Genomic DNA, 72089 nt, shown 5'->3' on the forward strand with positions numbered 1-72089 from the left:
CCTGAGGTTCGTGGGCTGTTGGCCGTAACTTTAAATACACACAGCAATAACCTAACCCTAAACCTGAGGTTTGTGGGCTGTTGGCCGTGGATCACCAATTAATTCTCACAAAGTAATCAAATTCAAATTCAATCTGGCTTTATTAGCATGGCATGAGTGATCCAATGTTGCCAAAGCATAGCAACATAAATGTTACATAAAATAAAATATAATGTTAATGAGACACAATATCCCCCCCCCCCCCCTTCTTAACAGGATGTAAACAATATAACACCCCAACTCAGTCTAATGTAACAATAAACAATGCAGTTCTATTAAGTGTCTACACACTGTCCCTCAGGCTTGGACAGGCACACAGGTACTGGGCTGCCAGCTGTCAGAGCCTCTTCTCCCAGCAGGAATGGTCTCTATACTAGCTATATGTATACTATGTTATGGACAGACATGTAAACACACATACATTATATATATATATATATATATATATATATATATATATATATATATATATATATATATATATATATATATATATATATATATATTACACCCAATTAACTCATGAGTTTGGTACATATGATATTAAGCAGCTTTCCTATCTGGTTCAGTTCGGTGGATGCTGAGTTCCCTGCTCGGGTTCCCTGCGCTGGTTCCCTGCTCTGGTTCACTGCGCTGCAGGCTGCTGCTACATAGTTGTCCGGCTGTGTGGGTAGCTGTTGCTGGCTGATCACTCTGCCTGTCATTGCTGCACAGTGCATGGTCTCTGGGGCTGGGGGTTCTGTGGGCTTGGTGGCGGCTGGTCTCGGTGTAGGTGCTAATGGTAAGTGTTTTCCCCTCCACACCCTGTTTATGGTCACGTGGTAGGGGTGCTGAATAGGAATGAAGCACGATGTAAATTATGAGTTGCGCAGGCATCACTATCCTGTGTGAGGTCCTTGCGGGAGCTACGCTGTGCGAGCCTTCATTCTGCAGCCATATATTGAAAAATTGAAAATACAGCAAGGAAAAAAGAAAAAGCCAGGATTTATTTTAAATTTTATTCACAGTTGGCACTGAGGGCATCCAGTTTCCATTCCAGTGGGCATCTACCGTCTACTGGAGCCTACTAGAACTGGAAGCTGATTGGCTGACGATACTGAATCGTTTTCTAAATCCCTGTTTGCAGTAGGTTTGGAATTCTTCTGATTAGGCTCCACGTGGCCACCTTACAGGTTGCTATGACAACGTGTCATCTTCATGTCACAGCACACTGTTTTTAAATTTAGTCGTTATCTCTTTTAGACGAGCCATGAATTGCTGTCCTTGCGATATTATCAATTCAATGTTTAAAACAGAGAGGGCCACTCAAGACGGGGTGCTATCGCACCCTCCAGAAACAGAGCCGCCTTTGCGCAGTAATGATCCCCCGAGATCAAGGACAACTGACGGGGTGACGGTTGAGGTGAAGGAAAAGAAAAAGGCCAGGAGAAACATTTTTATACCCGAGGTTAACAAAGTGACGGTCACATATTTTGGCAGCGAGGCAGCAGTTGATAGGGAACGGGACAGGACTGACAGTAAAAATCAATTCATTATTCACCCTTACTGTTGTTTCAGGTAAGAACTCGCTGACGACAGCGTGTTTAAATCACCACTAGTTATCACTTTAAACAGCAATGTGAATGAATATATTACCAAATATTCAGTTGGTGTAACGTAAGTCATTCCAACTTTTAAATTAAATTAAATTAACATTTACATTTCAATTTGACATTTAAATGGGAAAACCACAGAAATAATTTAGAAACAACATGTTTACTTAATATTGCACCTTTTTATTTTGCGTCTTTGTTTTTCTCGGCAATCATACTCTTCTTTATTCAGCATGTCATTAGTAATGTTTTTTGTTGTTGTTTAAAGTGACGGTTTATTTCCCATGTTCTGAATATTACCACTACCCTATCATGTTGATTTTTGTATACTACAATTCCATACTGTTGTTTCTGCTTAGAGCATTATTGATCACTCTCACTACCCCTGACTGCTCTGCAACAGCGAGCGCTTCCAGCTTACCCTGTGCGCGATTTTCCTAATGGCCCCCCGATACAGTAAACGTTTTGATGGTGCGATTTTCCTTTGAAACTCTCAATGTAATACGTTTTTTTTCCCAACAATATGGAAGGCCAAAAAATAAAATGAATTGCCCTGAATGCGATTCTTCTATTCATAATGCCAAGGTAGGTGTGTGTGTGTTGGAATTAAGAACTTGTTTAAATCTTAGTACAGTATTCCAGTTTTCCCAGCTGACCCCTCCTTGAAAAGCCTGGTCTGTCTTTCTGCACCCATGCCAGCTTAACCAGTTCTAATTTAAGTCCCCTCTAAACTTTGTAAAAAATATATATTTCATTTAGTAACTAACAGCTGCCACATAGGCCTACCACCTCACTTAATACATTCGGTTTTTAGGAGTATTTCAGAAGCAGACCCAGTCAAAGGACCATTAGCTTGCTTTGTGGCATTGTTCTGTAAACTTCACCACTAAAATGTATGCCTTTGAATTCTTGTTTTTACAGACGTTATTGGATTGTGGTTATGCTAGTGGTCACATTAATCAATGTCTTGATTATCCCGCTGGGTGTGAGTTTCTTTAGTGAAGTAATTCATAAGGATCCCCTATGGCTAGCCTACAATGTTATTTCTGACAGCGTATTTATTGTGGATCTTGTCTTAAATTTCTACACTGGCTTCATCAGTGATGATAAGGCGGTAAGTTTCATTTTACTGTAACACAATTTTCAATGCTAGTGCTTACAATCTCATAAAACAAAGGTTAGCTTACTGAAACTAGTTTAAACAATGTACATTTCCAGCTCCTGAATGTGTGTGCATTTGTTAGGGACCATCTAAACTAGTACATGTTGCCCAGAGTCACAGGGTACAGAGATTGAATAATGACACTTAGGTAAAGTTGAAGTAACAAATAGTTCTATATTTTAGAGCACTTGAAGCAAGAAGGACTGAGTTGTCATTTAGCTTGCAGATAAACAATTCAAGGTCAATAACACTAAGTTCAAATGGGTTACCAATAACAGAAGCTTTTGCAATTACGTAGGTAGATATCTACCAAGGACCTAAATATCTCAATGAGTCTAAATCAATAAGAACAAATCTTAGAAGAATATTATCAATAGATAGTGGAATTTACCATGCACTTGGAGACCAATTCTGTCAGTAGACAGTAGCATTAATAATGACTTTAGGGACCAAACATTCATAGTGGAAAGAAAATAAAGAAATAAACCAAATGAAGTGTACACAGAAATAGTGGCAATTGCCTCCTTTCTAAAATAAAACAAAAACACAAATATCAGATAACATCAGCATGTGACATTCTTCATAGTTATACATGCATTGAACATGCACCAAAGTCTGAAGCCATGCATTTAAATTTCACAGTGAACACCTCTACATGTGCAATAACACAAGCATATGTAATATTCTTTAAAATACACAAGATGCAACTAGTTTTGTACAGTTCGTAAACCATTTTAAAAGCATTATATAACTGTTCTATTTTGTGCATTAAAACATTCTACTTAAAAACATTCTTGGGTGCAATTACCCCCAGAATGTTTTTACATTAAGTGATTTTATCATCATCATCATCAATATACTTGCACAATATGCAGCTAATGTTATTCAGTGTTTGAACACGTTCTACTTTTACAGTTGGTTCACAGTACAAAGACACTCTTATACATTTCAGTCTGTGTACATGATCACACCAATACAGTATCACCTCAGAGTTACGAACACCAAGCTTATGAACTGACCAGTCAACCAAATACCCCAGTTTCAGCTGGAAGTATGCAATCACTCAATCAAGCCTACAATGTAACCTGATTCCAGTATAAAAAAACACAACGTTAACCTACTGAAATGGTAAGAAGCAAATGTAATACACTTTCAGTTGAAAGAAAACATTAAGAATATTTTTTAAAACTTGACCGTGGTATTATCCTCAGCAATGGGAATATACAGTATCGGGAAATTGTCAGAGATATTTTTAAAAATCCTTCAGACGATGGACAGCAAAGATCGTACACAACACTGCTGATGATGATAAAGCTCTCGTAAGCCGCGTGCTGGTTATGGTCAGAATTACTGTACCAGCAAATGTATCCAGACAGAGATGAGGCAGATTTCAAAGGAAGTGAGGGCAATTTTAGTTTTAAACATAGTTTAGTTTGTTTTCAAGCCAAAGGGCTCTGAGTGACTGAGCAAGCTGCATGAATTATTAGTATTACATTAATCTAGGTTTTCCTGGATGTTTAAATCTGTGTTTTTGCTAATTATAATTTGAATAGTAAGTTAAATTTAACATTTTACACATGTATAGTATGTTTTTAAAACCTATCAAACCATAACAATATGAGTATTGAATTACTGTGCTGTATTATTCGCCAGATTGAGGGTGTAGATGACAGGAGTGCACGTTTATTGAAACCTTTGAGAATTCATTTTTCAGAGTTACAGACATTTCAGACTTATAAACAATCTTCATTCCCAAGGTCTTTTAACTGATGCTATACTGTACTTAAATTTTCACCCTTTTACTCTTACACAGAACCAACATTAATGTTAATTTAACTCTACAACTGCATTGCTATTTTTTCTTATTTCCAGGACATTGTCTTAGACTTGAACAAGATAAGAAATCATTATTTTAAATCATGGTTTCTTCCAGACCTACTTTCAGTCCTGCCAGTTGACTACTGCCTTCTAATTGCAAGAGTAAGTTGTAAAACATCTACATAATTCTGTAGTATTGTTACTTCTCTGTGACCCTGTTTTCAGTTTTTAAGGGACCCTACACTAACTCATATTTTGGGGGCCCTATCCATATTATGGTAAATGGTGTTATTGGCATATTGGTTATCACATGCGAGTGATAATAGATGCCGGTTATTAGCAACCCTGATAAAGACAACTTTCAGTTATTAACAACATTTTCCCAGGAACCAGTCCTGCCCCATAGACTTTAATGTTAATCGAATTATGATATTAGCAACTGCACATCGCTTATTGACAATTTTATTACTGGTTGCCAGTGCTACAGAGCGCACTTGTATGATTTATGCAGATATTTCATGTAGCTTTTATAACACACTGACTTCGCAACTGCATATTTCTGGCGGACTGAGGCAGAATCGTGGCTTTGAAACTGTCTACGAAACTGCACGCAAAATTGAGATGGATTTACAGTAGGAGGTGGTACATTGTAAAAAGCAGACAAGCTTTTCTGCATAGTTTTCCATAAATGCATCCAAAAACAATGCTAGTACTGTGCTTTCCAACATCTTGAAAGCTCTGTACGACAGAGCACGCTACCTATTGAACGAAGTCCAGGTATGCTGTAATAGAAAAAGAAATGCCTAGCCATCATAAAAGAAAAAAATGAACCGAAAAGCAAGCTTCTGTACGCCTCTCTTCCTGTGTGACCTGTGCCCGCCCACATGCAGTTCTCCTGGGGTCCGGCCCTGGTTCCATGACATAATATAAATCTGTAGTGCCCAGCAACCATGTTCACTTCTAAAATGAACAGTTCACCTTTCTGTGCACTTATTTTGTCTGACCTTAACAGCCAAGTTTTTTTCCCCAAAGGTGGTAATAAAAGGTTATGTTTTCCAGAGGTGAGGTTTGGGGCTCAAGCTTTTCCCTTAAACCGTGCTTAACACAGTTTGAGCCAAATAGGCATGCTCTTGCTTGAATCAGTAGGACTATAAATAACAAGGTCTGTTATAGCTCTGGAAGCTGTATTTGTTTTATGTTATATTAACATTTTACAAGAAATCTCAATAGAGCTTTTTTTGCATTGCTTTCTAAGGAAATATAATCCTCAAGTGTTGTAAGTGTATGGGGCACTACACATTATATGTTGGAAAAATGTGATTGTAAAATTAAAAACAGGAAATTATTATTCGTTCCTTCAGAAAATATTACTAAGGAAATTCCTACAGGACGGTTGTAAAAAAAAAAAAAAAAAAAAAAAACTTGTATTTCTTATATCCCCCAAATCATTTAGGTAAACGAAAGGCTTTTGTGAGTCATGTGGTTCGTTTCAGGCTCTTACAGTCTTTAGGTATTTCAGTGATATGACTTTCTTTTAAGTCTGCAGGTTTGGTTTCTACTTATTCATCTGGATATACAGCGGTATGTATTACACGCATGATCAAGATAACCAGACTGCTCAGCTTACTACGATTACTTCGGTTTTTCAAATTGGTTCGGTATATCCGCACCTGGGAAGAGGCAAGTATACTTTTTTTAAAAGATATTTTCACAGGGGGGCTGCCAAGTGGCGCATCCAGCAAAGGCACTCCACATGGATGTGCCCTATAGCCTGGGGATCACAGGTTCAAGTCCAGGCTATGTCACAGCCAACCATGACCTAGGGAGTTCCTAGGGGGCAGCAAACAATTGGCCAAGCAATGCCTGGTTTGGGAGGGCTTAGGTCAGTAGGGGAATCCACAGCTTACTGCACAGCAGCGACCCCTGTGGCCGATAGGACACCTGTGGTTCTGCAGTGGAGCTTCCAGATCTATGTTGTCTTCCAGCACTATAGGTCTGGTGGCCTCAATGTGGATGCACAGCACAAAAAATGACAGAGAGCACATTTCAGATACTGTTAGACATAAATACATTTCTGAAATATGTGGCACAAAATATTATATAGTATTAATTGTCACTCAGACTTCTGTTTGGGAATGTTTCCATATTACAACAATTTTTCAAAGCAGTGGGATGAGTACATAACAGATATGTAAATTAAAACCTGGAATACACAATTTGACAAAGCAAAGTGGGGTGAAAAATGCAAATAATAGTTACTGCCGACAAGCGCTTACAAAATAAAATTGATTCTGCCATGTTTTCAGTAGAGGTGCGCACAGACAGTGGTCTTGATTTTTGGAGTGGGCGATTTGTCTGCAATTTGCTCACACTGTGAAATCCTGTATAGGCTAATAGAAACCACCTTACATTTCTCCTCTGTTGTAGGTCCATGTGCATGGAATAGTTTCAGCCATGAAATTCTTCTACTTGATTGCCATTATTGTTCTCTTATGTCACTGGAATGCCTGTCTTCAATTCTTGGTTGTTTTAATGCTTGACTTTCCAGACAAATCCTGGGTACAAGTGGATGGCCTAGTGGTAAGGATTCTGCTTTTTACACTTTCATGCTGATTGTAGTATATCAGGGTGTCTATTGGTAAACTGGCCACTAACTTTGTATCCATTTTGAAACAATTATGTTAACAGCAAAACTACCAAAATGGCCATCTGACCATGTTGGATAGGAGGTAAAACCCAGTCCCCCAGAACACGAACAAAAGTAGCAGTGCAAGATGAAAACCTCTACCAGCTTTGCGGAGTAAAGTATTTCCAGAGGGCTGTCCAAAGAGTAGTCATAAAACCCAGCCCCCAGGACTAAGATGTGGACTAGAAAATCCTGTAAATCTATACTAACTTAATCCTGATTGCAGTGTACCAAACAGATGGTCCTGGTAATTGGTTTCACTGATCTGAACAAGTGGAATCATTTAAACAGATAATGAGGACTGACCTACAGCTATGGCCAAAGGTGTTGCATCACCCTATATAATTAACAAATTTTACTTCGTAGTCAACTGAAACCTGCTGAATAATGTTACATTAATATATAAAATTACATAGAGATTTGTAGTTTTCCAGATGATCAAAAAACTGAAAAAAAACAACATTTTGAAATCTTAACATGAAATACTGTGCTACTATTATGGCTTCCGGTAGACTTTTGCGATTGCGATAATTGAGTAGTTTCTTTGATTCATGATGTAAAATAAAATATTTAAATACAGTTTTTTTTTTTTTAATGATTTCTCAATCAGAAAATTCTAGGTGATGCAAAACCTTTGGCCCTACACGGACTATTCAGCAATTGTACATGTCCAGATAAATTATAGTAAGAAAGAGTAAGACCCCAATAAATAAACATGTTAGCAATACTAATTTTAATAATATTAATATGTTTTCTCTACGTGTGTGTCGTTTTTCTATTATAATTATGTTAGGGACTATTTTCCTCAGCGGAATGTTAAATGGTGAAATATCAGAAGTTCAAGGTTAATATAGGTTTTAAAGTTTTTTTTAAAGAGAAAATAAATTATTTTCTAATAGCGATAGAGCCCTCTTGATGCAGGCTCTACCATGTGGTAGATGTCCTTGACTTTCATTAGCACCCTCCCCTATGGCTCGGGACACAGTCGTGGTCATCTACCTCGAGGCTCTATCGATAGCGAATATATATATATATATATTATATATATATATAATATATATATATATATATATATATCATATATATTAGTAGCGAATCATCGCTCCCGCAAAGGGCGTCTGTGTAGGGTGTCCCGAGGTTAGGTGTCTGTCAACTCCGCCCTCAGTTTGGGCCCTGGAGCAAACCCTCGACTTGTATATGATTAAGTCACCTACCAGCCCTGCTGCTGCCTTCCTCCATGCACGCTAAACTCTCTCGCCCCGGACTTGCTCACCAGGCTACAGTCTGATGAGTGCGTGCCGGGGTACCTGCATCCACTTCTGACACCAGTGTAGCGTTCCCAGTTCCCGCAGGCAGGTGCATCACACAGGGCGAGGCAGTCCACACATAGGCGGAGGGCAGGCACAAACCCGGGACCTCTCGCACTAAAGCATAGCGCCGATACCGCTGTACAAAAGAGCCGGCTCCTTTGCAAGGAGCTTATATCGGGCTTATGTCTTTCGATGTGATTAAGTCATCTACCAGTCCTGCTGCTGCCTCCTTCCCCCATGCACGCTACTATATATAGTACCAGTCAAAAGTTTGAGTACACTTGCTGGAAACTAGGTTTTTTTCATAATTGACAATGTTTTACGTCGTATACATTTCTGTAAATACTTGAAAATGAAAACACATGTTACAATATACAAAACAAAACATAAGGAGTATCAAAGCAATGTTCAGGAAAATTGAAAATTGTCTAAACTTGGATTCCTCAAAATAGCCACACTTTTCCTTAATAACAGCCTCACAAACACGAGGCATTCGGTTAACAAGTTTGAGCAGGAAATCACCCGACATGTCTTCCCAGCTCTTCTGCAGCAATTCCCAGAGATGTAGGGCACTTGTGGGTAGCTTTGCTTTCACTCTTCTGTCCAGTTCGCCTCATGCAAGTTCTATGGGATTGAGGTCTGGAGACTGGGCAGGCCAGGTCATTAGATTGAGTTGCACTTTCCTTCTTCGCCAGATTGTTCTTGCACAACTTTGAGGTGTGTTTCGGGTCATTATCTTCCTGAAGAATGAAGGACTGCCCAACTAGCCGTAATCCTGATGGAATGGCATGTCTCTTTAAGTATGCTATGATATCCTGGTTGAGCTTGCCATGGACTTGGTAAAGATCACCAACTCTGTCACCATCAAAGCAACCCCAGACCATGACACTGCCTCCTCCATGCTTGACAGTGGGAACCACACATGCACAACTCATGCGCTCACCCTCTCTGCATCTTACAAATACTCTGCGGTTGGACCCAGATATTTCACATTTTGACTCGTCGGTCCATAAGACCGACTTCCACTCCTCAAACATCCAGTTTCTGTGTTTTTTGGCCCAGGTAAGTCTCTTCCTCTTATTCTGCACTCTTAACAATGGTTTCTTGGTTTTTACCTCTCAACCAATATGGCCTTTTGATGCCATCTTGGAATTATTATTATTATTATTGTTATTATGAAAAGCTGTCTTTAGTCCCCTTTGAAGCCTGGGATGAGTCAGCTGGGTGAAGCCACTTGCTCTGTGGCATAGAAGCAGATGGGTTAAATATTTTCTGTAAGTATTGTAAATGTGACTTTTTGCCTTGTTTTGGGGACTGTGCATACTATTATAGAACTGTTTTTGTTGTCCTGTTTTATATAAAAACTCAGAAGATAACCCTAAGTGCTTCTTTGGTCTGATTGTATAGATGTATGAAACTATGTTTATTTCATTTTTTAACAGGATAAGTCTATTGGCCAACAATATTCAAAAGCCATGTTTCGTGCATTATGCCACATGATGACACTGAGTTATGGAACTACTGGAATTCCAAGAGGTAATGACAATTGAATATATTGATAATATGGTTTTCAATCTAAAAGCAGCCCAAGGAGAACTTGTGAATTTTTACCAGGAACCAAACTGGATTCCCCCCTCCAGCCATTCCAGGCATGGAATGCATACTTCCAAAATGTAGAAAAGTACAGTACAATGATGACTTCAACATTCTAGAAAACGGCATTCCATTTGGGTGCCAAAAGTTAAGATTGTGTATTCCTTTTAACAAGATACACAGATAAGTTTGATGTCCTGGATCACTATAGGCTGTTTGGACTTATTCATTCTCTACATATGATTTAAACAGTTGAAGGTGCAAAGCATTTGCTTTATGTATGAGTATTCTTCATCTGTTTACGCTATTGAGCACAAATCCCACTTCTTACTTTCTTCAGCATTGTGCCACAGTGGGCTTGTTGCCATTTTATTTGAGGAAGTGATCTTAGTATTTTAAAGTATTATGAATTGAGAAATCAGGTAACCTACTGTTTTTGAAACAAGTCCTCATGTGTCTTCCTTTTCCCTACTTTTAGGGTTGTCTGACATCTGGGTTGTGGTTATTAGCATGCTGATTGGAGCAGTTATGTATGCACTGCTTCTTGCCAGTCTTACCTCAGTGTTCACAAATTCTGAGGCTAGCAAACAAGCTTATGACGTCAAGGTAATTTACATTTTGTATTGTAATTCTACAGTAATAACATTTTTGCATTTACAAAATTAAAATATAAACCCATGTTTCTTCTAAAATAGTTATTTTTATGAATAATAAGAATAATATTCATCTTGTAAATTACTCACCTTCACCTGTATCTAAAAGAACAGAAAATTGCTGGAAAACTTGTTTGTATTTTTCAACTAATCAACACATCATATCCAAGTGCCATAAAAACTCTGTGTGGCTTGCATTCATGTTGCATCTTTTTGTTTGGCCTCTCAGTCACGCATGGCGAGGCCAAACAGGGAGACGGCCGTTTTTACAGCCTAGAGCAATGGCTACACTCAGCCATTGCTTCCCTAAGGTTTCCTCCTACCAACGTGTAGGTTTTTTTTTTTTCCTTATCTGAGAGCGGTTCATATTTAGTTTCTGCAGGGTGCGTGGCAGACCGGAGAGGCCATGTTGTCCCTCAGTACTTTTCATGCGCGGGGGGCGTGCGCCTGTGTTTCAGCTGCTTACTTTTCATTCATCCTTTTCCTGTTTTGGGGGTAGGTGGCATTGCGCCACTGAAGTGTTGCGTTACCATTTATCCTTTTCATTTTTCCAGTCATGGTTTGGTGGCTTTGTGTTTTGGGGGAGGTGGCCCTATGAGCCACTTCTTATCCGTGGAACTAGACTACATGATGTCATTGTGTTTTCGTAGTCGGCCAGCATTGGGGATAGCTGTCAGCACCCATGGACAAGGTCTTTCTGCCAAATACATTATCATCATTAATTTGTCTGTTCAATTGCAATTTAAATTATCCACATTGCGGATTCTCCATACTGAATTAGAAAATTGTACACTTATCCTTGATTGTGTACATAATTGTAGATCAGTGCTGTTCTAAACAGAAATGTCAGGATCATCTTATATGTAAATTATTATCACAGGATAGACTTTAAAAGTGGGTCATTTTCTACATGCTTGACTTTCACCACAGAGTAAAAATGTATTGCAAATGAACCTTTATCTACTGAAATGCTTTTTTGCTGTGTACAGTGTAACTCATGTAAGGAGTACATGCGCTGCCACCGTCTACCATCTGATATTAGGCATCGGGTTATGGATTATTTAGAAAGCAGTTACCAAGGGAAGTGGTTTGAGGAGGATGCTATCCTCATGGAGCTATCAGAATCACTGAAACAGGTATGGTGAGAGATACAGGCTTTAATATTAAACAGGGCTTTATTCAGGGGATTAGAAAACAGGAGGCTAAACATAAAAAAAAAAAAAAGAATAATGCCTTTCTTTTGAGACTAGGCTCGCAGTGTTAATAAGCTGAGTCGGTACCCAAAAAAGTTTGCAGCAGTGGCTAGCTCCACAGTTTTTAAATCTCAGGTTAAAATCCCCCCCAAAAAATAAGAAATATCTGATAGCTAATTAATGTTTTAATCTTAAAACTATAGAAGCGTATATTTTTAAACAGTGTTTGCTAGCTACAATGTTCTTGCTTTCAGACAGTTTATTATTTGTACTGTCCTAGCAGTCAATGATGGCCTACCCCCAATTTACACTATTTCTAGTATTTACATTTTTTTGTCCAGCCACTTTATTTCCCAGAAATTATTCACAATTACAAGCTACTGTAATTCAAAAGGCAAAAGCTGTCAGCTACACAGGTGAAATTCATAAATTGGAAATCTAACTGAAAACTAGCAACGTAACGGCCCTTCTGAGCCAGTGTTTCAGTAACTTACTCATTTTGGTTTTAATGCGCCCTAATCCTTGCACCTCATAAGTATCTCAGTTATATTGTCTCTCTCAGAGCATCAATGTTGAAAGGTTTGTATTGTTTATGATTTTCTGCAGTGTCTGTAGAACACTGGTGATCTTGTTGCCACTGAAGAAAGATACAGATCACTTCCAGAATAAAACAGCCAATAAAGAAATGGAGGTGGCCAAAAAAGTAGATACGGTATATGCAAAACTGTAGTGTGTGCATATGCCTGCCACCACTTTATCTCACCATAGTTCTGTCAACAGGGATATGTATCCCCAGCAATGGATAATCAGGGTGCTTATTAAAGTGCAAGGACTGAAATCGGATTGAAAAAAAAGTGATTAGTGGAAAAATGTGGACTAGAATTGTAGCCTTGAAGTCCCGCATGAAGGTTTTTCGTCTGACTTCATGGCTGGAGTTCTTGATCGTAGAACCTTCAACTTTTTTTCCAACAGGATGTAATCATTTATAACTGCCAACGTCTTGTGTCTAACATGCCACTTTTTAAAGACACGGACCCAAACTTTATCACAGCGATGCTCGACAAACTGCAGTTTGAAATGTACCAAACAAATGATGTTATAATAAGGAACGGTGCACTTGGCAATCGCATGTTTTTCATTGATAAAGGTACAGTGCTGGTGGAGTCGGCAAACTTAATGTGCCAACTCAGAGATGGAGATTTTTTTGGTGGTAAGCAAAACCTTTTATTCTTTTTATATATTTTTTAATGTATTTGTATTTAAGCTTTTCAATTAAGCATGTTTCTGAAATGTTTTAAAAAGTGATTTTTTTTCTGCATTGTTTCCATTGTAGAATAGAGATAATGGAAGCCTATGTTAAAATGTTAGTTAAAATAATAACAAACTAGTATAAATAAAATCTTAATAGTCAGTACATTACATATAAACCATATTGCTAAATGTGAATTACCATAGGTGAAGTATAAAATGTTAACTGGTTGTGGTACTGGGGTGGGCATTCTGTTGCCCATTTTACCCCACTAAGACTGCTTGCTGACAAGTACCTTGTTATATACGTTGTATTGTGGACCAGCTAACACTGAGGTCTAAATTCAGTAGTCCTGCTACAGTTGCTACTACAGTAGTGTGGCTGGAGACCTGTTAACAATAATCTAGTATTTTTTTGCATTTTATTCATTTTAAGTTATTTTTCATTTTTATATCAGTATTCTCACCCTAGAATATTTTAACTTACATTATTTCTTTACAGCATTATACTTACTGTTTCTATTAATTAATCTTACTGTACTGTTTGTTATATCATAAATGTCTGAAATGTTTCCATGATGTTATGGGGTACACAATTGCTGTATTGGCATTTTAATCTTTTGATACCAATGTTATGCCAGCAGATGTCAGCCTGAGAGAGGGAAAAACATACCTTAGTACATGGTTGACTAGTACAGTCAAATCATCTTCTAATAACCACAAGAGATTATTGTGACAGATCTTTGCAACGCAGAATGAAATTGTGGTTTAGACAGTAGCTGTAATCATCGTCACCTGTCAGTGTTTGCATTTATACTGTGTTGTTAGCAAGAATAACTGTTACAATAGATAGTGGTTCCAGTTTGTTTTTACAGATTTGCATGATGTCAAGGCTGGGGCGATGCCTAATTTTTCACTATCGACATATCGTTCTCTGACAAAGCAGATGCATCGATTTAACATTATGAAAGAGTTAATGTGGAGCTGTATTACATCTTTGTATGCATATAGTAGTTAAAAAGATATATTTATTTATTTACCTTATTCGTTTGTATCAGTTGGGGTCAAAGCAAAATCCAAAAACAAAAAATAGCCCACTTGTTTAAATCCATAACAAATCAGGGTATCAACCAATCAAGAGAAAAAAAAAAAAACTAATTTAAAAAAAAATTATCACTGTCCATAGCAGTTTAGTAATAAGAGTGTTGTCCATGGCTTATATTTTAATTGTGTTAAAAACATGATAGTGTCCACATTTTGTTTTAATTTAAGCGATGACTGGTACCTGCTCACAGTCTGCCCAGCATTACTGAATACCTGCTCACTAACGATCTTGGTTGTTTTTCTTCATTTTTACTCTGGGGTAGTTCAGATGAATAAATGCAGATTTTGTTTGAAGTTTTGTAGGGTGCATTTCACTCTCATTAAGTGGCCATGCAGACTAGTAGTGTTACCAGAGTATCCCAAACATTACTTTCTGTACTTTCTTGCTGTTTTACTTTAGAAAATAGTTGCTAAACATCGGAAGGCATTGTATTTGTAGCTCAAGTCGATACAGTATTTAATTATAACACAACTCTCTTAACTTGCTCTGTTACTTTTAAGACTTCTGCACAGATGCAATCCCATCAGTAAACACTCACAGGGGGTGGGACAGGGGGGAGAAGGTGAGCTCAATCGCATGCAGATTCAGGGAGTCAGAGCTGAGGGGAGCAGAGAAGCTCTGCTCTTAATGCAAAAGATAATTGCAGATTCCAAATTTAATAAAAAATAAAAACTTTCCTTTGCTTTAACCCTTTACACAACAATGATCCACAGGCTTGACTATATATCGATAAATTGATGCATCGTCTTAGCCTTAATAATGTCTATACACATTCTGCAGGAATGATCTGTTTGAGGGTCATGGTGTTACAACAGGCTTGGTATTAAAATCTGACCTGTTTATCGTTTCCTTTTGATAAATAGGTCTCAAATGTGCACTTTTGACAGAACCACGTGCTGTTTATGTATTTTTAAAACATGCTATTACCGTCCAGGTGAAATGACCAAGCCAGAGCAACTCTAACTGAAAGCATTGCTTGCAAACATAGATTTATTGAGCTAAGTGTAGTACCATATGTCATATTTTAAAATAACAATACAAGTTTCTTTCAGAACTTGACATTTTAGACTTATATAATAAACAGAAGTACCGAATTATGGAATTATTGTGTTTTGCTACAATCACTTAAAGGTTCTTAAAAAGAACTCTAGAGACGGGATCTTTATTTACAGGTGATTTAATAGGACTTCATATCCAAGGCATTTTACATGTTTTAAACTTAGAATAAACTATCACGGAAAAAAACAGTGAAAAAAAAAAAAGATGTTATCTACATATAGTCATTACATTTAAAAAATGGGCAAAGGTTGTTTACAGGGACAACAAAGGTGATATACAGTATAATTTCTGATGCTTTCAGGTGTAAGATTCTACAAGAAGCCTGCTGGATAGTTTAATATCAGATCTGACCTTTGCTGTAGTAGTTAACCAAAGACATCTAAGAGAACAAGATTTGTTATCAATCATAAACAGATGCCCTGTGAGATTTAAATCTTGTTGACATTGCATTATTAATAAAGATAAATTAAAACAATGTGAATGGAAGAGTGGTTTAGGTAGGATGAACCAAGGGCAAGTGGAACGTGAAATTAAGAGGATAAAACATTTTGAGTCGTATAATACTCGTAAAAAAACAACATGCAAGTAATTGTTGTGGGTTGTTTTTATATTGTTAAAATGATATAATATGTATTTCTTTCAGTGAATGTCCCTTTGCTTTTGGGTTTGCTTTTACGTGGGCCTTCATCCTAAAACATTTGGGATTTGTCACCTGTATGTATTTCTCAGTCCTCGTGCACTTGTACTTTGCTTTGGCCCTGTGAACCTCCCCAGACAAACTGAATGAAAACCTTTTCTTTTGCTGTCCATGACAAACAATTCTAATGTACTGCCTCCTTTTGATGTGGGGTACTACGATACATTTTTTGTAGTGCAAAAACTACAGCACAGCATTTCAATGTTGGGAATCATACACAGTATGACAATAAACCTGAATTAGTTGTTTAGTCTCTTTCTATCACAGATACTATACCACTATCTGTAAATGTAAGTAATGCCGTAGTTGACTACAAAACCTGGATTTATTCTCATTTTATTCTCATTTAATATAATTGTCATATTGGAAGAAAAGCATTTGCTCTGTATTTGACCATAATACTCTACAGTCCTGTTATGTCCAGCATTGATGGAAGTGATGTGGCAAGTGATGTGCTTTGTATCCCAATTCTTTTTAACAAAATGCAGTTTTATGGTACTTCCAATACTGCAGTTTAAATTTGGTTTATGAGGCACTGGAAACTACAACAAAAATAAAAAATAATCTTGTTAAATCCTGTCAGAATTCCACTGCAGTGTTACTAAACAAAAAAGAAAAAATAATTGTCATTATAAGCAGCCTATTAATAGGCACATTTATAAACATTGACTGGAGGCTATTAATTACAGTTTATCATAATTGTTCATTTATAATGCATTAGATTCTGAAAGTAGTCCTGAATAGGTAACCACTTGCACTATGCTTATAGCTTATAGATCCTTTATTGGGTGCAACACCAGAATGTATGTGGCATTTTGGAAGTTTTACAACTAGTACATTAAACTGCTAATCTGGCAATAATATGAATAATCTGGAGCATATTTATTGCTCCTGGCAATCATTAATGATTTTTACAAGAACCGCATGATGTGTTCCCTCTGAGCCTATCGTTCACCAAAATGAAATCTACATTTCTTTAGCTCAGAGCTGTGAATTTTGTTGGAATAAAATAAGCAGTTATACTTAATCTTTTTTTTTTTTCAAAGAAATTGCTGATCAAATATGGTCATAAAAATTGAACAAATTTAATCTTTAGAACCAAACATTGCTCCAAACTTTTAAACTGTATGGCCCAGGTATTCAAATGGTTTGCGCACCACGCAGAGGGTTATGTGCATCGTAAATGGCAGTTGTGCACAAAATGTACCATATTCGATTGTATGCCACAATCCATTTTGCGCTGTGCACAAATATAATGTATGCATAGCGCAATTTGGCGGGGGTGTCCGACAATTTGTGAGATCCTGCCATGTTTGAAACTATGCTCCAAGCACAAAACCAGTTTTGCGAGGTGCAAAATAACGCTTTTAAAAAGCAAGCCTTAACTCCAGCACTCACTCACCCAGTCACTGAAGTGAAATGCAGACGTTTTCCGAGGTAGTCAGCAATGGAAAACACCCAGCGATCATACACGGTTCCATCCATATCTATATAACGATTAGATTCAATAGAACGATTGTGATCGATTATGATAACAGCATCACTAGTGTTAATACATGTTTAAAAAATAAACAGGGAAGCTGCAGTCATGATCGTTCTTTAGGACCGAAAGAAAACTAATCACTTTCCCAAGCACACTTTCTTGGTGCTGAAAGAATAACTCCCAAAACAGAATCAAGAGTACAGCACAGTATCATAGTACATACCGTCGTCATGTAACATAGACCGAGCCAGCAGATACTAAACAACTACCTGTATAAAGCTTTACTGTAATAGACACATACAGCAGTATATCAACCCTAGATCGATCAAGCAACAGTTTGCACCTCCTTACCTTGCATTCACATAGATTTCAATATCAAAGACACTGCTTACACAGTAGTAGGCTAGGCTACGCATTACTGGTAAATTTTGTCTGCGTTTTGAATGTAAAGTTAATGTACAAAAGGTGCTCCTTTCTAATTCCACTGCCTGTTTAGCCTGTTTTAGTTAAGTTGAATTAATTGCCCCTCAGGTTTGTCAAGCAAGTTTTCCACACACACACACACACACACACACACACACACACACACATACATACTTATATTTGTGTGACACCTGTCAGAATTATGGAGACAGAAGTAGAGAACTCATAAATTCACTTCCCAGCAAACAGCACAGCATATACATAATGTTAGATCTTGTGATGGATTTTAAATATCATAGAGTCTGTGACCTACTAATGCTAATGATAATGAAAAAAATATTAGATATCAAAGGCACATTATCCGTGCTATGTTTCATATGTTAAGCAACTAAAGTATACGAATCGGATTTCAGAAGGAAAAAATGGCTTTAGGCCAAATTTGGATGAAAATGGCTAATTTTGCGATAAGCGTGACAGGCTTGTAATGCGCAGAATGTTTCCATTACGTGCGTTCAGCTAAGTGCCTTATCCTCAGCAACATGGGCAAAGGACCGCAGTGCCTAAGGACTCAATCTGTAAAATATCCCTGTAGTTGCATTCTCCAAAGGCTCCCTTTCCTTTTCATACCCCTCACCTGGTAATTGCACACTCGGGTACAAGGACACATCTGACTTTTTTTTTTTTTTTTTTTTTTTTTTTAAGTATTCTTATTTATTTCTCATTGATATCAGAAGCATACTTTGACACCAATGATCTGCAGTCCATGCTAGTGAATTCAAATGTGTGGTTGCAAATACACATTACACTTTTATTTCTGACCATACATTGAATATTTACACCTTCAAGGCTGCTGATTGAATTGCACATCAGTCAATTAGCAAATCAAAAATGTGTATGATTCCAATTTAGCTTGGAGTCCTTCGCTCCTTTTTTTTTCCTTTTAGATTTTCACCATGACAGTGACAAATGACTCCTCCGCTGGCTGAAATTGGAAATTAAAAGCATTTAGAGTTGCTCATGCATTTATGCTAATGAGAAAATTCTGATATGATTTGCATGCAAAAGAGGCCAATCTGAAAGCTCATCAGTTTTTTTTCCAGCTTCTGCATTTTGATGTACCAGAATGTTTTTTAGTAAAGCCAGTAATAAATGACATTGCACATAATAAGATTTTCGACAGGAAACCCATTGTTAGTTGAGAAGCTTTCATTTTTTAAGATTATAGTTAAATCAGTTGCTTTTGATTTTGAGACTGCAAACTATTCATTTGCATCTTCTAGGTTTATCAAAGACACGTTCCAGCATTACAGTTCAGCTTCATTTTAAATGCAGCTATAAAAGGACCCGAGTTGAGTTCAGGGAAGTGCAGTCTGACAGCCTATGTTACAGATAGATGCTAAATTAATTCCACCCATACAGAAGAAAATGAATCATCAGAGATGGCTGCAGACATCCTGCCTTTACTTTCTTTCTGTAGTTAGTCATAATTAAGCAATGCCATGTCCCCTTTTGAAGGTCATAAACACGGCGCTTTGAGCTTTGAAACATACCGGTTTGTATTTTTTTGTGTCGTTGTGTTTATAGTAGAAAATGTAATTCTAGTGAATTGTTGCACCCTTCTAAAAAGTTGATGACAGGTGATTCTAAAATTGTTTGGTTATATTCTTGTAAAGTTATGGTTAAATATTACTATGACCATTCGTAGATTTTTTTGGTAATTTCTTTAGTCAAGACTTAAAGTCAAAGTATCAGACATGATTGAAATAATTTAAATTGGATAGCTACTATTTAACTTACTGGACAGTGGGAACATGATCATGTTAGAGCAGACTGATATTTAGATTGTCTGCTTTTTAGATCATAAGAATAGACGGCATGCTTTTTTAAACATCCATAAACCATTCAGCAATCAAGTTCTTACGCCATATTGTAATGAATCCTAAGTTTATTCAACTATAGAATGAAATTTTGCTGATGCTACTGTAATTAACTTTATAACAACAAATTAAGCATCATGCAGTTTCACCACAGGGAATGAAAATAGCAATAAGGTTTTCTAGGGACAAACTGCATACATCTTTTATGTGTTCAAGTATTCAAGAAGTACTACAATATTCCAAATAAGCATCATTACAGAGATGCTTTTCAGGTCCATCTGCAAATCATACACAGTGTCACAGAGCAGTTTACAAAGCTCATCATCTTCAGCCTTTTTCAGTCCACTGCTGGATGAAGGCCTTCCCAAGATTCTTCCACAAAAGCCTGTCTGCTGTGTCCTTGATCCACGTTGCTCTGGCATGTTTCCTAATTTCATCTTGCCATCTTCCTTCTTGGTCGCTTTATATGTCTTGGGACCAGTCTAGTATCTCCTTGGTCCAGCGGTGGTCTATTCTTCTTGCTACCTGTCCAGCCCACTGCCATTTCATTTTTTTCGCTCTTATAATAACATTGCATATTTTTGTTTGTGCTCTTATCCATTCATTCCTTTCCCTGTCTCTTCTTGCTATTAACAGCATGCATCTTTCCATACTCCGTTGAGTTGTTTGTAATGTTTTAGTCTTTTTTTTCACTGAGGGTCCAAGTTTCGCATCCATAGGTTAGCACTTGCTGCACTTATTGGTCGAAGACTTTTCTCTTGAGGCTTAAAGGTAGTTTCATTTTCATAACCATGCTTAATCTTCCAAACGCACTGCAGCCCATTTTTGCTCTTCTGTTGATTTCGCACATTTGGTTCTCCGTTGCCAAAACTAACTCCTAAGTATAAGTAGCTATTGACTTCGTTAAGCTTGATCCCATTGACTTCAATTGCCTGTGGAGTGGTATATACTTGAACATGACTTGAGTCTTCATCAGGTTCATTTTCAAACCGCTTTGATGCTAGCCTCGTGTAGTTCTTGAATTTTTGTTTGTAATTCTTCTGGGCATGTTGTAAATATGAAGATGTCATCAGCAAATCGTAGGTGATTCAAGTAGGCTCCATTGATCTTCAGCCCCTTATTTTCCCAGTCTAGTGTTTTGAAAATGTCTTCTAGTGTGGCCGTGAAGTGCTTTGGGGAAATTGTATCTCCTTGACGAACTCCTTTTTCAATCTTGATTTTGCCGCTGTTTTTATGGTCTTACTGGTGCTGATCAAATCTCTGTACGTTTTCTCAATTCATATGTTTTTTTCAGAGAGCTCTTGTGTAAACAGAGTGAAGGGCTTTTTCATAGTCGATGAGTCCCAAGCAAAGTGGTAGCTCATACTCGTTGCTGGTTTGAATCAATTGCTGTACAGCTTGAAGACGATCCATTGTGCTAAATCTACTCCTAAATCCTGCCTGCTCATTTAATTGTGGCAAGTCCAATTTATCTTGAAGTGTGTTGGTGAGTACCTTGTTGTAGATTATAGGCAGTAAGCTAATAGGCTGCAGTTCTTGAGGTCCTCTTTATCTCCTTTCTCATGTAAGGTATCACTGATGTGCTCCAGTCGTTTGGCACTTTCTTTTGCTTAATACAATCTGTAAAAATACATAACAGTACTTTTGTCATTTCTTCACCACCTCCTTTCACGATTCCAGTCGCTATGCCGTCTTCTCCAGGTGCCTTTCCTGTCTTCATATTATTGATAGCATGTTTCACTTCTTCCGGTAGAATGTCTGGAGCTTCTTCCTTGGGTTGCATTTTTCCCATCTCGTCTTCATCATCTGCTACGTTGCTCTTTTCATCTTAATATAAGTTTCTGTAAAAGTCTTTGACTCTCTTCAAAATCAGTTTGTAATTCTTGATGACAGTCCTGTCCTCATGTTTGATTGCTAAAATTATTTTTTTCCCTATGATTAGTCTTTGTTTTACTTTCTTCATGCTTCAGTTGTTTTCAATAGTTTTCTCTACCAACCTACAGTTGAACTGCTGTATATCCTCAGTAATGCACTTTCTTACTGTCTTGCAGAGCTCATTGTATTCAGTCTTTGATTTCAGAGCTGCTGTTTGTTTCATTTCCCTTTTCTTCATGAAGTCTTTTGTTTCTTGCGTGATCTTCTGGTCGCATTTTGTACTCTGTGTTCCAGTGATGTTTTTTGCTGTTTCTGCAGTTACTTGCGTCACTTCCTCATAGATGTTGTCTACCTTGATTGCTTCACTTTTTGCAGATTTTGAAGAGCGCTGAACCTATTCTTCAATTTGAGTTGAAACACCAGGCTTTGCTTCTGGAGCATTTCTATGTTGATTGTGTTGAATTTCATCATCATGAGTTTTGCTCTCTCCAGTGCTGTGTTTAGGTGTATTTTGCATCTTACAAGTCTGTGGTCACTTCCTGTGTTAAAATTGTTCAGTATTAAGACATCTTTTACAGTGTGCTTCTTATTGGTGAGTGTGTAGTCAGTTTTATTCTTCACTCTGTTGGGTCCTCTCCATGTAAATTTCCTGTTAGGTTTCTTCTGCAAGAAGGTGTTCATGATGAATAAGTTCTTGTTCTCAGCAAATTTGACTAGTCTGTCGCCTCTCTTGTTCCTGTTGCCATGTTCAAATTTGCCGACCGAATTGTCGTCCTGTTGCTGGGCTCCTATTTTGGCGTTGAAGTCATCTATGATGAACTTATAGTATAGTGTAGTTCTTCTACTTCGTAAAAATCTCGACTTCTTCATCCGAATAGCTTGTTGTTTGTAGCTAGCTTGGTGCATATACTTGGATGATCTGAATTCTTATTTCCTTGAAACTTTCAATATCAGTTTTGCGGATCTCTCTGACGTGCTGTCAGTCTCTACTACATTATTCATGATTCTCTTATGGACAGTGAATCCAATGCCTCCTGTTTGTCCATCTGTAGTGCCTCACTAGAAGAGAAGATGGCCACTCTTTGAGTTCTAGTAGTCCTTCGTCTTTTCGCCGTGCTTTGCTTTGGCCTACAATGTCTCACTTGATTCTTCCAAGTTCTTCTTTTAACTCTTGAATTCTTGCTTCACTTGAAAGAGATCTGCAGTTGTACGTGTTCAGGGTCAGTGTTCTGTGGCAGGCTAAATCTTAACTCTTGGTCAACGACAATACAGCCTCTGGGGAATGAGGGCCATGTTTTTGTCTGTGCTTTCATCATGGGGGGTTTGGCCATAACTCACCACGCTGGCCAGGCGGTTTGGTGAGTGCCCCTTCCATTACTCAAGCTTTCACAGCATTATTGAACCTGCCAGAGTCAGTGGACCCCACTGTACTCGTCTTGAGAACCCGTTGTCACCCGTCTGCCACTTCGAGGCAGTGGAAGTTGGACTTTAGGAGGGATATATATATATATATATATATATATAAACTTTCACAGAAACCCTAGATGGAATTTATTTCCTTTAATTCACTGAAGCCTATCTGTTATTTTTTATAATACAGGGATATTGGGATCTGTAATAAAAGACAATAAACGGGTGTAAAGGTTCAAATTGCAAGTGAATTTAATGAATAATAATAACGTACATTAACTCGGTATTAAAGAATCTTAAATATCATTTTCTTTTTGATAATTCAGGAACAGTGAATTAAACTGGATAGATAATGAATGATTTTTTAAGGAAAATGTGTTTCAATGGGGTATGCTTTTTTTTTTTTTTTTTTTAATTATTAGTTGCTGTCAGAGAGATTTGTGACACTCGCTTGGTTGGTGCTCCCGTTAGTGAAGGATGATTGTAAATCTTCACAGAGGCAGATTTGTTAAGTGCTTCTTTGAGATAAAAATGTACCAGCTTTACATAATTTTTTGTGTTTTTTTGTTTTTATGTATTCTCATTTTGTTGATCATTAATGAACATTTCTCTACTGTGGGTATTGTCGAGTGATGGAAAACGAGACATTTTGTGTTTGAATTGAAAGTGATCTCTCGAGGAATGGCTCAGGCTTATGCGAATATAGCCTTCATCTATGTATATATATATATATATATAATATATAGTTATATATATATATATATATATATATATATATATATATATATATACCTTGGTTTTAAAATGCAGCTTGTGATTTGTTAAAGCACCATCACACAAATAAGAGGCTAAAAACACAAAAGTTGTCATAAAAACATCTATCGCCATCCTTCAGCAATCTTCTGTCCAAAAACACAGACTGAAGCCAAGGCGATATACAAGCCTCAAGACCTGTGAGAGTTCTGCACCAGAAACTAAATGCAGATAAATCTCTCTTACAGCGGGTAATAAAACAGATATGGATTGCTGTGGCAAAGTGCCCGCCCCTGTGTGTATTTTATGTTATGTGTTGTGTTAATGTTGGTGTATAGTCATTGGTACACGGGATATAAACGGGTCTGTGTAACACAAGTGTTTAAAATGTATATTTGTATTTAGGCATGAGGATTGCACAACACTTCACGTGCAAGTAAAAAGTAGTAATATGTGAGCACGGGGAATTGCACTTTATTAATTCACGTGCAGTTGTACCACGACTCCAATTAAATGATTGATTAGCAATCGAGTCTCGGTACAGCTGCATAAAAGCAGCATGTTTTCACATACTCGGGGTTGTGTGTTCGGTGAGTGGAGAATGGGATTGGAGACGGAGTTAAAGATAATAAGAATAGTTAAAGTATCTGCTCACCGTGTTTGTGTGTATAGTCTGTTTTGTTTGTCTTTTTGTTTTGGCGACGAGTGCCGTGTCCTGTGTGTTTTTGTTTGTTACAACCTTTTTATTTTCTGTTCTGTTTATTTATTAAATGCTGAGCGAAACCATTCGCTCAGCTCCACCAAACTCCACCTCTCTCTGTCGTTTATTTCCTGCTTCTGGTCTGATGTCACCCACTCCGGCCATCTTTGTGACAACTGGGTATTTAGGATTTTCAGGAAAACTGTTGTCCCCTAATGTTGATATACTGTCCTACAGTCCCCTATAAAAATGAATTAAGAACCACGGTACAGTGAGTATCATTGTACTTTTACCCTAGTTCCATGGTTTTTACTTGTTTCAAAGTCCTGTTGTACATGTTACCCATGGTTCATTTTTATAGGGGACTGGAGGACTGTATATCCGCCTTATTTAAATATATAGACATATTATTTTTGTTAACATAATATAAAAATGGTAATTCCACTAATAAACACATGCAAGTTTTAACGGTTGTTATGAACCTTATTTTTGATTGTTATGATATGTTCAAAGTAGATTGCTAACATTTCTGCCATTTACCACAGAGCTATGTTTGATAACTGGAGGAAGAAGGAGTGCTAGTGTGAAGGCACTCACACCATGCAGACTGTACTCCCTCTCTGTGACTTGTTATAGAACTGTTCTACAACTCTATCCAGAAGTGAAAAATCACATTGAGGAGGTTGCCTATAGACGCCTACAGACTCAAGACGGTATGTCATCATTTCTCTCTTTTTTGTTGCATCATTTCCATCAACATTCAGTTTTCAAGTTTTTTTTTTACAAAATAAGTTGAATTTATACATACATTTTGATACATACACATGCTGTTCTTAACTCTGTTCATATTATCCAGTGGCATAGATTTCAATCCCTTTTCTTTAGCGCCACCTGTCAGTGGTGGCAAGATGGATTCTTCTGAATAAGTTTACTTTTGAAAAACTTATTTTTTCACCTGAGATTGCCAACACTAACCTTCGACCGGACATTGTCTTGTGGTCTGGATCAGCACGCCTTGTTCTTCTGGTAGAGTTAACAGTGCCATGGGAGGATGCTGTGGATGAGGCGTATGAGAAGAAGAAACTTCGGTTTGCTCAACTAGCTGCTGAAGCAGAACAGCGAGGATGGAGAGTCCGAGTTTACCCAGTGGAGGTGGGTTGTCGAGGATTTGTGGCACCCTCTACAACTCGGTTTCTCAGAGATGTCGGGTCCAGTGGCCAAGAGTGTCGCATAGTGAAGAACTTATCAGAAGCAGCAGAAAAGCAGCAACTGGCTGTGGTTGAGACAGAAAGATTCTGGATGGGGATCTCAAGCACAATAGAAAGAAAGCAACGATGATGTATGGGTAAGTAAGCTGGGCTGAGCTGAGTGGGGGATGGAGGGGGGTGTTGCTGGGACGCCAGAATCATTGTCGAGCTCTCTTGAGGTGTCGTGGGCTAGTCGACGAAACACCGAGGACGGAAGGTGCTCACTTGAAGACCCCAGAGATGTACCCTACTTAGCTCAGTCCAGACAGTTTTCATGCTGATGTGCTGGGGAGACCGCACTGGGTTGATCCCCGGAGCCAGCATCACAGCTGTTGTGTGTGCTGATGCGCTGGGGAGGCAAGCTAAGCTGATCCCTGGAGCCAGCATCACACTTCAGCAATCAACACCAGACAGAAGGATATCTACATCATCAGATGGAAAGCAATGCAAATTGATGGAGATGCAGATGGATCACATGAGTTTACTGTAAAGCTATGTCTTAGTTGGTGCTTATCTTGGCGAGAGCCGAGTTCAAATCAGCATGAAGTTTAACATCTACTCTCATATAATGGAAATCAACCATGGGAAAATCAGAGTGGAGTTTATATGTTAGCTCCATGTATCAATTGTGAGTATCACTTGCAAAGAAAGTAAAACCGTTTCACTCCGTCCAAGCAGACAGTGGAAAACATGAGGACTACTATCTTGAGAGCATACTTAACTAAAACGACTGGTCAGGAAATATTCTTGCTGTTCTGATTATATTTGTATGAGCTATAACTGAACTGTGTTTCTAGCAAAAGAAAAACATCATACATTACATTTTCGGACATTCTAACAATGTTATAAAACATGTGTTTGTACCCCAAGATAGGAGACTACATCCCCAAATCATCCCTGCTATCTGAAAATCTCATGTTACTGATGGTAAGCGTCTGACTCAATATAGCTTTTTTATATAAAGTATTTCCTATTGGACTCACTATTTAATATATTCCCTGTAAAAATAAAAACAATTTTACATGAACTTATTCCACTGTTTACATTGATTATTTTTTCTTATCTATAGTTGCCCTTAATATATTATATGTTATATTATCAGATTTTACAGTATTTCACATTGTTCTGGTGAAAAAACATACCTTACCTGAATTGCATATGTATTCTTTATTGTATATGAGGTTAGTCTTTTCATGTCATGTCATAAGGTTAATCTGTTCCCTTTCAGGTACGAAATGTAACCGTTACCATATGGGTATTTACCTCTTAAAGACATGAAACCTGAATAAGATATAATAAATCTGCTCGTAGAGCCTGTGACACAGTCATGCCTGCCCCCGAGGGCACAAAAGCATTGCGGTCACAGACCACAACACCATTTTTCCTTTCAAGATCTGACAGGAGAGCTGGTTCAGATAAGTACTTGTTGCTTTTTCTGCTGTATATTACGCATTTATTGTGTTTTTACACAAATTATATGTAATATTAAAAATAATCACTATATTATAAATAATCACTATATCCAAGGGACAAATTGCTAGAAAAATTTACTTAACCCCTCTGTTGCACAAAACACACACAAAAAAGTAGAATATAACTTGTAGGATTTTGGTTTTATTTAACAGTGAACACAGTAAATCAATTAGTGATTAACAGGCGTGGACCTAGCCTTGTAGCTTGACGGGTTCACTAAATTCTCCAAGATACACAAAAGGTTCTGTGTGACTCCACCTCAACTCAACAAATATATAACATTCTTTAAGGAAATGTTCCTTTCAGTGCAGTTTGGAACACATTTGCTAATAAATTTAAGTAGTATACTCAGAGTCAACTATAATAAGCAATTTCTCGTTCTTTATAAGCTGTTCTTTCAGTTTTGTAACTGCTGAACCCCAGATTTCTAAAAAACTTGTGTATAACCTGTCAAGTTTCTGTGAATTTTGTATTGTTTTTCTACCAAAATACACGCAATATTTACAGTAGACTCCATCTAATTCTGCAAAGACAATATTTTTTTATTTTGCTTATTTCTATTATATACTTTTTTAAACTATGTACAACATTTACAGCTAATTTTCATCATCTAACATCTTGTCCCATGATGGCTAACTGGAACACTGCAGCACCAGGGTGATCCTGGTTTCATACCCGGATGTGTTTTTTTTGGGAGGGCAACATTCTTTCCCTGCACTACTCTCATTGAAAAATAAATACAAAAAATGAATAAATGCATAAACACATTGCTATGAAATTTGCAGTCTGTATTTCATTTTAAATCAATAATAGTAGATATTGTATAGGCATTTCATTTCTAATAGTATAAACATTTCATTTTAATAATTTGCAGGAGGCTGGGTGGTTCAGTGTTTAAAGAAACAGGCTTAGAAGTAGGAGGGCCCTGGTTCACATCCTAGCTCAACCACTAACTCATTGTGTGACCCTGAGCAAGTCACTTAACCTCCTGGTGCTCCGTCTTTTGTTGATGTAAGTGACTCTGCAGCTGATGCATATTTCCCACACCCTAGTCTTGTATCTTGTAAAGTGCTTTGTGATTGTGGTTCACTATGAAAGGCTATATAAAGATTATTATTAAACATATTTGTCAATCTTTAAGTTTCACAAATCAATAGATTGTGCATGTCCAATAAAGAACTAACATCGCTTCTGTTCTGTTATATTGTTTAAATCTAAAAAAAATATGGTAAATAGCAAACTAGGTTGAAGGGACACTAAAACACTAAAATTAAAACTGAACAGCCAGATCATTACATTCTTTGCCAGGAAAGTTTATCTTGAAATGCTTCTAAACAGTAAACTTCAGGGTTTTTTTAAACATCCCATCAAGAACACGCTTGACCACGAAAGTGGTATAAATTACACAATGATTTCTTCTTAGCGACTATGGTGTTTTTAATTCTAAATTGCTGCATTTACATGTCAGGTTTATGTATTAAGAAAGCAGTATCACTTATTTGCTAATTTACAAAAAAATAGTGCCTTAAGTTTAAAAGACTAGTCTGTGCATAGCAAGATGCTCTCAGGTAGCCATTTTTGGGTTTCTTTGTAACCAATAGAAGATCAGCTTCTTCCACCCCTTTCCAATCAGAAGTGATAGGGGTGGGACGTAAACTTGCATGGCTCTCTATAAATATACCAGTCTGTCTTTCTAGCACTAACATAGAAAAAAAAAATAATTAAAAACTACTTGTCCGACAGCAAAACTTGTTGTCCCAGTCATCGGGCAATACAAATTGCACACCCCTGATGTATTTCCTTATTTATCTGTATGGCTTTATATTGACGTTTTAACATGTTCCCAGAGTTTAACAATTTCATGTTAAAATATGAGTAACATAATTAATTTGCAGAGTCAATGTGAAACCTCGTAAAAAAAATATGCTGAGCCACTTGCGTGGTTATAGAGTCATTCAAACTAACATTGCATTTAAAATGGAAGGCTTTTTTTAATGCCTTCCTGTGACAGAGATCGAATGACACTTGGTGTTAGATCTCCCTCCCGACCTGTGAGGGCACTAGGTAAAGGGAACAGAGTACCCTGCACTAAAAGGCATGACACTTTATTCCCATGGGCAGGTGGAAGTCGGCTAGCTAGAAAAGGTACGGAGCTATGGTACCTGAACTCAATGACCCAGAGGGGATACAGTGTGGCATCTGCGGATTGGAGAAGCGGATGCGCTCGTTAACCATGGGGTCATGAGGGAGGGTATAAAACAGGGGCGTAGTAAAGTAATCTGTGCATTTGTAAATGGTTGGATTGGACCTTGTAGGAATACCGTGTAAATACTGAAAATCGTGAGTGTCGGTTGTAACTGTTGTTTTTCTCTGTAGACTATCAATAGCATGATCTGGAGCTGTAGCGCAAGCCAGCATCAACCCGGACATCACTTTCACCCCAGCATTTCACAGAGAACTATAAATTGTACCACTAGCATGTAATATCACTTCACTGTCTTGTCTTTTGTGTTTAGTGTTTGTGTGTGTAAAACCTGGACTTTTGGTTGCGGTTTAAACCCACGGATTACAAATACGAGTGATACACACCATTGTATCACTCCAAAATGAATTATTTACTGATGTTTGCCTTTGGGCTCTGGACATTTGTCTTTAATTAATAAAACACCCTTGCGCCTGAAAGCAATTGTCTGTGTAATTAATCTGCTTTGCTCTTCACTCACCACTTTGCCACACTACCCCAGTACCATTAAATATTGTACAGTATTTATCGAGATTACTCATGACTTCAAGGTAATGAAAATACATTTTACTCTCTGTGTTAAAATTACTCCCAGACCCAAAACCTTATCTGGAGTGCTGCCCATGCGGTAATGGTTGCATTTCAAACTTGAAAGGAAACGTTAGGTTGTTATCATAACCCTGGTTCCCTGAAATAGAAATGTAACCATTAACCTTCAAGGTCACTGCGTCCGTGATTGCAGCAGGCTTGAAGGAAAAATGACTGAGCTCTGTAAGCGCAGTACTTTTGTGTCCTTAGGGGCAGGCCATGACTATGCGAGCAGTTTTGATATATCTTATTCAGGTTTCATGTCTTTAAGAGGTAAATACCCATACAGTAATGATTACATTTCTATTTCAGGAAACCAGGGTTATGACAGTAACCACAAGTTTTATGTCATGCATAATGAAATCCCTATCTTGTCACTCAGCCAAGATTTAGAAGAATTCACTGAGACAGCTGAAAATGCATCTCTAATGAATCCTCCAAGATTAGATTTTTTTTGTTTTGTTTTGTAATAAGGCATCATTTCTAACCTTAAACAGTATCTGTCGCAAGGCTACCTTCTAAGAGGTACTCTTAAACCGAGGTACCCCTGCAACAAATACACCTATAAAGATAAAGTCATGTTGTTTACAAAAAAATGCTGCATGAAAAGAAAACATTTTAAAAAATCAATCTGGTAGAAATTTAAAACTTGCTTGCCTTTGGTTTAATTTGTTTATAATTATAAATACAATTTTATGAATTCGTAGCTAGCTGTTACATAAGAACATAAGAACATAAGAAAGTTTACAAATGAGAGGAGGCCATTCAGCCCATCTTGCTTGTTTGGTTGTTAGTAGCTTATTGATCCCAGAATCTCATCAAGCAGCTTCTTGAAGGATCCCAGGGTGTCAGCTTCAACATCATTACTGGGGACTTGATTCCAGACCCTCACGATTCTCTGTGTAAAAAATTGCCTCCTATTTTCTTTTCTGAATGCCCCTTTGTCTAATCTCCATTTGTGACCCCTTGTCCTTGTTTCTTTTTTCAGGTCGAAAAAGTCCCTTGGGTCGACATTGTCAGTACCTTTTAGAATTTTTAATGCTTGAATTAGGTCGCCACGTAGTCTTCTTTGTTCAAGACTGAACAGATTCAGTTCTTTTAGCCTGTCTGCATATGACATGCCTTTTAAACCCAGAATAATTCTGGTCGCTCTTCTTTGCACTCTTTCTAGAGCAGCAATATCCTTTTTGTAGCGAGGTGACCAGAACTGAACACTATATTCAAGATGAGGTCTTACTAATGCATTGTAGCGTTTTAACATTACTTCCCTTGATTTAAATTCAACACTTTCACAATGTATCCGAGCATCTTGTTGTCCTTTTTTTATTGTTTCCCCACATTGTCTAGATGAAGACATTTCTGAGTCAACAAAAACTCCTAGGTCTTTTTCATAGAGTCCTTCTTTAATTTCAGTATCTCCCATATGATATTTTTAATGGACATTTTTATTTCCTGCGTGAAGTATCTTACACTTTTCTGTATTAAATGTCATTTGCCGTGTGTCTGCCCAGTTCTGAATCTTGTCTAGATCATTTTGAATGACCTTTGCTGCTGCAACAGTGTTTGCCACTCCTCCTACTTTTGTGTCGTCTGCAAATTTAACAAGTTTGCTTACTATACCAGAATCTAAATCATTAATGTAGATTAGGAATAGCAGAGGACCTAATACTGATCCCTGTGGTACCCCACTGGTTACCTCGCTCCATTCTGAGGTTTCTCCTCTAATAAGTACTTTCTGTTTTCTACATGTTAACCACTCCCTGTACATGTGTTTCCTTGAATCCCTACTGCATTCAGTTTGAGAATTAATCTTTTATGTGGGACTTTGTCAAAAGCTTTCTGGAAATCTAAATAAACCATGTCATATCTTTGCAATTATCCATTATCGATATTGCATCCTCAAAAAATCAAGCAGGTTAGTTAGACACGATCTCCCTTTCCTAAAACCTTTTCCATTTTGGATTTTATTATAGTTTCCATAAGTTTGCATATAATAGAAGTCAGGCTTATTGGTCTGTAGTTACCTGGTTCAGTTTTGTTTCCCTTTTTGTGGATCGGTATTACATTTGCAATTTTCCAGTCTGTTGGTACAACCCCTGTGCATGATCTTTGTTAGCAGTTTGTAAATAACTTCTTTCATTTCTTTGAGTACTATTGGGAGGATCTCATCCGGCCCAGAGGATTTGTTTATTTTAAGAGCTCCTAGTCCCTTCAACACTTCTGCCTCAGTTATGCTAAAGTTACTTAAAACTGGATAGGAACTGGATGACATGTGGGGCATGTTGTCAGTATCTTCCTTTGTAAAAACTTTTGAAAAGTAATCATTTAATATATTTGCTATTTTTTTTTCTTCATCTGTGATTTTGCCATTTGTATCTCTTAGACATTTAACCTCCTCTTTGAATGTTCTCTTGCTGTTGTAATATTGGAAAAACATTTTGGAATTGGTTTTAGCCCCCTTAGCAATGTTCATTTCTATTTCTGTCTTGGCCTTTCTAACTTCCTTTTTGATGTGCGTTTGCAGTTCCGTGTACTCTTTCTGTGTACTTTGTTTTTGGTCCCTTTTTAACGCTCTGTAAAGTGCCTTTTTTCACTGAATATTTCTTTTAATTGATCTATTAAACCATTTTGGCAATTTAGTTTTACATTTAGATTTGTCAACTTTAGGGATGTAATTGTTTTGCACCTCTAGTACTACATTTTTGAAGAACAGACATCCTTCTTCTGTGGGTGTTTTCTCTATTTTACTCCAATCTACTTCTGTTAGTCTCTGTTTCATACCTTCATAGTTTGCTTTTCTAAAATTGTAAACCTTAGCTTTAGTTATTACTTTTGGGGTTTTAAAAAGCAGTTCAAATGAGACTATGTTGTGGTCTGAGTTTGCTAGTGGTTCTCTGACCTCTGTTTTAGTTATTCTGTCTTTGTTATTTGAAAAGATTAAATCAAGGCATGCCTCCCCTCTAGTCGGTGCCTTGACAAATTGTGTTAGAAAGCAGTCATTTGTCACTTCCACCATTTCAATTTCGTCTGTCGTGCTCCCCACCGGGTTTTCCCATTTTATATGGGGGAAGTTGAAATCCCCCATTAGTATGGCTTCTTCTTTGCTACACGCATTTCTAATGTCATTGTATAACAGATTATTTTGCTCACCATCTGAATCTGGCGGTCTATAGCATGCTGCTATTATTATGCCTTTTGAATTTTTGTTATTCTGAACCATATTGATTTGGCTTTATTTTCTTTGTCCAGGTTTAACACCTGGGCTTCAAGACTGTTTCTTATGTATAGCACTACCCTTCCACCTCTTCTCTCTTTCCTATACAGTGTATACCCACAAATATTATATTCGTCCCCATCACTCTCAACAATCAAGTTCCTGTAACACCTATCACATCATAGTTACTTGTTAGTGCAGTAGCTTCAAGTTCTAAAATTTTGTTTCTGATACTTCCAGCATTTAGATAAATACATTTAATGGTTGTCTTACCTGAGTTGTTGTCCTTGTTTTGATGCGGTCTCCCTTCTGTTTTTTTGTTGATTTCTCCCCCCTTCCTTTCTAATTATAATGCTTCTGAACCTTTTTTAGGTTACCTGTTACCTTGGAAACGTAGTTGTATTTCTGAAAGGAGAAACCACCCTCTAATCAGATATGCAATCATCAAACCATATAAATAACCTTGTTCATTTATTGCCCTTATCGTTCCTTGTTTGTCACGTCCCCCTCCATCCCTGCCTCCACCTTGCAGAGTGCCTTATCTAGGGGGAAGATGGCCTCGGGTACCACTTGTCCTGCCCTCTGGCATTAATTTTAATCTAATTCATATATTTAATTTTTTATAGTTTTGCCAGCACAGGGACAGCTAATGTGCTCCAGTGGGCAAGACTACTAAATCATTCATTTCATTCCATTGGTGGTTGTCTCCTTTTTGAATGTGAAATGAATTTTAGAATTGTAACTAAGTCTTTGTGCACCAGACAGCAGCACTCTTTTTTAAGTGTAGGTGCTACTGATACTAATGGAGACATTACTTGCAGTTGAATAAATACTGTGTCTATTTGTGTACATTGCCAGTCAGTATTGACCTAATTCAATTCTTTAGTTAGAGATTTCAAGAAGGCAAATGAGCCGTTTTAATGAAAAAAAAAAAAAGTGGTCAATAGTACAAAATTAATATTTTTGTTATCTTTTTGTATTCAGGGCAATCTATGTTGGCTGTAGCACAAGTACCCAGTGAACGGACAGAGCAGATGATGCATACATGTTCAAATATCCTTGCAGAGTTAAGTTAGTGTAAATGTTTGAAGTGTGTTCTGTTTTTGTATTACTTATAAATAAATTGACTTTTAATTGTTTGATATTTGCTTTCTTCTTGTTAAAAATGTTATAAACATAAACAGTAAAATCTTTTTTTCAGGTGATATGTAGTAAGGTAGTTCCTGGAAAGAAAATTGTCAGAGCAAAGTGGCATTCACTATCCAGCGCTCTTACAAAATATTGCAGATTTTCATGATCTATTTCAATAATAACATGGTTATCTTTTTCTATAAAAAAAAAAAAAAAACACATTTTAAAAAGGGCATATGTAGTAATTGAATCAGGTTCTATTAAGTTCAGTCCTTGCAGTAGAATACCAAGCACATACAATAAGTTAGAAAGCCTATTACAGGATACACCCTGGGGGAAACTAGAATGAAGCAAATTTCACTTAAGTGGGATTAACTCAATTTTTTTCTGTTAACAAAGATATGTCCTGTGGCCTTTTAAGTGTATTATTTTGTTTGGCTAATTTTAACATTTTAAATATATAATCAAACTACAAATGCCTTAAGCTCAAAAGGCTTACCTTGCAAATGTTCTACTGGACTATCTTCTTGTATATTTTGTTATTGGTTTTGCAGTTACAGCAGGCTTCCAAGACTGCCACATTAAAATATTTTTGTAAAGGTATAAAACCAAACAACAGCAACAATTACTCGCACCTTATTTTATGAATGTTGTTGTTGTATGCTAAGTTTCACTGCTAACCGTGTAACCTGTCACTGGTATACAATACATGAAAGCATGAACCTAGGAAAACAAGGAGGTTTTGCTATGCTGCCTCACACAAAAAGAACACAGTGGAGCTGAATTGACCAGCGAGCAGCTTGCAACAAATGAGAGTCGTCACTAACAACCTCCCAGAAAGGATATATCAATTCCTGAGTAGTTGAAAAGCAGCTGTGCCCTGACTTGTGTCAAGACGTTGTAGCTTCACAGTGAGTCATCAGCCTTTTATTTACACTTTCTGCAAGTGTTACTGAACACTGACTGATGTGTAAAATCCAGCAGCGTTTCATCTATCTGTTGTAATATTGTTTGCTGGTATTGAGTTTCAGACGACGACAAAGACGTACAGGTATAACTGACTAGTATATAAAATGCTTTCTTACTGTATCGGTTACAATATATTTTAGATGTAGTATGCTGTAAAGGAAAGTATGAACTGCTATATACAAAATATTTTGTTGCTGCACTTTTCAAAATGTTGATACCTAAAGGCTTTCATTGGTGACCTGCAGGTTTAATGTAGTTTTTGCCTCCAAAATCCACACGTTTTTAAATCTGCAATTAATTGATTGACAGATTTGTCACTTTTTAACTGATGTAAAAATAATTGATTAGTAATTTGCATATGAATTTGTGTATTTTTGCGTAGACATCACTATTACTGAATGGAGACAAAAAGGATTTGACACATGTGAATGCCAGGGCTGACATATTTCCAGGATACTCACCAGGTCTTTAGTACAGGGATATAATGTGTTGTTTTTTCTTATATATAGCTAGACCAAGTTATTAAAAAAGCCTGTCCCAAAACTTATTGAGAGGAATATACCAAAAAGATGTATTATCCTTTTAAAATAAAGTGTGATTACCTTTAAATACAAACATGTCCCACACATACAATAGGGCATATACAGATAAAAGACAAGATTGACGAACAAACTCAGCTGTGGATAAACATTTTCGCAGATGAATTTAAAAGATTAATACAGTATTAAAAACAAGTGAAGGGTAACAGTTCTAACAGTGGAGTATGAGCACATTCACAGTCTAGAAGTAATTTATAATATGAAACAATAGGAATCAGTCGACAAATCTCAAAGTACTGCCCTGGGTGACTTTCAATCCACTGTTGTGACTCTCGTTCTCTACAGCCTTTTTAACTCTACCCAGGATCTGAAAGGCTTTTGTTCTGTCAAGGTTTTATTTTCACTCTGTTCCATTCCAGTAGATTTGAATATTCATAGGAAACTGGTCTAAAAGGGGCTTCACAAGGTCCCACTGGAAGCTGCACAATAATTACTGTACTGTCTATGTCGGCACTTTCTCAAAACTATTCTATAATGTAACATGGATAAATCATGCAATTCTCTAAAATCTGTGTGCATGTTAGAAGATGTTTTACCACAAACCTTATTTTTTGTTGTGAATTTGTAAAATCCTTATTTTAGGTATTCACAATCAAATAGGACTTTATTCTACAGTAGGTGCAGTAAGTGTGTTAATACATATTAATTTAAACAATTTCCCTCAATTCCAGGTGAATTACAGGCTTTTGCTTGGGTTTTTTTCAGAAATGGCTTCCTTCTTGCCACTCTTCCATATAGGCCAGATTTGTGGAGTACCTCAGCTATTGACACATATACATTTCTCCCATCTCAGCCATGGAACGCTGTAGGTCTGTCAGAGTTGTCATTGACCTCTTGATGGCTTCTCTGACCAATGCCCTTCTTACCCGGCTGCTCAGTTTGGGAGGACGACCTGCTCTAAGCAGATTCTTGATGGTGCCGTATACTTCCACTTCTTAATGATAGACCTGACTGTGCTCCAAGGGGCTATTCAGTGCCTTTGAAATCTTTTTATACCCCTCTCCCGATCTTTGCCTTTCCACACCTTTATCCCAGAGTTGTTTTGAAAGCCCTTTGGTCTTCATGGTAGTATCTTTAGTTTGAATGCATTACCCAACTATGGGACCTTACAGTGACAGGTATATTTAATCTGAAATCATGCGAACCACTTGTATTGCACACAGATGGACTCCATTTAACTTACTGTGTGAGTTCTGAACGCATTTGATTGCGCCTGAGCTCATTTAGGAGTGTCATAACAAAGGGGGTGAATACTTGTCTAATGAAGACTTTTCAGGTTTCATTAGAAAGTGTTGAGTAGGTTGTGTAAATCAAAGGGAAAAAATCCCATTTAATACCGTTGTGGCATCAAAGGGTATGAATACTTTTGAATTGGGATTTTTTGCCAAAAAATTGTTGAATCTATTTCTTGTAACCTTTTTTCCTAATCTACAAACCAAACAATTTTCTACAAAAGATTTTTCCTAAAATTCTTTGTTTTTTTGAGAAATTTCTAGAAATTTTAAATTTCCATTGAAGTTTGTAAACTTTTGACTGCAACTGTGTGTGTGTGTGTGTGTGTGTGTGTGTGTGTGTGTGTGTGTGTGTGTGTGTGTGTGTGTGTAAGAAATAACCCACCCAGGATGTGTGGTAAAGAATTGTGTTGCCACACACCCTGGAGTGGTTTATTTTGCTTATAAAATGGCTTATTTATTTTTTCTTAATTGCGCAAACATGCTTTTTTAAGGAAGAAAATAAGAAATATATTATGTATCTTTCCACTGAGAAAAAAGTCCCTGAAAACTCTGTTTGATTGTAACACACACACACACACACACACACACACACACACACACATATATATAATTGAAAGCAGACTGATTTCCCACATCTGAGAGAGGATTCATGGAACAGCTAAACTGCACAGCGCTGGCTTTCTTTGTTCTGTTCTGACTAAATAAATACCACAGCCAATTGTTCTGTAATAATTAATGACAGAGATGAAAAAAAAAAATGTTGAGTGATTTTTAAATGCTGTTTTAGTTGTATGTTGACATTTTTACCTACAGAAGCACTGTTTAGATAATTGATACTATAAAGATGTAGTAATATTAATAGATAAGATAAGTTGGTCTATGATGTCATAGCCGTGCGGTAAGAATTATTACCGTACAGTCATGTGATCTTGTTCAGCCAATCACAGCATTTAATTTATCCAAGCCATAGACATGTTAGTAGTTTATATTTATCAATTAACAAAATGCAAAGTGAGTGAACAGAAGCTAAATTTAAATCAAATCCATATTTGGTGTGACCACCCTTTGCCTTCAAAACAGCATCAGTTCTTCTAGGTACACTTAGAACATAAGAAGAACATAAGAAAGTTTACAAACGAGAGGAGGCCATTCGGCCCATCTTGCTCGTTTGGTTGTTAGTAGCTTATTGATCCCAAAATCTCATCAAGCAGCTTCTTGAAGGATCCCAGGGTGTCAGCTTCAACTACATTACTGGGGAGTTGATTCCAGACCCTCACAATTCTCTGTGTAAAAAAGTGTCTCCTATTTTCTGTTCTGAATGCCCCTTTTTCTAAACTCCATTTGTGACCCCTGGTCCTTGTTTCTTTTTTCAGGCTGAAAAAGTCCCTTGGGTCGACACTGTCAATACCTTTTAGAATTTTGAATGCTTGAATTAGGTCGCCACGTAGTCTTCTTTGTTCAAGACTGAACAGATTCAATTCTTTTAGCCTGTCTGCATATGACATGCCTTTTAAGCCCGGAATAATTCTGGTCGCTCTTCTTTGCACTCTTTCTAGAGCAGCAATATCTTTTTTATAGCGAGGTGACCAGAACTGAACACAATATTCAAGATGAGGTCTTACAAGTGCATTGTACAGTTTTAACATTACTTCCCTTGATTTAAATTCAACACTTTTCACAATGTATCCGAGTATCTTGTTAGCCTTTTTTATAGCTTCCCCACATTGCCTAGATGAAGACATTTCTGAGTCAACAAAAACTCCTAGGTCTTTTTCATAGATTCCTTCTCCAATTTCAATATCTCCCATATGATATTTATAATGTACATTTTTATTTCCTGCGTGTAATCTTGCACAAAGTCAGGGATTTTATAGGCATATAGTCAGGTGTATGATTAAACAATTATACCAAACAGGTGCTAATGATCATCAATTCAATATGTAGGTTAAAACACAATCATTAACTGAAACAGAAACAGCTGTGTAGGAGGAATAAAACTGGGTGAGGAACAGCCAAACTCAGCTAACAAGGTGAGGTTGCTGACGACAGTTTACTGTCAAAAGTCATACATCATGGCAAGACTGAGCACAGCAACAAGACAAAAGGTAGTTATACTGCATCAGCAAGGTCTCTCCCAGGCAGAAGTTTCAAGGTAGACAGGGGTTTCCAGATGTGCTATCCAAGCTGTTTTGAAGAAGCACAAAGAAACGGACAACGTTGAGGACCGTAGACGCAGTGGCCGGCCAAGGAAACTTACTGCAGCAGATGACTCTCCACAGTCACTATATGACGTAGCAGCAGATTTCACTCTCGGTAGTATACGTCTGAAACACTACGAAGTTAAAGGGTGGGTAAATCGCTTTATCACACTAAAATGTATACAATTGACCAAAACTGTTTTTTTGTTTGTTTGGTTTTTTTTGCATGGAAACATGTCCCGAAGTCGTACAATATGCTTTGCTGGTTACTGAAATCTCAATCAACAACTGAAGACAGTCAAGAGGATAATTTCGTACCACTTAATTTGCACCGATGAAACATTACCTGGTTAACCGTGTTGAAGACACATATGGTTACTTGTAGAACTTAAGGATAAAACTGTATTAACTGTATTGCAACCTGTAGTACCTTGTATTGCAATCAGTATTTCACCTGCACTCATATCTAACCCTGATGTAACTATCAGCACTGTTATCTGCTCTTGAACTGCCCCGATATCAAATCGCACTGTGTTTTGTATTTGCTCTTATTAGGACTGGAGTCATTGTATTTTGTATCATTCTCTTAATTGTACTGTAATTCTTTATATATTTTTTGTATACAACTGTAAGAAATAAATAATAATAATAATAATATAATAATAATAAAATACAATACATACATCAAGAATTTGCATTAGTGCCGTTGCTTAGTCGAGCACAAGGTGATTTCTGTAAACACTTTCTGATTTAAGTATAGGTGTACTATCTGCTCAATACAAGTAGGTAGATGCTTATATCTTTTATATATAATTATTAGTTGAATAAACCTCTACCAAATGAGACCATTTTGCTGCCCGCTTTCCAGGCAGGTAGCAAATCCTCACTACTGCCTTAGAAAGTGAACATCTAGCCCTGTGTATGTACTAAATATACTTCATGGCATATTAGTCATTATCACAATTGTTTCATGCTTGTGTTAATTTTAACACCGTAGCTAGTACGGTTTAAAGAGCAAAGACTTTTCTATACCAAATGAGTACCTTAAAGATATATCTATCTATAAATAAATCTGGAAATATGTCATACAACACCCTATACAATATTCTCTCTCTCTCTCTCTCTCTCTCTCTCTCTCTCTCTCTCTCTCTCTCTCTCTCTCTCTCTCTCTCTCTCTCTCTCTCTATATATATATATATATATATATATATATATATATATATATATATATATATATATATATATACCTTATATATATATCCTATTGGAATTAAGCAATGGCAAGAGAATTTATTCCGTAGGGTAGGTGGAAGTCGGCCATTTAGGAAAGGGGTCGGAGCTACGGCACCCAAGCTCACTGACCCGGACAGTAAGCGGCGTGGCATCCAAGGATTGGAGGAGAGGATGCGCTCGTTAACCTAGGGGTCATGGGCGAGGGTATAAATAGGGGGGCGTAGATTCAGTGATCTGTTCCTTTGTAGATGGTTAGCAAAGAGACCTAGAAGGAGCCCGTAAATTGTGAAATAGAAACCACAAGTGTTCTGTGTATTCGTCTATCTCGTAACACTGTTTGTTTTGTGTTGTTTGTCTTTAAAGAACACTAGCACAATCCGGAGCTGTAGCCGCAGGCCAGCAGTATCCTGGACATCAACACTCACTTTTCACTTCGGAACTGTCTTTGCACCACTAGCATTAAAATCACGCACTGTCGGAACTGTGTCTGTGTTTGTGTTTTGTGTGGGTGAGGAAAGACGGGACTTTTGGTTGCGGGTCAAACCTGTGGGATTACAAACAGGAGTGATACACGTCGCTGTACCACTTCCATCATTGTTGTTGTTTGCAGGTTTTGCCATAAGGCTCTGGACATTATAATCATTAATAAACACCCTTGCACCTGTAAATCATTCGTCTGTGTGATTAATCCGCTCTGCACTGCACTCACCTGCACGTATTCATCACTTTGCCACACTGACATACACAACAAACCAGTCGCAGCAGCAGCTTCTAGAGCAGTGTTTCCCAACCCTGTTCCTGGAGGCGCACTGTGTCTGCTGGTTTTCATGCCAAAGCAGCGCTCAATTGTTTAATTGAACCGTATCAACAAACAGAGAGCTTCAAAATAACGGGAAAATGCCCATTTAATGACTTTATTAGTTCAATGGAGGGTTCAGTCAAGCAATTGAGCACTGCATTGGAACAAAAAGCAGCAGACATGGTGTGCCTCCAGGAACAGGCTTGGGAAAGACTGCTCTAGCTGTGCCTCCAGGAACAGGCTTGGTAAACACTGCTCTAGCTGTGCATCCGGGAACAGGCTTGGGAAACACTGCTCTAGCTGTGCCTCCGGGAACAGGCTTGGTAAACACTGCTCTAGCTGTGCATCCGGGAACAGGCTTGGGAAACACTTCTCTAGCTGTGCCTCCGGGAACAGGCTTGGGAAACACTGCTCTAGCTGTGCCTCTGGGAACAGGCTTGGGAAAGACTGCTCTAGCTGTGCATCCGGGAACAGGCTTGGGAAACACTGCTCTAGCTGTGCATCCGGGAACAGGCTTGGGAAACACTGCTCTAGCTGTGCCTCCGGGAACAGGCTTGGGAAACACTTCTCTAGCTGTGCCTCCGGGAACAGGCTTGGGAAACACTGCTCTAGCTGTGCCTCTGGGAACAGGCTTGGGAAAGACTGCTCTAGCTGTGCATCCGGGAACAGGCTTGGGAAACACTGCTCTAGCTGTGCCTCCGGGAACAGGCTTGGGAAACACTGCTCTAGCTGTGCATCGGGGAACAGGCTTGGGAAACACTGCTCTAGCTGTGCCTCTGGGAACAGGCTTGGGAAAGACTGCTCTAGCTGTGCATCCGGGAACAGGCTTGGGAAACACTGCTCTAGCTGTGCCTCCGGGAACAGGCTTGGGAAACACTGCTCTAGCTGTGCCTCCGGGAACAGGCTTGGGAAACACTGCTCTAGCTGTGCCTCTGGGAACAGGCTTGGGAAACACTGCTCTAGCTGAGCCTCTGGGAACAGGCTTGGGAAACACTGCTCTAGCAGACCAACTGCTTTCCTCAAATATTGGCAGTTGTCTCTAATTTACAATAAAGAGCCAACTGCCAAAACAATCAAACAATTAACAAATAATAATAATACAACTAAACAATACAATTAAAACAGTTAAACAATGAAATTAAACAAAAACAATTAGCTTGGCAGGGAGGCTTTTCACTCTGCCCTGCTACAATGTATACAGTATATATTTCAATTAAAGACCAAACACAGATTTTTTTTCAGACAGTGGTAAATCAGAAACGAATTGACTGGGATTTTTACCATGAAAGAAACAAATCCATTCTAGTAATTTAGTTGTATGATGTATGACCTGATTAATGTAATACACTTGTTTGCACTGTAACCACAGACTGACCTACAGACCATTCCAATCAGTGAGTCCAGCATTCTTATTCTGGAACCATAAGCATGCAATACTACAATTCCAAATACATGCATTCGGCATGTTTTGGAATGCAAGCTCTCCATAGCCTACCTTGTACTTCCATTTTAAGAAATATTAGTTTACTTCAATATTATATGATGGCGTTTGACTGCCAATGATTTCTGTGCATTCTCTTTGTTTGAGCAGTTTATTTATAGCTATTTGTGTGTTTTTTTTTCCCCAAAGATATAGATCCTTTTTTTCTGTAAAAAATGATTTACAAGAGCTGCTCTTTCAAAGAAGCCACTGTGTATTGGTCTGAATATGTCAGCACCACAGTGTTTGTAGACTCCACAGGAGCTTACTTGATACCTTGTTCATTTCAATACTTGAATAAATATGTTTGTGGTTCAGTCGTTTTGATAGTCAGCACATTCATAAATCAGTAAATACAGCTGTTATTAGTTACCAGGTGTATTGTTTTCACCTTGTTTTCACTTAGGGAACCAAAATGAATCTTACCTGTCATATTGTATGTTTCAGCCTTTACAGTAGTTTGGGACTGATTTATGTAGATCTTTCACAAACGTAATTTCAATCTTTTTTGGTGAAAGTAAAATCAATCAATCAATACTTTATTAGTATTGATTAGAGGAGAAACCTCAAAATGGAGTGTGGTAATCAGTGGAGTACCACAGGGATCAGTATTAGGTCCTCTGCTCTTCCTAATCTACCTTAATGACAGATTCTGGTATAGTAAGCAAACTTGTTAAATTTGTAGACAATACAGAAATAGTATGAGTGGCAAACACCATGTGATCTAGACAGCATTCAGAACTGGGCAGACACATGGCAAATTACATTTAATAGAGAAAAGTGTAAGTATTGCTGTATGCAAGCAATAACAATGTGCATTATAAATACCATATGGGAGATACTGAAAATGAAGAAGGAATTTATAAAAAAGATCTAGGAGTTTATGTTGACTCAGAAATGTCTTCATCTAGACAATGTGGGGAAGCTATAAAAAAGGCCAACAAAATGCTGTGATATATAGTGAAAAGTGTTGAATTTAAATCAGATATATAGCACCTTTCAGACAAAAAGTATATCAAAAAAAGTTCATAAAAAACAGGAGAAAATCCAAAATTTATATAGAAATGAAAGAAAAACAGAACTAAATAAAACTTTTTTTTTTTTTTTTTTAAAGCAGATGACAAACAAGTTTTACCTTTCATTTAGGGCTCAAAACTGCCGAAGTTTGCCACTCATTGCGTGACATTAACAGTTTGGTTTCACAAGAGCTGCTGCAAATTGTATTTTGGTGTAAATGAGGATCTGTCTCCTTTTTTACAATGTATTTGTTGTAACACCTTTAATGGCGTTGTAACAGCTCTAATGGAAAGTAAAACCAAGGTTTGCACTGCACTGAAGTATTTGCCTGACAATAGCAACCGGAGTAGAGAAAAACAAGAACAAACTGAGATAAAAATCTTCACAGTCCTCAAAAAAAATAAAAGGGTGGCAGGTTACAGAAATGTGACTGATTTATAATGCGCTGACTTTCATCTCATTGTCACATTCAGCTTCTTCATAGAGCAGCGACCAGTGTGCTGGATGGGGATGCTGACAGGATGCATAGGGTTAGACACACAGACACCAAAGACTTCATCTGTAGCATGGCCTTGAAATTTCAGGTGCACTTTAAAAAACATGTACATTAACAACGCTGTGACAAGCAGTTAAAATGTATTAGTGCATGCCTGACAGGGAACCAGTGATAATGCAGTTTGTGCTGATAAGAAGTAAGAACATTGATTTCAAATGGATTTAGCACTAGCATAAGATTATTTGATAATCTTTATTAAAGCGTGCACTACTTTTGGTAACGGGTTATATAGCATGGCATAAATTAATATTAAATAGATATGCAATTGCATATTAAATGAATGTTAAGTTAATATTTAATAGATATGCAATTGATATTAAATCTACATTCAATTATTCCTTAGTTTTCATTAACATTTAAGTCAGATTAACTGTATTTTCAATTAAAAACATGTAAACAATGGGAAATGATTACATATTTTCAAGGGTAACAAAATGTAATATAAATGGACATGATATGTAATTATATTTTCAATTGACATTTGGTTAACATTTAGAAAGAAACCAGCTATTGTATATTTATTAAATATTAATTTAACATTCAATTAATATGTAATTGCATATCTATTTACTATTACTTTATGCCACGCATAAAGAAAAAAACAAGTGTAGGATTTTCTCTATCAATTTCTGCCTTTTTTTATTTTTGTGTCTCAAGAGTGAGTGCAGTTTTGACAGTGTCTATTCTGAGCTTACTGTCAGGGGCGTGGGATAAGCAGAGGCAGAATTCCACAGCATCGCACAGGAACCCACAACACTGGTGACAACTTATCCTGCAAGGATGAAAACAACTGGGGCCCTGCCGTCCTGTCTTCCATTCTCACGCTATATTATCTGCGTCTTATCTGCATATTATCAGCTTAATAATCATATATTTCGGAGAGCTGCTCATGTAGAAATTAATCTGAAACAAAAACACATTGGAAATGTGAAAAAACGTCTAGCTATAAAAAGTGCCCAGCCATTTAAAGTGGAGAAATCAAAAACACAAGCCAAGTTTCAATAAACTACTAGGGTAACCTTGAACAGCACAAAGCAAACAGGCACAACTGTAAAACCCATGGGGGCCAAGGTTGCCCCAATTGTTTCTATTAACTTGGCTTGTGTTTTTCATGTAAGTTCGATCTGCTTTTATTGTGCCTTTTCATACACTGTGTTGTATGTCCTCTGTGTGCTGCCATTGCTGGTAGTGTCATGTGAGCTTTTCAGTGTGTTGATGTGTAAATAAATCCTGTTCGCCTGCGGGGGGTGTATCAACGTCAACCCCCGTCTCGATCTTCAGCCTGTCACTCTGCAGCGAATGCACGCACCCACACGGCAGACAGCTACTCTGTCACAAGCACTAATACCTTGTATCTTCCTAAACAAGGGATTTAGGGGAGCTCCCTAATAAAAGCAGATTCTCAAAAGAATACTTGTGTGAATATAGTAATTGTTCCAGCTGTGTATAATGGTATTTAAAACAGGATTCACTTTCACATATCCACCTGTACTCTGGTCCCACCGCAGTCAGATACACGGTGGATTGTTGTATGTTACTTTGAAACACATTCCTCTTCAATGTGCATATGCTCACTTAAGATGTATTTGACTCCGAATGGTAGCGTTTCCAAATACACTCTGTTAAGCATCTCTTCAGTTGTGTAACACATCAAGACCAAGCACTGAAGTTCTCACACGTTCATCTGTGCTGATCGTGGGATTGAGGGAACATCTGCAAATTAGAATTAGTAAATGGAACAGACATTTTCATTAAGCAGCTAGATAGTAAATACATACAGTAATGATATCACTGAGAGAGTAAAAGACAGATTTTGGAGGAAGGGAGATGTCTCTCAATCAATTATCAGATATTGCTGACACTCAATCTAAATGACCAATTATTAGATATTGTTGACTTTTAATTAAAAAATCTCATTTTGATCAGTTATTTTGATTTTAAATAATGTTCTCCTTCTAACTGTAAGAAATGTCTGCTGATAAATGCATGCTAATTCAGTTTATGATATGGAAATCAACATTCCCCTAGAATTGGTGATGATGAGCAAGGGAATGCCCCCAAGCACAGTCACGGATTGTTTTATGTAAATCTATTTTACATTTTCAACTCCCTCTATGCTGATGGCTTTAGCCTCTTTGGAAGAAGGTTGAAATGTGCTTTCTTTTTGCAGTACTAGCTAAGAAATGATGTGATTCAATGCCTAGCTTCTTTATTACTCTTTAATTAATTCAGTATATGTTGGTCCTGGATTCATGCTTTCTCACAATATTTACAACACACGTATTTGACATTAACCCTTTTTTTTCTAGCAAAAGAATAATTACGTTAGCTCTGTCTTCATGAAAACTTTTTATTCTAATTTGTCATTTTTGTTCAGGTGGTTTTATGTTTCTGTAATGAAATAGGTTTGTGTGCAGTAGCAATGGGGTATTGAACCAGGTTTGTGTGCAGTAGCAATGGGGTATTGAACCAGGTTTGTGTGCAGTAGCAATGGGGTATTGAACCAGGTTTGTGTGCAGTAGCAATGGGGTATTGAACCAGGTTTGTGTGCAGTAGCAATGCAGTATTGAACCAGGTTTGTGTGCAGTAGCAATGCAGTATTGAACCAGGTTTGTGTCCAGTAGCAATGGGATATTGAACCAGGTTTGTGTGCAGTAGCAATGGGATATTGAACCAGGTTTGTGTCCAGTAGCAATGGGGTATTGAACCAGGTTTGTGTGCACTAGCAATGGATTTTCAATATATAGTAGCAATGGATATTCAATATCCCATCCCAATGGGGTATTGAACCAGGTTTGCTTGCAGTAGCAATGGGCTACTGAACCAGGTTTGTGTGCAGTAGCAATGGGGTATTGAACCAGGTTTGTGTGCAGTAGCAATGGGGTATTGAACCAGGTTTGTGTGCAGTAGCAATGGGGTATTGAACCAGGTTTGTGTGCAGTAGCAATGCAGTATTGAACCTGGTTTGTGTGCAGTAGCGATGGGGTATTGAACCAGGTTTGTGTGCAGTAGCAATGCAGTATTGAACCTGGTTTGTGTGCAGTAGCAATGGGGTATTGAACCAGGTTTGTGTGCAGTAGCAATGCAGTATTGAACCTGGTTTGTTTGCAGTAGCAATGGGGTATTGAACCTGGTTTGTGTCCAGTAGCGATGGGGTATTGAACCAGGTTTGTGTGCACTAGCAATGGATTTTCAATATATAGTAGCAATGGATATTCAATATCCCATCCCAATGGGGTATTGAACCAGGTTTGCTTGCAGTAGCAATGGGCTACTGAACCAGGTTTGTGTGCAGTAGCAATGGGGTATTGAACCAGGTTTGTGTGCAGTAGCAATGGGGTATTGAACCAGGTTTGTGTGCAGTAGCAATGCAGTATTGAACCTGGTTTGTGTGCAGTAGCAATGGGGTATTGAACCAGGTTTGTGTGCAGTAGCAATGGGGTATTGAACCAGGTTTGTGTGCAGTAGCAATGGGGTATTGAACCAGGTTTGTGTGCAGTAGCAATGGGGTATTGAACCAGGTTTGTGTGCAGCAGCAATGCAGTATTGAACCAGGTTTGTGTACAGTAGCAATGGGATTTTTAACCAGGTTTGTGTGCAGTGGCAATGGGATTTTGAACCAGGTTTGTGTGCAGCAGCAATGGGGTATTGAACCAGGTTTGTGTGCAGCAGCAATGGGGTATTGAACCAGGTTTGTGTGCAGTAGCAATGGGGTATTGAACCAGGTTTGTGTGCAGCAGCAATGCAGTATTGAACCAGGTTTGTGTACAGTAGCAATGGGATTTTTAACCAGGTTTGTGTATAGTAGCAATGGGATTTTTAACCAGGTTTGTGTGCAGTGGCAATGGGATTTTGAACCAGGTTTGTGTGCAGTAGAAATTGGTGTGATTGTTTTTTTGTTTATATTTATCAAAAGCCTTTAATACTAGATGTGGATTTAATGGAGTCTGTGGGCTCTATTTTTCCTAGAGGATATATCTATTAGCAGGAAATTAGATTGCATACTGAGTCATGACCTTTGTAAATGGAAAACACTGTTATTTGAATCTATGCACTCAACTAGGAGAGGAGTAGTTTTAAAAGATCAGATGCCTTGCCTCTCGGGCATATTCACGTTATTCACAGTTATCAACAGCGTTCCCCTTTCATCTTATTATTATTCTGCTGTAAAGGTGATGTTTTTACATTATAGTCATTTTTACTGTATAGAGCTTTTTCAGCAAAGTAATTTACATCAACAAGATGGAGTTGGAGTGTGGCGGTATATAATGAAGCAGGTAAGCTGTCTGTTTTGGTGTTCCAGGCCAGGCAGTGGCATGGTCGGCCCCAAGGCTGTGCAGAGACTCCCTTATGCAGAGATGCCCCATTGTGGTGGTCGTGCAGGATTGTGGGTTGAATGTTAATTGGAAGAGTTTCTGCCTATCACTAAATGCACCCAAATCACTTGTATATAATAAAATTGAATATTATATAATTATATAATTATATAATAATATTATATTGGGCACTACTGACAAAGCTTACGATGTCTGCTTATAATATATAATATTGATATTTACATTTATCAAACTGATTGCTCTGAGGAAGATGCTAGCAGCGTCAAAATGTTAGTACCTTTGTATGGACTATAACTGTCTCACATACATGGATTAATTAAAGTTACACTATTCTGAAATATCCATGCAGCCTATTCTAATTCACTGTGCTGTTGTGATTGAGCACCTGCTGCTGTTTGAAATGTACCTGCTGTGCCATCAATTGAGACCAGTTTTATGAATATCAAACGTTATTTAATTACTCTCCATGGGACTTGCAATGCAAGGGTTAACTCCTCCTATGAGGCAGCCTGCTGATTGAAGGCGGGGTCAGGGCGATGAACTGGTGAAGTGCATTTCAGACCATTCATGTGAGAAGCTGTGAGAAGTAAAGGTGCCAACACATGGAGAATATAAACTGCTTATTTAAGAGGGCACGAGGGCCGTGCTAATGCAGTGAATCCATTGTGCAATGTAATCGATTGCTCTGGATGCTGACACACAGTCAAGTGGAAGAGACCAGAAGAAGCCTGTTTGTACTGTCTTCAGGTTTGCGTGTTTGAACGTTCTGTTACTGGTTGTTCAGTTTTGAGGCGCAGCGAGTTCAGAGATAACCCTCATTTCGAATGGAAAGAGTTGTGGACTTGTTAATGGGAACAGGTTAGATGTATTCACTCTGAGAAGAACCTGCTGGAGTGATACCTCTGACTGTTTAAAGAAACAAACTCAAAACCCTGTCCACATTCCAGGATTGCTAACACGAGCATTACTGGACCCCTTACTTCCCATAACGGTCTCTGGACCCTCTGGCTCAGACATGCCTCCGCAACTCAGATATACACCCTGTGGCTCAGACATGGCCCCACAACTCAGACACACTCCCACAACCCAGACACACACCCGGCAGCTCAGACACACACCCCACAGCTCAGACACCCCCACCCACAACTCAGACACGCCCCCCGCAACTCAGACACACACCCTCTGGCTCAGACACGCCCCCACATCTCAGACATGCCCCCACAACCCAGACACACACCCGGCAGCTCAGACACACATCCTGTGGCTCAGACACACACACTGTGGTTCAGACATCCCCCGCAGCTCACACACCCTGTGGCTCAGACACGCCCCCAAAACTTAGACACACCCTGTGGCTCAGACACACACCCCACAGCTCAGACATGCCCCCCACAGCTCAGACACGCCCCCACAACGCAGACACATCCACCCTAGATGTCCACCAGCACAGCTGGGCGCTCAGGATTATTCAACTCAGCAGCACCCCTTCAGGTGTTGTGCAGTACCTTAAAATGTAGACATGTGAATTGTACTGTTCTACATACCCAGGCATACACTTCAAGTATGTCTTAAAGCCTGTAACTTCAGGCATCCTATATGCTGCAGTGTAATTGGTTATCTCAATGGAAATGAAACCCTACAGTCTACTCCCAAGCACATGTATAATCTTGTTTCCATCCTAGTGGAGCCTCTTCTAATGAAGTGAGCAACTCCAAGCCAGAGAAACAGGATGATTGCTCAACCAGCACCCTTGAATGAATCTACAATAAGCTTAACGTTTGGTTTGAATCACTTTCTCTTGCTCAAGGGTTCTCAGTATTGCCAGAGTCAGAGCCAGCAAGGTGAGAGAATGCATTGCCCGTAGTCTTTGGCAGAACAGAAAGAACCCTCACAGCCCTTGCATGTGTATGTCTGCCCCAGTACCTGGAAGTATAATTGTGGGTATACGGTCCCCTTCCCCTGAGGATTCTTACACTGCTTTGCTGCCAACGACACACCCACATGGGAATAAGACATTGCCTTCTGCAAATCTGAATTCTGAAAAGGTGATTTTTAACGTGCATTTCAGAAGAATACTTAGGCACTTAATAATCCATTACGGCAAGCCTAATAAACCATGTATAGGCCAGGGGATATAGGTAAGTTAGCCTTATTTCGGTCTCCTGGAGAGAGTCGCCAGTCAGATGGCTCACCAGTTTGGCCTTGTGATCTGTACTTACATGTATGTAGTGTCTTTTTGTCCGGGGCTCTCTCTGCACTCATCCGTGCAGCACAGACAATGTTTTATTGAACGTTCTGACTCAACAGTAAACAAACCCGCAAGAAGAAATGGGGGAGGATGGAAGAACGATTCCACCTCTGGGATTGGGGCTCTGGAAATTCAGATTTGGAGTAAGATACTACACTTGATATCAGCGGAGTACACAATCATGTAATAACACGGTCATAGTTGGGTAACAATAAATATGTTATGATCTTGCATAGTAACTACTGGCACAATAAGTGTGCAATTACATGGAAATCAGGTAACTATATCAGGTAACAGAATATTGTTGACAAGATCATGTCCATGTAAGTACACAACAGTTAACATGTTCGAGCAGGGACAATTACCCAGTTATAACAATGCAATTGCATGGATATTCCTGTACTGTAATCTAACAAAGAGTGAGGTTTCACTGGGCACACAAGAACAGTTTGTTCCTCAGGAAAACATTGCTGCTGTTTACAGACAGCTCCACTGACAAAAACATGTTTTACTTGAATTGTTCTTTGGTTCATTTACTTTAGTTGCAAACCCTGCTGCTGTTCACATTTCCTTATTTGAATTGGGTCAAATAAGTAAAGAAACATAACAATAGAACAAACAAGCATGCATATTTGCACAGTACCACATGCAATACTAAAAACACAATGGTAACACTATGTATCACAATGTTTGTTCCTGGGTAGCAAGTGTTATTAATGTATGTAAATTTACAGTATAATCGTAAATCTCGAAAAAACTACTCACTTCTAAATCTTTTGTGGTCATTTTTGTATTACTTTAGTATAAACAATTTGTTAATGTTAATTTGGATTAATATGTTGTTTTTTTCTGACTTTATGTAACTAAAAGACACACATTTGCCCGTTTTCCCATTGGAAATAGTGATATTTTGAAATATCACTGTCCTGGTCACAAAAGCAAAGTTTGTGGAGAATAATAGCCATTTTCTATGCTTTTGAGGCATAAGCAATTAGGAAATAACACTCACTACCCAGGAACCAAAAAAAAAGAAATTGCTACACGGTGTAATCATTGCTATCTTTACAATGGGATGTTTGTATATTAAGAAGATTTAAGGGTTTGAAACAAAGACGGTTATGAAAAACATAATTTCATGAACAGAAGGAAGTATTAATATATACAAAAAACACAAACCCATCCTTAAACACTTCAGGCTTCGTTCACTTAAAGGTGGTAAATGACCAGAATTACCACGTGGCAGGGGGGAAGCCACATCGTGAGCAAAAATGAAGCAGCGGTCGGTCTATTCATTAAGGTGATTATATGCACAAATAAAGCAAGCAAAATGATTAATTTGTAAGTTGTCACATCGCACTGGATTCATTGAGATCCCATGTGATGTATAGCGAGGGTTATGTAGTGTAGTCGGTTCCTGGAGCGGGACGTCTCGTTTATAAGGCTAGCTCTCGCCCTGTGTGGCACCTTTTATTTGTAGTTTTTGTACTGTGTTTTATTTTGCCTTTTGTACAACTTGCTCTATGTGTCCTCTGTGTGTTACCATCGCTGGTAATGTCACATGACCTCTTTGTTTACTTTCTTTTTGTGTGAATAAATCCTGTGCGCCTGTGCTGGCATTTCAACTCCACCTCCATTGTTTCTCTGTATTGCTTAAACAGCGGTTACCCACACACATGACACGAGCACCCTGTCACAACATGTTTTCAAATATCTGTATTGTATCTTAACCCAGGTCTGACATTACAATTTTCCCTTTCCAGTCTGATGTTGGACCCTGTCCAACATCAAAAAGATGTAAAGCAGAGGTCTCTAGTCATTTTTTCTCTGGAAAAAGCAGAGGGAACCTTTCAATGGCTGAGTGAGACCGATAGGAGCCGAATGAAGCTGGAAAAAGGGTGTATCTCATAGCTCCATGCACCACAGAGATAACATGGACACAAACAAAGGAGATAGCTGCTTCTGCATCCAGTGCTCAAAGAATATCACAGACATTTGCAGACCTTTTTGAGATGTTATAGTAATAAAATAATGACTTGGATCGCATTATTGAGGAGTTTGGTGATAAAACGAGTGATCAGGAGAGGATTTATCAGTGTTCATGTCTATAAAGTATGTGGTAAGGTATGTGAAAAACACAGCGAACAAGGGGTGGGGCTTGGCTGGAGATACAGTACTGAGTGTCCTTTTGTGATTCAATGCCTTTTAAATCTGTTTTACATTGAAAAAAAAAATTAAAACAGAGCGTCTAAAATAAACAGCGAGCGTGAAAATAAATTGCACCTGACGCTTCCGACTAGCGTTGAATAAATGGACTGTAAAGGGTTAATAGCAAACATCATGATGACTATTTGAATTGTTAGTTTTGAATGATTGACTCACTAACTGAGGTCTGTGCCAATGTATGTCATGGTCAGGCTGTGTCTGTTCACTACAGCTTGATGAAGCCTGTGTCTGTTCACTACAGCTTGATGAAGCCTGTGTCTGTTCACTACAGCCTGATGAAGCCTGTGTCTGAGTATATGAATTGTGATGAGTAGTGTTAGTAAATGTATTTTTGTTATCAACACAGAAAAAAACAAGTTCTCATTGCTAAGCTTGCTTTTAGTCCTATTGCTTTCATATGCAGCAATATAGCTGTTCATAGATTCATAGACATCACCCCACCCCCCAACCCCCCTTGAATATGTGGGGAGCAGAGCTGATATTTCTTTGTTTATAAGGCAGGGTGTGAAAATAGATCTGATGGACCTCTGATCTGCTGTGAAAGTAAGTGTTTGTGTTTATGTGCAGTAGCAATTATATTGTGAAGATGCGGAGCCTGACAGTCGCTGCTCCAGGGCAGGCCTGTTCACTTCCTGCAGATGCTGCTTAATCCATTGAAGGTGATGAAACCTGAAGGCAGCTGAGAACAGGTGGGATCATGACTGACACAATGACGGTCTGTATAGACATGCAACCAGCGAACAAAACAGTGCACTTAGCTAACAGGCTCCCGCTGCTGCTTTCACTACCAGTACCAACAACGCTGCCTGTCAGCTTGGTATTCAGAGCTAGAATTGCTCAGCTGTAGCTGCTATCAAAGTTCTGTTTCTAAGGAATGTTTCACAGCAAACAGCACACACAGTAGTTGTTAAACTATACAACAGAACCCCAGCTTTTACCAAACAGGCAGAGGTGGCTCAAAGGCAATGTCTGTGCCTAGGCCTATAAGACCTAATTCAAATCAGACCAAACAAGCAAGAGATGAACCAGACAATTCTGCAGCCCAGCTTTGCACTGAGAGTACCAGTCAGAGCCATTGTTAGTGTGGGGTTGTAACAATGCACCTCATACTATATTGTTTTTTACATTAATAAAGCCAATTTGGTTTTTGCGGGGTACGACCTGCCAGTGTGCTAATGTTTCATGAAAGCCTCTAATCAGTCAGTTTATGTCAGATCAAGCAGGAGTGGCACTGCCCTATCAGAGATTGCTTGCCCTGAAAAAGCAATGCAGCAGTACTATAAGTTCTATAACTATAAGTTCTGTCATCCAGAAGTTCAAAAAACAAAAAAAAACTAAGGGATACTTTTTAAAAATATTGTCCATCCAGGTCAGTACTTGTGTAATAATATGTTATCGATACCTTTATAATGATTTATTTTGACATTCTTTTGAGTGTGCCATTGAGATGAAGGCTCTTATACTGTATTGTAAGTGTATCAGTCATTTCTTCTAGACTACAAAAGGCTATCACTTAAAGGAGGCTGAATACCAGCTTTACAAATTCAAAGCTATATTATTACATAAGCAGTTTTACTTATTGTGCAGAGACATGCCTCAGGTTTAAAAAACAGCAGGAAATGAACAGCCTTGCATTATTAGTTCTTCAAGTGCTTGAAACGTTGACCTAAATAACAATTTTTTTTTTAACTTGACAGGATTATAAAATCACAGCAGAGCAAGGAGTGGGCAACACGCTGATGTGCTGTAACCCTAACAGCGTGTGGCACAGGAGTCAACAGGGTGCGAATAACCCCACTCACGCTCTGTCGACTGTGTGCCAGCCTGCCGGTGAATGCACTTCTAATAGAAGACTGTCCTGCAATGGCTCAGCATGGAAGCTGTTTCTTCAGTTATAAGTAGATACTGTACATGTAAGCATGCATAAGAAACAATTCTATTTGTAAATTAATCAAAGCAAACCTGAGCACCTGTATTATTATTAATATTTTTTTCTTAGCAGATGCCCTTACCCAGAGCGACTTCAAAAAATACATGTCAAGAATTCCAGTACAATCAAGAGCAAGATACAAAATACAATGACTTCAGTCCTAATAAGAGCAAATACAAAACACAATACAATTTGATATTGGGGCAGTTCAAGAGCAGATAGCAGTGTTGATCAGAGGGTTCTACCCCCTTGAACACTGATTGGTTCCCTTTCAAGTACGAAATGTAATCATCACCGAATGGGTGTTTACCTCCTAAAGACCCGAGACCTGAATAAGATATAACAAAGCTGCTCAGCCGAGCCTCTGTGACACAGTCATGCCCGCCCTCGAGGGTATAAAGACTGCACGCACAGATCTCAGCGCCATCTTTCCTTTCAAGAACTGACCTAACAGGAGAGACTATTCAGATAAGTACTGTTACTTTTTCTGCTATAGATTTTCACATTTTTTCACAAATTATATGTGATATTAAAAATAATCGCTGTATTAGTTTTACTAATTATACGTATTTGTGCACTACAGCCTGTTGTTTGTTACGTTCCACTGCGGTCTTGTGCCCCGCGTGAAGCCAGCGGCTTTAGTCACTCCTTCCCAGGGATCAAGCAACATAACTCGGATGATTTTGTGCTCTCCCCCCAGGCTGCAATGGCTCCAGCTGAAGTTATTTTATTCTCGTTTTGGCTTCGGCCAAAATTACAAGATGGTTTATATAACTAAAGTAATTGTTATTGCTGTATTTTGTTAAGAAAAATATATTTCTTTTCTCATTGTGTTTTTTCTGTTTGTACAGAGACTAAGCGCAGGCCTGTCTGCAGCATGGTGCTGCGGCACATGTGTAGGGAGAGCAGCTGCGGGGCTAACAGCAGCACTGTGCAGGACCAAGATACTTGCTTCGGTTGTTGTTGCTGGCAAGATCACCCATTGTATCTTGATGCTGTTTTGGTGACAGCTGTAGCATCACCATTACAAAGCCTGTTAGTCCATTCTAACAAGCAGGCTTCCCTCATTCTCGTGTGAGTACTGACTGAGTGGTTTTACCAGTAACTTGCAAAGATGGGCATCCCTGTACAGTGTTACCCTCGGTAACTGTGAACCGGTGGACCCGTACTGTACTGGTACCAAGGTCACCAACCCGCTCCGTTTCTGACCCGGTACCGTACCGAACTGGGGCTGAGGTTACAGCACCGGTAACCCGCTACAACAGATGCTTACGTCTCCTGTCCAGCACCAAGCCTGTCTTGTTCGTGTCTTGACCCGCCCCATTGTTGTCTTTAAGCAGGCTGCGGCAGCACCTGTACATTGTTAATGACACTGCATTGTTACTTGCATAATGCCTTGGTTTTAGCCAGGTGAGACATTCACATGCAAGACGTGTTGAGGACAAGCACAGCAGGGCCTCTTTCTGCCTGGGGCCAGAGCATGCAAAGGAGGCACTGGTGAACCACCGTTTCTGCGACTTTTGTGCATATTTCTCCAAGCACACAATCACCCTCTGTTAGAGAGATGGTTGCGGCCTCACACCATGACTCTGTGGTAAGGGAGAGCGGATGATGCCCCCAGGAAAGTAGCCCATGCAGGAAGCTGTCTTTGTGGTCAATCTTGTCCTCCTCTGCCTCTCCTTGTCCTCCCTGAGGAGGAAGAAGTCACCGTTCCAAGCGATAGGCAGACTCGGAATAGATGGAGAAGCTCTGGGCAGCAGCTTTCCACCAAGGAATGGAGCCACAGAGTTACTGAGTGAACGTTCAGCGCCGCCTGTCCCCTGGGGTCCCCGAGGGCTATGAGCACAGTTTGGCAGCAGGATAAAGTGATCTCCCTCGCCGCCTCTGAGGAGCTGAGACAAGGCAGTCCATCTCTGATGATGAGCCTACCACCTCTTGTTGAGATCCAGTCATCTTGGGGTCACCGGCTACAGCTGTTGTTTCCTGGTCTATGAACACTCTATTTAGGGTGCATGGTGTAGAAAAGCGGGGCGCTGCCCAATTTCCACTGGTGGAGGCTTCAATTATCGTGTTGGTATGGGCGCCTAATTTAGCGCTCCTGTCCAAGGATGCTATCTGCCCCAACAAACTGGGAGTGCCGAGTCTCTGAGGTGATCCTCAAGTATCCCTATTTAGCCAGTGCATTCACCACATGGCTGGGCAACTTTAATAGTATTCTGGTAGTCTACCAGTCCTATTTGCTGAGGTCCTTCTATGAGAGCCACAGGCCCACACCACCACAACTGGATGAGCTGCGTGTGGTTAAAAAGAACCTGGTCTGTCTGTCAAAACTGAACAGGCAGGCTCTAGGCAGAAATGTGGCTGCTCTGGTAGCTGCACACAGACATCTTTGGCTTTCCTAGGCATACATGCCTGATGGGGACAAAGCACCGCTGTTGGACGCCCGATCACTCCAGGGCATACGGGTACCGCATGAAGGAGCTGGCGTGCTTGCTTCCGAAGCAATCACCCCCAGTGTGCAAACCAGCTGAAAACTATCTCCTTAGGCCCCAGCAGCCTCAAAGACAGGCACAGCCGACTGCGCCTCCTGCCAGTGGTGGTGTTCAGAACCGACCCGTGGTTGACTGTAGAGGCGACAATAGGTTCTGCTGCCCGGTACAGACAGAAGCCTCAAGCCAAGCCACAAGCTGTGCAGCAGCCCTAGGAGTTTTATTATACACATTTTTATTGCCTGTGTGCAGTACCTTACACTTTTCTCTATTAAATGTCATTTGCCATGTGTCTGCCCAGTTCTGAATCATGTCTAGATCATTTTGAATGACCTTTGCTACTGCAAGTGTTTGCAACTCCTCCTATTTTTGTGTCATCTGCAAATTTAACAAGTTTGCTTAGTATACCAGAATCTAAGTCATTAATGTAGATTAGGAATAGCGGAGGACCTAATACCAATCCCTGTGGTGCACCACTGATTACCTCGCTCCATTTTAAGGTTTCTCCTCTAATCAGTATGCACATAGACCTCACTGCAAACCACTTTTAAAGAACCTTCATGAAAAAAAAACATCTGAAATGTCTTATGAAATATGAGCAGGAATCTGATGCTTCTTCAGCAAAATTTCAATGAGACTTTCCCCAAAAATGGAACACTATGTTTGGAGAAAAAAGGGAAAGTCAATGAAGAAAACCTTGTAGCTAGTTAAACATTGAGGTGGTTTGATCATGATATGGGGGTGTTTTAGCAGTTCAGGGTCTGGAGACATTCATGTGATTGAAGACTGAATGAATGCAGCCATGTATCAAAGCATTCTATAAAGTACAAGGATACCATCTGTTTGTTGGCTGGTTGGCAGACAGTTTCTAACACGACAACAACCCAAAGCATAGGACTGAGTCACCCTGAAATTCGTAAAAAGAAAACAAAAGATAGAAGTTCCGGAATGGCCTTTGCAATCACCAGACTGCAATCCAATAGAAATGCTTCGGACTGGTCTGAAAAAAGCTGCAGCCGAACATTGTGTACCCACTCTGTCTGAGCTGAAGGAAACATGCAAGACAGATGGGACCAGATTTCAATAATAAGATGTAACATACTGGTTAAGAATTATCATAACCTTCTGAAAGCCGTAGTAAAACCAAAATAAGGACACAGGAAATCCTAAAGAAGGGGTGCCAATACTTTTGTCATTAATGAATACTTTTAAATTAAATAACTTTGTTTTTTTATAAATAGTATTTGCTAAATTACCAGCAATTGTGCATTTTGCTTTTTATTTTATTACAAAATTGATTCAAGTTTACTAAGTGCTTGTTCCTAATCTGTTACCTTGAATTATGACTTGGGTTTGGTGTGCCAATACTTTCATTATCAGTTGAAGACCTAATCCAAAATTATGTGTCCTAATTCATGGTGAGCAATTTGCCCATTATGAAATAACCAGAGTTTCATATTCAGTTAGGTTATGAAATTAGCTACTGGGTGAAGCACTGGACAAAGATAAAACTAAGAATGATATCGTACACAGACCTCCTATGCCTTTTAATAAGCATATTAGAATATGATTTTATTGTTACTATAGCAAGATCATGTACAATACATTAGCCTGCTTCAGTTGACTAAATGAATAATGAATACAAACACACTTGTTATAGAAATGCTGCATTTGCTTTGTATGATGGCTGTGTCTTAAAGAACAGTCACAGGCTAACACTAGCTGTTCATCCATCAGCTTTCTGGAAGTGGCCCGAATGTACAGGACAACGGAGTTGATACTTTGCCCTTCACAAAGCCCTGCTCTTCTGCAATATCGGTAATATCCAAACCTCATAAAGTGAACTGCATATATGAGGGGCATATGCCATGGAATCATTTGATAGACAGACCATGCAAGTGAAACCAGCCTAAGGCTAGTGGAAATGATTCCCATGCGATATCCCTGAAATTAATGGAAATTGTTTTAGTGCCTTCATATTAACATTCTCCTTAGAATGCCCTTTTATCGTGGTTACCTCCCTGTGTTACACACTAGGATTTTACAGGAGTAATCTGTGAAAATATGCATACGGACTAGTAATGAAGCCAGCAACTCTGCATTGAAGCAGCACGTGTCTATACTGGCTGCCCAGACAGTGTCTGCTGCACAACAAGTTTTTCTTGTTTTTGTTGAATCTTTAGGCTTGGTGAGTAGAGTAGCTGTGAAGATGTGAAAACAAAATTGTGTTTGCATGCTCTATAGGTCAGCTCACACCGACTCCGTCCCTATGCTAGGAAAGCACCTCGTCTCCATGCTAGGAAAGCACTGCGTCCCTATGCTAGGAAAGCACCGCGTCTCCATGCTAGGAAAGCACCGCGTCTCCATACTAGGAAAGCACTGCGTCCCCATGCTAGGAAAGCACTGCGTCTCCATGCTAGGAAAGCACTGCATCCCATGCTATGGTAGGAAAGCACTGCGTCCCCATGCTAGGAAAGCACTGCGTCTCCATGCTAGGAAAGCACTGCGTCTCCATGCTAGGAAAGCACTGCATCCCTATGGTAGGAAAGCACTGCGTCCCCATGCTAGGAAAGCACTGCGTCTCCATGCTAGGAAAGCACTGCGTCTCCATGCTAGGAAAGCACTGCATCTCCAATGGGGATGCTTCTACACATTTACTCTCGGCTGTCATCTCAAATCTTGCACTTTGTTTACATTCCCTAAAAAAAATGATCCATCTATTCAGAATCTTACAATGGTAACATTTAGAACTGTCACTCTGGGCAACAGTCCTGTGAAGAAGGATGCAGCGACAACATTGTATAAGTTTCCAGTAATGACGAAGGCACTCACCCAACTTAAAATGCTCGACTTAAACTTCACTTGATCAAACTAAATTATTAGTTAAAATGTTCTAAAATCCATCTGTGGCTTATCCTGGCAGGCTATTGGTTGATCACATCAACGCCTTAATTTCTTTAACTTAATCTTCCAAGTTTTTTTTCTCTGTGAATTGTGTAACTACAGTAGCACTATTGATGCCTCTGCAAGGTTAATGTCCCAGCTGTGGATAATTAGCACATACATTCCTCCTAATAGTATCATTAGAGACCATTCAAACTATTAATTAGGGGTGGAGTGAGTCCACATCACCCAGCAATAGAATTGCACAAATCTAAACTCAACATTCACGGCATTGAGAAAGATTTGTAGTTGACACGTTTGCATTGAATTTATTAGCTTACTTTTCGTATTTTTCTAAATCTAATCAGAGAGCAGCCTTTTCAAATAACAAAGCCTGTGATGTGGTGCCTGTGATGGGTTGGGCCCCTCTGTGTGCTGCTTCCCATGTTGCCCTTATCAAATCCTGAAAGCTGATCACTATCAATGCTGCTATGCTAACATTGCTTCCTTATTTATAATCCCCACATACAAAGCAATCCTGTACAATATTGATAAAATAAGAAAAGCATCATACATAGGCAAGCACACTAAAAAAAAAGTACGTGTCATATTAAAAAGTACGTGTCATATTACAAAGTACGTGTCATATTAAAAAGTACGTGTCATATTAAAAGTACGTGTCATATTACAAAGTCATATTATTTCCACTTGAATGTACTTCTGTTTATTCAACATTGTGGTGCATTGGATATGCTAATTGAAGTTAGATATGCTAATAGATGCTGGAGTTAATTAAGGGTTTTGCATAAACATCGCATTGCTCGCCTCGTTTTTCACAAGATTATGCATTTTATGATGTGGATTTTAGTTGGGTGTGGATGCATGAAATGGGTAGCTAGCATACTGTATTCACAGGCATTATAAGACAAGCTTAACAATGATAAAAAAAAAATACACTTAAATGTAGAAATGTGCCTGGTTTAATATCGAGAGTTTGCTTGTTCCATTTATTTTGAAGTGATTCTTTACCCTATTTGTTTCTATCCACCTCTCTCATGTGATATACTCTATGAAAAACGAAACTTATTGCATACTCTTATTTTTATTTAACTTTTTGGCCGATGCACTAAACAGTGTTTTGTGTTTTGTAACCTCAGGCAACCAGAATCCTCCGAGGGCCAACAAGAGAAGACTGGAAAGTGGAAGTAGAGAAGCTTAACCCTCAGGCTCCTCCACTTATTGTAATAAATCACACACACACAGAATGTGACCGTCCCCAGACTGATTTATTTATTACTAATCTGGACAGGGTCACATGTATCAAAATCCAAAGCTTTGGCTGATCGAGGTTAGTGTGTTCAGGTGGAATGGGAGTTATGAGTAGAGAAAGAAATGGAGACAAATAAGCGATTGCTACGCGTGCTGGGTCTATACCGTGTCTGTTTGTCTGTTTATTGAGGCCACTGTGCCGTTTTGTTTGTACAAGTGTTTTGTGTTTTTTTAAACCTTTTATTTATTATTTGTAAACGTGCAGCAGTGCTTACATAGCCCAGTGCTATCTGAGTGTCAATTACTTCCTGGTCTGACATCACCACAAGCTGTCCTGGTCACAATGTGTATTAACTCTTTAGAAGAGAAGCTCAATTTCTGAACATTTCTATTCCATGTATAGTAGGGACATAAGAAGGGTTACAAACACAAGGAGATAATTTGGCCCATCTTGCTTGTTTAGTTGCTAGTAGCTTATTGATCCCAGACTCTCATCAAGCAGCTTCTTGAAGGATCCCAGGATGTCAGCTTCAACAACATTACTATTGGCTCCAGACCCTCACAATTCTCTGTGTAAAAAAGTGCCTCCTATTTTCTGTTCCGAATGCCCCTTTATCTAATCTCTATTTGTGACCCCTGGTCCTTGTTTCTTTTTTCAGGTTGAAAAAGTCCCTTGGGCCGACATTGTCAGTACCTTTTAGAATTCGGAATGCTTGAACCAGATCGCCACGTAGTCTTCTTTGTTCAAGACTGAACAGATTCATTTCTTTTAGCCTGTCTGCATATGACATGCCTTTTAAACCAGGAGTCATTCTGGTTGCTCTTCTTTCCATTCTTTCTAGAGCAGCTATATACTTTTTGTAGTGAGGTGACCAGAACTGAACACAATATTCTAGATGAGGTCTTACTAATGCATTGTAAAGTTTTAGCATTCTTTCCTTGATTTAAATTCAACACTTTTCACAATATATCCAAGCATTTTGTTGGCCTTTTTTATAGCTTTCCCACATTGTCTAGATGAAGACATTAACAGTCAACATAAATTCCTAGATCTTTTTTTATAGATTCCTTCTTCAATTTCAGTATCTCCCATATGGCATTTATACTAGGTGAGTAGCCCTCCAAAAGAGATGGAATGAACAATGTCCTTTGCGAAAAGGACATTGATTATTTTTTTCACAAAAATGAACATTTGCTTTATAAAAACCTTGAGGTGATAACTCAGCTAATTAATGTCAATGGGTCAAACTGTGAATGTTAGGCAGCATTAAAGCAATAAATTACATTTTTATCTTCCTGAACCATATTTTCTTCATTCAACTTAATGTTTTTTATTGGGTACCCAAATATTTTATTTTTTTATTGGATCCATTTTGCATATTTTGTGTTTGCAATTAATATTCTTTTTTTCTTTTTTTTTCAAGTACACAGATAGCAGCGAGACTGACTGGCAGTTATAGTGACTGTCTGAGTACACAAACAGCAGCGTGGCTGACTGGCAGTTATAGTGACTGTCTGAGTACACAGATAGCAGCGTGACTGACTGGCAGTTATAGTGACTGTCTGAGTACACAGATAGCAGCAAGACTGACTGGCAGTTATAGTGACTGTCTGAGTACACAGACAGCAGCGAGACTGACTGGCAGTTATAGTGACTGTCTGAGTACACAGATAGCAGCGAGACTGACTGGCAGTTATAGTGACTGTCTGAGTACACAGATAGCAGCGTGACTGACTGGCAGTTATAGTGACTGTCTGAGTACACAGATAGCAGCGAGACTGACTGGCAGTTATAGTGACTGTCTGAGTACACAGATAGCAGCGAGACTGACTGGCAGTTATAGTGACTGTCTGAGTACACAGATAGCAGCGAGACTGACTGGCAGTTATAGTGACTGTCTGAGTACACAGATAGCAGCGAGACTGACTGGCAGTTATAGTGACTGTCTGAGTACACAGATAGCAGCGAGACTGACTGGCAGTTATAGTGACTGTCTGAGTACACAGATAGCAGCGAGACTGACTGGCAGTTATAGTGACTGTCTGAGTACACAGATAGCAGCGAGACTGACTGGCAGTTATAGTGACTGTCTGAGTACACAGATAGCAGCGAGACTGACTGGCAGTTATAGTGACTGTCTGAGTACACAGATAGCAGCGAGACTGACTGGCAGTTATAGTGACTGTCTGAGTACACAGATAGCAGCGAGACTGACTGGCAGTTATAGTGACTGTCTGAGTACACAGATAGCAGCGAGACTGACTGGCAGTTATAGTGACTGTCTGAGTACACAGACAGCAGCGAGACTGACTGGCAGTTATAGTGACTGTCTGAGTACACAGATAGCAGCGAGACTGACTGGCAGTTATAGTGACTGTCTGAGTACACAGACAGCAGCGAGACTGACTGGCAGTTATAGTGACTGTCTGAGTACACAGACAGCAGCGAGACTGACTGGCAGTTATAGTGACTGTCTGAGTACACAGATAGCAGCGAGACTGACTGGCAGTTATAGTGACTGTCTGAGTACACAGATAGCAGCGAGACTGACTGGCAGTTATAGTGACTGTCCGAGTACACAGATAGCAGCGAGACTGACTGGCAGTTATAGTGACTGTCTGAGTACACAGATAGCAGCGAGACTGACTGGCAGTTATAGTTGACTGTTCGAGTACACAGACAGCAGCGAGACTGACTGGCAGTTATAGTGACTGTCTGAGTACACAGATAGCAGCGAGACTGACTGGCAGTTATAGTGACTGTCTGAGTACACAGATAGCAGCGAGACTGACTGGCAGTTATAGTGACTGTCTGAGTACACAGATAGCAGCGAGACTGACTGGCAGTTATAGTGACTGTCTGAGTACACAGATAGCAGCGAGACTGACTGGCAGTTATAGTGACTGTCTGAGTACACAGATAGCAGCGAGACTGACTGGCAGTTATAGTGACTGTCTGAGTACACAGATAGCAGCGAGACTGACTGGCAGTTATAGTGGCTGTCTGAGTACACAGATAGCAGCGAGACTGACTGGCAGTTATAGTGACTGTCTGAGTACACAGATAGCAGCGAGACTGACTGGCAGTTATAGTGACTGTCTGAGTACACAGATAGCAGCGAGACTGACTGGCAGTTATAGTGACTGTCTGAGTACACAGATAGCAGCGAGACTGACTGGCAGTTATAGTGACTGTCTGAGTACACAGATAGCAGCGAGACTGACTGGCAGTTATAGTGACTGTCTGAGTACACAGATAGCAGCGAGACTGACTGGCAGTTATAGTGACTGTCTGAGTACACAGATAGCAGCGAGACTGACTGGCAGTTATAGTGACTGTCTGAGTACACAGATAGCAGCGAGACTGACTGGCAGTTATAGTGACTGTCTGAGTACACAGATAGCAGCGAGACTGACTGGCAGTTATAGTGACTGTCTGAGTACACAGATAGCAGCGAGACTGACTGGCAGTTATAGTGACTGTCTGAGTACACAGATAGCAGCGAGACTGACTGGCAGTTATAGTGACTGTCTGAGTACACAGACAGCAGCGAGACTGACTGGCAGTTATAGTGACTGTCTGAGTACACAGATAGCAGCGAGACTGACTGGCAGTTATAGTGACTGTCTGAGTACACAGATAGCAGCGAGACTGACTGGCAGTTATAGTGACTGTCTGAGTACACAGATAGCAGCGAGACTGACTGGCAGTTATAGTGACTGTCTGAGTACACAGATAGCAGCGAGACTGACTGGCAGTTATAGTGACTGTCTGAGTACACAGATAGCAGCGAGACTGACTGGCAGTTATAGTGACTGTCTGAGTACACAGATAGCAGCGAGACTGACTGGCAGTTATAGTGACTGTCTGAGTACACAGATAGCAGCGAGACTGACTGGCAGTTATAGTGACTGTCTGAGTACACAGATAGCAGCGAGACTGACTGGCAGTTATAGTGACTGTCTGAGTACACAGATAGCAGCGAGACTGACTGGCAGTTATAGTGACTGTCTGAGTACACAGATAGCAGCGAGACTGACTGGCAGTTATAGTGACTGTCTGAGTACACAGATAGCAGCGAGACTGACTGGCAGTTATAGTGACTGTCTGAGTACACAGATAGCAGCGAGACTGACTGGCAGTTATAGTGACTGTCTGAGTACACAGATAGCAGCGAGACTGACTGGCAGTTATAGTGACTGTCTGAGTACACAGATAGCAGCGAGACTGACTGGCAGTTATAGTGACTGTCTGAGTACACAGATAGCAGCGAGACTGACTGGCAGTTATAGTGACTGTCTGAGTACACAGATAGCAGCGAGACTGACTGGCAGTTATAGTGACTGTCTGAGTACACAGATAGCAGCGAGACTGACTGGCAGTTATAGTGACTGTCTGAGTACACAGATAGCAGCGAGACTGACTGGCAGTTATAGTGACTGTCTGAGTACACAGATAGCAGCGAGACTGACTGGCAGTTATAGTGACTGTCTGAGTACACAGATAGCAGCGAGACTGACTGGCAGTTATAGTGACTGTCTGAGTACACAGATAGCAGCGAGACTGACTGGCAGTTATAGTGACTGTCTGAGTACACAGATAGCAGCGTGACTGACTGGCAGTTATAGTGACTGTCTGAGTACACAGATAGCAGCGAGACTGACTGGCAGTTATAGTGACTGTCTGAGTACACAAACAGCAGCGAGACTGACTGGCAGTTATAGTGACTGTCTGAGTACACAGATAGCAGCGAGACTGACTGGCAGTTATAGTGACTGTCTGAGTACACAGATAGCAGCGAGACTGACTGGCAGTTATAGTGACTGTCTGAGTACACAGATAGCAGCGAGACTGACTGGCAGTTAAAGGGTTCCGTAGTCGTTATCCTGCGGTGCGGATGCTTCACTCCTCGATGTAAACAAAGTAAGTTGATGCTCAGCTCCCGCCTGCGCAGTAGCCTCGAACTGGCGCTTCTGCATTCTTAAATAGGCGTAGGCTCCCTGGACATGCCCCCCCAGCCAATCAGCTCAGCTCCAAGCAAGCCTTCCTATTTACTACAGCAGCAGCACAGCTGATCCAGCAACAGGGTCCTCCCTGTCACAAAATGTCATTAGCTTCCTGAGGATTCCTGTTATTAAGCTCAGTTCTAATCAGACCCCCCTATTTTTCTACTTGCCAAGGAATACCACAGTTCACAAAAACGGTGAAAAAAATGTGTGAGTAATCACAACTTGAAATGAGAAGCAGCTCATAACTCTAATGCTCTGTGTGACAGCAGACTGGAAATGAGAAGCAGCTCATAACTGTAATGCTCTGTGTGACAGCAGACTGGAAATGAGAAGCAGCGCATACCTGTAATGCTCTGTGTGACAGAGACGGCTGCAAACTGCCTCCATGCATCGTTTTCTTATATGAGTAAATGCATCTTTATTTTATTTTTTATTTTTTTCTCAAGTTGAGGGAGTCTTAAATTCAAAAGCATACAATAATAAAGAAGTTCAAACTATCTGTATAGTCTTATAGTTTTATTTTATTAAACACATTTCCCCAGTATACTAAAATAATCTTTGCTTGATAGAAGTGCACTACCAACTGGTATTGATAGGTTGTGTTAAACAAATGTTTCTTGCTGTCCTCCTTTCAGGGTTTAAGTGCTGGTGACTCAAACCCTGAAGGCCAAGACCAAGAAGACGACCGTAAAATATCCAGGTTCAGTGATGGGATTTACAAAAAGCCCCCAAAAAATGTAGCAAATATCTTTTAGTTTTATTTTTTTACGTTGCTTTGATATGTTATTTGGATAACTATGAGTTAAAGTATTGCAAATGTGTTTGTGAGCTGCCCAAAGGGTACGGGAGGAGCGCCTAGAGAAAGAAGCAGCCCACCAAGACCAAAAGTTGAAAACCATGAGGCATCGGTTCACCCAGCTTCAAAGTGAAGTCTTGAGCCATGAGGAAAAAGGCCGGGAAGATCAGCCCCAGTGTCATCTTGTACCCAGGAGCACTATGGGTGCTCTAGAGAACCTTGCTTATGGAAGCTGGACCCAGAAGAGGACATCGAGCAGTTTTTAACTACGTTTGAAAGGATGGCAGCCATGGAGAAAGCAGATACTTTGGACTATAGAAAAGTTAAAGAAGCTATTTTAGAAAAGTATGCGATCAGTCCAGAGACGTATTGATGGCAGTTTTGTGCTATGGATATTCTACAAGGAGAGATGCCCAGAGAGCTTTATGTGAGGCTGAAGGACCTTTATGAGAAGTGGGTGAGACCGAAGCTAAAGACCGTTAAGGAGATTGGTGAAGTCATCATTATTGAACAGTTTATACGCATGCTCAACCCTGAGTTGGAGGGCTGGATAAGGGAGCAGGAAGCAGTGGGGATGGTGGAAATCTTCATGACGGACCTGAAAGGATCCAAGAGGTATTGATTATAGTCATCCAACCAGCCCAAAAGTGAGTCTGAAAGTGGGAAAAAGGGGGTGGTCAATCTCACAGCCAGTTTAACCCATATATATCAGCCTAGCAAATCGTCTAGCGGGTCAAAAAGATGTTTTAATTGTGGTCAGGTAGGTCACATACAAACATGGTGTCCAGCTAGGAAGACTAATAATTTTTGTTATGTGCCCAGAGATGCTGAGGTAGGAGGGACAGCCTTGGAACATCAGACCAGTGTCATTATCAATAGCCAGCTTGTGCTAGCTTTATAAGATTCTGATAGTTCCCAAACATTAGTTCAAGAGGATTTAGTGCCTCAGGAATGGTGTAATGAGGAGGCTAAAATAAAGCATAGATATGTGCATGGGATGTGAAACATTACTCAACTGCTGATGTTATGTGGTTATTCAAGGACAGGCTTATTTAGTGACTGTAGGGGTAGCTAAATCCTTGCCATATCCAGTAGTTCTGGATCAAGATGTATCTATCATGCAGGACTTGCTCTCCCAAAGTAAGCCTTACAATGTTGTCACTAGAGCCCAGGCTAAACAGCAGCGTGAAAGTGATTATTTATCTCCAATGCCTTTTTCGGGGATAGATACAGTAGTGGAGCCGGAGAAATCTAAGAGCAGAAGATGTAGAGAGAAATTTCAGAAAACTTCCAGTAGACTTACAGGTGCCCCAAGATATAGCTAGTCTGCAAAGAAATGATAGCACTTTTTGAAACTGTTGTTTGAGAAAGTGATTATGGTTGACAGGGAGAACCAGAAGCCGGAAGGGTTAGGTTTGAGAGATTTTATCTGACAGAAGATTTTTGAAACTGTTGTTTGAGAAAGTGATTATGGTTGACAGGGAGAACCAGAAGCCGGAAGGGTTAGGTTTGAGAGATTTTATCTGACAGAAGATTTTTGAAACTGTTGTTTGAGAAAGTGATTATGGTTGATAGGGAGAACCAGAAGCCGGAAGGGTTAGGTTTGAGAGATTTTATCTGACAGAAGATTTTTGAAACTGTTGTTTGAGAAAGTGATTATGGTTGACAGGGAGAACCAGAAGCCGGAAGGGTTAGGTTTGAGAGATTTTATCTGACAGAAGATTTTTGAAACTGTTGTTTGAGAAAGTGATTATGGTTGACAGGGAGAACCAGAAGCCGGAAGGGTTAGGTTTGAGAGATTTTATCTGACAGAAGATTTTTGAAACTGTTGTTTGAGAAAGTGATTATGGTTGACAGGGAGAACCAGAAGCCGGAAGGGTTAGGTTTGAGAGATTTTATCTGACAGCAGATTTTTGAAACTGTTGTTTGAGAAAGTGATTATGGTTGACAGGGAGAACCAGAAGCCGGAAGGGTTAGGTTTGAGAGATTTTATCTGACAGAAGATTTTTGAAACTGTTGTTTGAGAAAGTGATTATGGTTGACAGGGAGAACCAGAAGCCAGAAGGGTTAGGTTTGAGAGATTTTATCTGACAGCAGATTTTTGAAACTGTTGTTTGAGAAAGTGATTATGGTTGACAGGGAGAACCAGAAGCCGGAAGGGTTAGGTTTGAGAGATTTTATCTGACAGAAGATTTTTTTACCATATGTATGGGCATACAGACCCATTAATTGTGCCAAAGTCACTTAGACAGACTGTAATATCTTTAGAGCACAGAATACCTTAATCTGGACTCCTGGAAAGAACCTGGGATAGATCAAAGGTTTTATTGGATAGATTGTTGCATTGATGTCACTGATTTTTTGTAAAATATGCCCAGTGTGTCAGTTATCTTCTAGCGTTTGCTCTGTCCGTGCACCCTTGCAGTCATTGTCCATTATTAATGCACCTTATGAGTGGATAGGTATGGGTGCGGTAGGGCATTGAAGAGGAGAAAATCAGGAAACAGATACATATTAGTGATTTGTGACTATGCCACAAGCTACTCAGGGGCATTTCCATTGAAAAATGTGAAGGCTAGGCAAGTGGCATATGCTCTAGTTCAGTTATTTTCCCAAGTAGGAGTACTCTGCAAAGTCCTTACAGACCAAGGTACTAACTTTTTGTCTAACCTCCTTAGGCAGGTTTATCAATTGCTAGGGATTAAGGGATTAAAGACAACCCCTTACCATGCTGAGGAAGTTTGTGAATTAGATAAGAATTGACTGGGACAAGTGGTTGCCTTATGTGTTATTTGTTTACTGTGAAGTACTGCAAGAGTCAACAGGGTTTTCTCCATATGAGCTTCTTTACGTAAGACAAGTAAGGGTACCTTTGAATATCTTAAAAGAAGTTTGTCAGGAACTGACGAGTGGATAGAGGCCCAGAGACAGACTGCAGTTCAAAAAAATAACACTTTTATTATAAATAAACACAAAATAAAAAGCCACAAGTGCAAAAATAAAGATGTTTAAACACAAATAATCAAACGAAAAGCAAAACTTACAAAAATAAAGATTTCCAGGCTGGGCAATGCCTTCACTGGCTTTAGAAAAACCACAAAACCAGCAAACTGAAACCACCAACCTGCTTCCTCAGCTCCCCCCTCTCAATGGGAAGCAGAGGCCTCCTTTTATATCAGTTGGCTGGGCACTGATTGATCATTAATTATGCTAATCACCTAATCAACCCCAGCCACCTGAACACAGTAAACCCAGGCAGGTAGGGGAATTTAACCCCATCCCTGCCAATTTATAAAGGGCAGAGCTTTGCTCTGCCACAGGAACCGTAGACAAAGTCCAGAAATACTTTGGCTGATGTGCTGAAGATGAGGAATCGTCTGCAACAGATGAAGGCACTGGCTCATGACAGCATAGAGCAAGCTCAGAGATATCAGAAGAGGTGATATTATTATTATTATTAATTTATTAGCAGACACCCTTATCCAGTGACTTACAGTTGTTACAAAATATCGCATTACAGAATATCACATTACAGATCAGAGCAGGTACAATAAAAGTAAACAAGTACAATAAAGTCAGTTGCAAATAAGATCAAATTCAAATAAGAGCAAAATAAAGAATCCAGTAAATAATTACATTTAAGAGTGAGTTTGACTAAGAGCAGTTAACTTATATAAAAATATTTTTATATACGAGTAAAGTCCAGTATGAGCACGTAGTGAGTACGGTGAATGGATGAGAATGATTTCAAATAAGAGTAATTACAAAAAAAAACTGACTACGGATACCTGTAAGAGTAAAATCAAATACAAGTTACCAGAAGTAGTAATAGTTAATAGCAGTAGTAGAATAGGGCAAAGTATGGAGCAGTTCAGTGCCAGTACAAGCTGATGCAAGTGCTGGTACAATTAGGGTTGTGAGGTTAAAGATGGTGTCTGAACAGGTGTGTCTTGAGGAAGCGTTGGTAGGTGGTCAAGGATGATTGATCTGCCAGATCTCTGACTTTTGAGCCAAGCCAAAAAGTGTTGCTACTTTTGCCAAGTTAAGGTATCAAGTTGTTCGCAAAATGGCAAGTCCTATATGATGTCCTCCTCCTGATCACAATAAGACAAAGCAGCAGCTCCATGTGAACTTGTTGAAGGAATGGTTGCCTCCAGCAGAACCTCTTCATACCAACCTGTTTGTGCGAGACACTGAGGAGGAGGAAATCTATGGAGCAGTACTTTCTTATAGAAGAAGGATCAGCA

The 72089-nt window shown here is 39.2% G+C and overlaps 1 protein-coding gene across 1 annotated transcript; it reads left to right on the plus strand.

Moving 5' to 3' along the window:
* Nucleotides 1-10728: 10728 nt before the first annotated feature.
* LOC121317747 (potassium/sodium hyperpolarization-activated cyclic nucleotide-gated channel 2-like) lies at nt 10729-58099 on the plus strand. Its single transcript, XM_041253891.1, has 5 exons — nt 10729-10806; nt 11843-11989; nt 13019-13256; nt 25222-25389; nt 57942-58099. The coding sequence occupies exons 1-5, from the start codon at nt 10729-10731 to the stop codon at nt 58097-58099; spliced, it is 789 nt and encodes a 262-aa protein (XP_041109825.1).
* The last annotated feature ends 13990 nt before the right edge of the window (nt 58100-72089 follow it).

The sequence above is a fragment of the Polyodon spathula genome, chromosome 6 (genome assembly GCF_017654505.1).
Source record: "Polyodon spathula isolate WHYD16114869_AA chromosome 6, ASM1765450v1, whole genome shotgun sequence".
NCBI classification, from domain to species: Eukaryota; Metazoa; Chordata; class Actinopteri; order Acipenseriformes; family Polyodontidae; genus Polyodon; species Polyodon spathula.

What these genes read in the sequence shown, in the direction of transcription:
- LOC121317747 (XM_041253891.1), top strand. Translation starts at nt 10,729, where the DNA reads ATGTATGCACTGCTTCTTGCCAGTCTTACCTCAGTGTTCACAAATTCT. An exon ending in AACAAGCTTATGACGTCAAG is followed by an intron (nt 10,807 to 11,842) that starts GTAATTTACATT and finishes TGCTGTGTACAG; the next exon opens with TGTAACTCATGTAAGGAGTA. An exon ending in TATCAGAATCACTGAAACAG is followed by an intron (nt 11,990 to 13,018) that starts GTATGGTGAGAG and finishes TTTTTCCAACAG; the next exon opens with GATGTAATCATTTATAACTG.